General features: G+C 40.7%; 2 protein-coding genes and 1 long non-coding RNA gene across 3 annotated transcripts; 1 reads left to right on the top strand and 2 right to left on the bottom strand.

Annotated features, from left to right (window-relative positions):
- Positions 1 to 19,264: 19,264 nt before the first annotated feature.
- LOC148880744 (uncharacterized) lies at positions 19,265 to 25,653 on the bottom strand. The gene is made up of 2 exons (XR_016104646.1): positions 25,523 to 25,653; positions 19,265 to 19,777 (listed from the first exon to the last, which is right to left on the bottom strand). It is a non-coding gene; the product is annotated as an uncharacterized LOC148880744 (long non-coding RNA).
- Positions 25,654 to 31,781: 6,128 nt separating this feature from the next.
- On the bottom strand, positions 31,782 to 41,600 carry BSK2 (BR-signaling kinase 2). The gene is made up of 11 exons (XM_088962751.1): positions 41,419 to 41,600; positions 40,999 to 41,272; positions 40,668 to 40,888; positions 40,389 to 40,524; positions 39,066 to 39,199; positions 38,470 to 38,575; positions 36,113 to 36,198; positions 33,778 to 33,966; positions 33,513 to 33,671; positions 33,061 to 33,174; positions 31,782 to 32,435 (listed from the first exon to the last, which is right to left on the bottom strand). The coding sequence occupies exons 2-11, from the start codon at positions 41,075 to 41,077 to the stop codon at positions 32,184 to 32,186; spliced, it is 1,476 nt and encodes a 491-aa protein (XP_088818877.1). The 5' UTR covers positions 41,078 to 41,272; positions 41,419 to 41,600; the 3' UTR covers positions 31,782 to 32,183.
- A 16,908-nt stretch (positions 41,601 to 58,508) lies between these two features.
- Positions 58,509 to 58,994, top strand: LOC148880742 (uncharacterized). Its single transcript, XM_088977067.1, has one exon. It carries the CDS (start codon positions 58,509 to 58,511, stop codon positions 58,992 to 58,994), a length of 486 nt encoding a protein of 161 aa, XP_088833193.1.
- The last annotated feature ends 13,095 nt before the right edge of the window (positions 58,995 to 72,089 follow it).

The following is a 72,089-nucleotide window of genomic DNA, read 5'->3' as shown; positions in this document are numbered from 1 at the left end:
CCGGTTTCACCAATGGGTTGGGTTGGCTTATTGACATTTCTTATTAGCCTCTAGCTAGATCTCTTGTTTTATGCAAGGAATAATTCCCACTTTTGTTAAACTCCATTGTATAACATGTAAATATTGTGACAAATGAGCAAGTGAAATATCTAGATTCCTATTACTAGCTTTTTTTAATGGTCAAATTCTTATTAATAACTCCTTATCATTTTTTATAATTTTAAGTTTATTATTGCACCTGATGTTTTTGGATCAGAGGTGTTTCGAATCGACAACATAATCATATAGTTGTTCCTTAGGTGTTTCCAATCGGATGAGGCCAAGGTGGAAGGATGAAGTCGTGCATCGAGATTTGCAACCAGGAGAAAGGTTAGAGGCCCGAGGAGTTGTTCCTTAGGTAGGTACTCGACGATCAACTCAATAGGATTAAGCACCATATGGCCCGGCCAAACATGTTTAAATAGTGTTGGTCCGAGGTGAAGAGATAGTGCAAAGAGGTATTCAAAGAGTGCAGTTCCAAATGGTCCCTTACCTCGAGTAGGGAATACCTATTTATAGTTGAGTGTCCATGTCTCAGATGGATATGGCTCCTGGGGTTGTTGAGTTGAGGGCGTCCGCCGAGGTTTTTGGGAGGTTTCCTTTTCCTTGACGGAGTTTGCTTCCTTGTCCATGCGGGACACTCCTTCTTAGTCGTGCTCTTTTGTTACACGTGGCATCGACGTGGCCAGTTCAACCATTACCCGAACACCACTCCCCTAGTTCTAGAGTTGAGGAGTGTAGTGCTTGGCTGCGGTTGAGTGTGGAAGAGTTTTGTGGTCCTCAACTGAGGAACTCAGGGTAAGACCAGTTCGCTAGGTGGACGGGCTGGTTTAACGCTTGTCCCATTTCCGTTATGGGTTGGCAGACACGTCGTTTCATCTTCTTGAGGTCACGCGCATGCGGAGTGCGGCGTTGAATCGACACCGTTGATTTGAATAGATCTGGACTGTTGGTCCTCCCTATAAAAGGGGATGTGGCGAGCCATTTTACTTTGTCATTTTGTGTGAGTGATCATAAGAGCTCGGCGAGACTTAGTCCTCAACTGATGCTTTAGGTGTCCTGCGGTGTAATTCTTTGGTAAGATGTCTTCATCTTCTACCTCATCTTCGTGTCCTTCCTCTTCATCTAGCTCTTGCACATTGGGTAATGACTTAGAGTCGAAGGCTTATCCCGAGTCCACCGCGCTTGTGGCCCACGAGACCGATGCCCATGGGGCCGAGATCGATGGGCCTAATGGTGAGAGTGCTGCGGTGGAGGAGGCCGTGGCCCTTCGAGAAGTCGAGGTTAGGGAAACCGATTAGGCCAAAGTGGACATTATGTCAGAAGAGGGGCTCGACGCTCTAGTGAGGTTCGATAGTCCCTTCACGTCTTTTCCTTGTAGGTTGACACCCGGAGACTTGGCCCAAATTAGGGCCCTTTATTGCATTCCTGAGGAATACAAGCTGAGGTGCCCCAACATTGGTGAGAGGGCTACCTCGACTCGGCTAGGGGAACTTTGCATCTATGAGCATAGCCTAATAGTCGGGCTGAGATTTCCTTTGAGTGAGGGTATCACAATGGCATTGAGTTGGTATCACGCCCACCCAATCCAGCTGATGCCCAATTCCATTAGATACTTGGTTAGCCTCCTTTATTAATGCTCGATTCACAACGTGGGCATCACCCTGCCGATGTTCACATACTTTCTACACCTGAAGAAGCACTAGCAGGGCTATTATTACCTCTTGGCTCAACAATACAATAAGGTGCTCAATTCCATTAGATACTTGGTTAGCCTCCTTTATTAATGCTCGATTCACAACGTGGGCATCACCCTGCCGATGTTCACATACTTTCTACACCTGAAGAAGCACTAGCAGGGCTATTATTACCTCTTGGCTCAACAATACAATAAGGTGCTCATCGGAGCCCCCTGGTGAAATACTGGAAGGAGGGGGTTCTTCTTCGTGCGCTGCCCAGGGGGTTGGCCGATCCCTGTCGAGCTGTCATTCCTGAGGACCAAGGTAGACGTGCAGGAGTACACGTCATTCTCTATGTTGATTCATGTTGGGCTGATGGAGCCCCCGGCTGGTCTGTCGTTGCTTTTGTAAGTGTCTTTTTTCTTGTTTCATTTATTTGGCTTTGACTTACTCGTTCTCTTTAGCAGATATGTCAGTCATTGATGAGGAGGAGAGAACAAAATGCATGTAGGTTTCCGTGCAAAGGAGGGCGGTGAAGTCTATTAAGGGAGATGTGGTGGATGTTGGCTTTGATGGGTCTCCACCCCATGCTAAGTTGCAATTCATGCCATGGTGAAGTCTTGAGGTCTCCTCAAGTCTGGCAGAGCCGGCGGTCGAGGTGTACAAGTCAAGCTTGAGTGTCAAGCCTGAGAATACTCTAAAAACTAAGGGTGTGCCCGAGTAGCTAGCTAGGGGCATTCTACAGGCGGGGTATTGGAGAGCGCAACCATCAGGGAGTCTATCATGATAAGACTCTTTGCATTGCCTTTTTTGTTCTTTGGTGTGATTTGACATGCTCATTGACTTGCATTTTCCTTTTATATGTATGGTGATGACATTGGTTGACCGGATGCATGCCCTTCGTTAGATGGTCGAGGCTCGGGAGGGCGAGTTCTCTCATTTGTAGGCAGAGATGGCTGGGTTGAGGCAAGTGACAACAGAGAAGGATGAAACGTTGCAGAGTTTGAAGAATAGTGCTTGAGAGCTCAAGGGGGACTGTAACAAGGCATAGAAGGCGGCCGAGGAGGTGGAGGCGAAACTACTATGCGCCGAGGAGGCGGTCGCCAAGTACAAGGAGTCTGAGGAGTTCTAGATTGCCCTTGACAATTTTTCTACGGACTTCTGGTAGACTAGCTTTGCTCGCTTCCAGAGGGTGGTCATGCGCGAGCACCCTAAAATCGTTGTGGTCGTAGAGTAGCATGGTCCCTTTGATGAGCACCCCTGAGGAGGTGAACCCTGTAGAGGTGTAAATGGTATTCAAAAATTCGATTTCGAATTCGATATTTGACATAATCAAATCAAATTCGAATAATTCGAATATTTAATCAGTCGAATTCGGATAAACTATTCATACTAAATAGTTAATCGGATTCGAATTGGATATGACCTGATTCGATTCGATAAATATCCAAATTTGATCGATTATTTAATTCTTATATAATATACAAAATATTTTATATAATTTACATATAATAATTAAGTTATATAAACAACTTATATATTTAAATACTTTATATCAATAAAATATTTATTTTATATATTTATTAATTATCTAAAATAATTAATTGATCAAATTTTAATCGAATCAAATATTCAAATATTTAATCGGATTCGGATTATGATATTAATTTTCAATATCCGTCGGATATCGATTTGAATTCGGTCCGTTTACACCCCTAGAACCCTGTAGATAGCATAGTTGGACTGGATTGATGCTCTTTTCTTCTTCTTCTTCTTCTTCTGTTTTTTTTTTTTTTGTACATAGCTCGGTATGCCAGGCTTATAATCATTGTATTAGCTTCTTAAGTAGTGGAACTTTAGTCTTTTTCCCAAGCACGTTTAGTGATGTTTTTTCTTCTAAGTTGCTCTGCTTCAGAATTAATTTCATCGGTAGGGACCATAAGCCATGCTTTTTGGACTTGACGTTGTGGCTAGGGTCTTTGGCTCTATGGCCTCGGTCTCATGTTGGCCGAGGTCTTGGACTTGACGCTAAATGGTTGGGGTCTTTGACTTTGTGGCCTTGGTCTCATATTGGCCGAGCTCTTGGGCTTGCCGAGGTTTTCATCTTCGTGGACGAGGTCTTATTTCGATCGATGTCTTCAACCTTTCGCTTCCGATCATGTTGGTCCTCTTCACTCCTCCGTAGTGCCTGGGCTTCCTCAGCGTTCATGTACTTTTGGACATGCTTCATGAGCACGGTCAGGTTGGGCGGTGGGTTCTTTTGTAGCGAGAAGCTGAACATTATGGAGCGCAACCTGCCCATGATGGCTATCACAGCTACCAACTGGTCTAGAGCTTGGACTTGAAGGGCCTCAACATTGAACCTCGCCAAGTATTCCCTCGAGGTTTCTCCTTTCTTTTTTCATACTTTCATGAGGCTAGCCGACATCTTCTAGTGCCTTTGGTTGGCGGTGATTTACACCAGGAATTGTGTCTCCAACTGTTCTCAGGAGGATATGGACCACGACGGAAGGGAGACGTACTAGGTTTTGGCAACTCTATGGAGGGTGGCGATGAAGGCCTTGCACTTAAGACCCTCAGAGGAGTCATGTAGCATCATTATCGCCTTAAACCCTTCAATATGGTCGTTTGGGTCTAAGGCCCCATCATACTTCTCGAATTGAGGAGATCACCATCTGGCTGGGGAAGCTTGTTGATGATCTCTTGGATGAAGGCAGGCTCTTGTGCATGTTGCTAACCATGACGTTGCTATGTTGGTTGGGCCATCAGAGGGGCTGCACTATGATCCATTTGGTTACATTCCATCTCGGCCAATCGTTGTTGTAAGTCCCTAATTTTAGCGTCCCTTTTCGTCGGTGCCGTGTTGATGGACTTCTCTACTTTTGGAGCTGCTTTCGATCTTGGACTAAGCTAGACTCGGTTGCCGAGATTTGGGGTTACTGTACACACTAGCAAGTCATTCTTACACCAAAATCCTTGTGTCAGAGTGATGTAAATTACTACAGGTGTCACGTGATAGATGAAAATACTCGCGGTCGGACTGGGCCCCGTGTTGACCTGTGTGGCACCTTTTGGAGTCTTTGGTGTAAGGATCGACCGTGTCTAATGCTTGTGCGGTAGGGCGAGTGGCTTGTGGGAGTGTGCCAATTGTCCCAGTGTCTCCTTCATGGTGAGAATACGGTCAACATTTTGCTATATGGTGAGGAACTGTGTGGTGTCAATTGTTGCCTAATGCTAGGGCTCCCAAAGTGGGGAGCTACGAAGTGAGAGGGATCCCAAAGATGGGGAATAGATTTTAGAGTGGTCGTATGTGTTCTTAGGAATGGGGTTTGGGAAATGACTTTTTGTACGTTTCCCATAGACGACGCCAATCTGATGTTGTCTGATCTGAGGTGTTCCGAACCAAGGATACAATCATATAATCCTGCCAACCAGATGAGGCCGAGTTGAAAGGATGAATTTGCACACCGAGATCTACAACAATGAGAAAGGTCAAAGGCCCAAAGAGTTGTTCGCTGGGTAGGTATGCCGACTCTCAAGTTAGTAGGATTGAGAAGGATGTGGCTTGGCTGAGTAGGTTGAAATAGTGCGGGTTCAGGTCGAAGAGATAGTGCGAAGAGGTATTCAAGATGAGGGCGTCTGCCGAGGTGTTTGGGAGGTTTCCTTTTCTCTGGCGGAGTTCACTTCATTGTCCTTGCGGGATACTCCTTCTTAGTCATGCTCTTCCATTATGTGTGGTGTCGATGTGGCTTGATAGGGGGGCGACTGTGGAGGTAGCCACATGGCATCTTTGGCCAGCTCAACCATCACTTGAACAACACCATTTCTATTTTTTGTTTTCATTGTCCAAACTAAAAAAAAAAAATTGTGGCACCAAAGGAACAAGGGAATTTGATGATCATCATTTATTATGATGCATGGTTATTGCATTTACAAAATTAGTTTGATGGTTATAACAGTAATAAAATTACTTCCAATGTTTAGCCGACATAGTGGCGTCGTCCAAGGGTACCCCTATCAATCCAAACTCCACTAGGGGCAACTGGATAACTCCCACTCTGAGCCATTGTGGAGCATTTAATGCAAGTGCTCATTTTTTATGCATTTACTCCTGACACACTAATGAAGGGGTTGTGGTTGACCGATACCTCTTTGGTTCCCCTCTACGTAACCACAAACTACAAGATGGTTACTCATTGCTCATAACTCCTCTCCTGGGTTGCTCCGACTATAAAAGGGGCATCACAGCTAAAGGTATACGCACACATACTTAATATAGCACTTACTCTCCTGTAGTGACCTCAACTAACTTGACCATTAGAGTCTTCGCCCCTAGGAACACTCCCTCTTGGGGCCTCTGATGTCCTTTCACTCTTGGCAGGTGGGATCCACAGCCTTGGGAGCTCAAAAATTACTACACTACCCTCGGCTCCAAATTTGACAGCAACAATATGTTTTTTATTGAAAAATTCCCATACATTATTAGATTGTTTATTCTATTTAAATTAAGATTTTATCATTAATTGCTCTTGTGTCTAATTAATTTTTATATTTATGGTTTGCATTTTTTCTTATTTTTTAAAGCCAAATGGCAAAATTTCATTGATTAATGGTTAGAATACAACTAAAATACTAACAATAAGAACTAGATAAAAAACCAAACAAGAACAATAGTGGACTAATTAGTGAAAGTGAGAAACGAACAATAGAGCACAAAACAAGAAAACTACTTGCCTTAAAAGATCAGACTAAATTATTAGAGTGAAAAACAAATAATTTGAGCACCAAGAGGAAATATCTTACCAGACCTATGTAAATGGCGCTAAAACATCAAGAAATACTAACAAGGAAGGTTGAATGATTTCATTACTACTATCATGCCATGGGGGTTGTTCATACCATGAGAAGAATGAAATGAACGAGATCACATCTGTGCCCCACATGCACATCTTAACATGCATTGCGAACATCTCCTGAAGTTGTTAGTGGGAGATGTTTCCAATACACAGTTGGGATATGTTATGGGGCGTTTGTGGGATGAAAATATGAATTCAAAATGAACATGAGAGCTTGCTTAAATTAGACCATTTGAAAGTGTATAATAGAATGGAATGGAAGTTCTTTCTTTAAAGTTTACAAAAACATGGTTTTTCATCTAAGTTTTGTTCCCTTATTAGGGTTTGCATTACATGCAACAACTTAATATTCAATAATTCTTAATGGAAGTGTGAATTCCCCATTCAAATCTGAAAGAGGACTGCAACAAGGTTGTCCTTTCTCTCCATATCTTTTCACCTTACTAGTAATTAAGCACATGTGTTGCACGTGAGAATTTTTTTTCATATTAATTACTAGAATTTTAGATATATCATAATTAAGATGGAAATTGAAAATTAACATAAGCAACAATATGATTAAAAATAAACTTAATATTTATTATTCAATTATGGCATCATGGGTTTCTTTGAAAAGTTGGATCATTAACCCATCTAGATAAGAAAATAGCTTTACTTTTGGATTAGTTTTAAACTAGGGAAAATTATAGTTGGAATCAGCTGTACATTTAAAATTAGGCTACAAGTTAGTCCATAAACTAACAAAACTCTGACAACTGGCTCTACATTTCAAATTATAAAAACCCTCACCATGTCATCAGAGGCATATGTGGTTGTTGCCAACATAAGACTCTTAATCCATGTTGGACACAACAAAAAGCTTAAACTGAAATTTCCCTTTAATGTTGGGTGATTGGAAAATTAAAAAAAAAAAGGTTTTTAGTTTCTCTCTCTCTCTCACTCTCACTCTCAATCTCCCTAGCTCACACTCTCTCACTCACAATCATCTTTATCTGCTCAATGACTATGTGATTTGAAAATAAATAAAAATGGTTTTGGGTTTCTGTATTTATGTTCTCTATATCAATTTCTCTCATTCTCGCTCTCTACCTATCGTTCTCCCTCAGTCTTTCTCATTCTCTTTCTCAGTCGATCTCTCATTCTCCCTTAATTTCTATCATTCTCCCACAGTTTCTCTCCCGCTCCTCTCATTTATTTTTTATTTTCTTACACACTTATATGGTATTAATCAGATTGTATAAAATAACACGAGACCAACTTGTTATGGTTCAAAAATCATTATACCAATATGATAAAAATTCACAAGAAACTCTTGGCTAAGAAATTTACACCAAGTGGAGAACGATAGAGATTGAGGGAGAAGGAGATATTGACTGAGAGGGAGAGTGAGGGAGAAGATTGAGAAAGATTGAGGGAGATCAATAGATAGATAGATAGATAAATAGAGAGAGAGAGAGAGAGAGAGATTTTGATTTGGCTACAAACCAAAACTGAGAGAGTGGGAGAGATAGAGGGAGTAGGAGATTGAGAGATGACTATGAGAGTGAGAGAGAAGGGAGGGAGATTGAGAGACAAATAGAATGGGAGAGAAACTGAAAACCTATTTTCGATATAGGATTTTTGTTGTGTCCAACATGGATTAAGAGTCTCATGTTGGAAACAACCACATAAGCCTCTGATGACATGGTGAAGATTTTTATAATTTGAAATGTAGAGCCAGTTATTAGAGTTTAGTTGGTTTCTTGACCAACCTGCAACCTAATTTTAAATGTTCAACTACTAGGACTATTAAGATGCTTGGTATAAAGTTTTTCTGCTACAAAACTCCATCTTTAGACACTCATGGTTTATCTAGTTTTCTGAAGACTTTCAAGGCCCCTTCCCCGATTGGGCCTATGTTTGGTGGACCTCATGGGGAGCCTCAGACGATATTTTCCCCTATCAAGAATTAGCTAGCAAATATAAAAATTTTGGAAAAGGGAGAAGCTATTTAGAATTCAGTCACGTTAAGCAATACAAATTCTTTAAGACCTTTTGCCTCCCATGGATTTTAAAATGAAGTTATCAGCTAGATGTTTCCTGGTTGCCTCCAGCCATTGATCGAGTGATGGAGATAAAGTGGTGGGACAAATTTGATCTCATAGAAGCCCTCAAACCTTCTTCTGACGAAGATGACATCTTTCAATCTATCTTCGAGTCTTGCATGGATAAGCTCCACAGCAAATTCTCTGACCTGGATCCCATCGAGTTTGAGGACATGTCCCTCCGTATGGCTGAAAGGATGAAAGAAAAAAGTAAAGGCATCTCAGAGGACAGCGAGACAGAAAGTATCCGCTCGCTCAACCCACACTAGGGTCAACATCACTATTGTGAAATTCATTCCTATCCTGAATAGTAAAAGCTTCGACAGTTGGTCCTAATAGGATAATATGAAGATAAGTTAGCAACTTAATAATTCAGATGTGTAAAGGAAAAAGTTAAAAGGCATCTCAATAATAGAAGCCTTTAAGATAAGAACGAATAAAGTGGCTCCTCGCTGTCTCTCTCTCAAAGCTTCGACAACCTCTATATAAGGAGCTCTCCAAGTTCTTAGTGCTTTGTAATAGTTTGAGTGTTTTTCTTTCTGAATGATCTTAGAAGTGTGCTATTTGTGAACTTTGTAATTTTGTAAGAGATTGTGTGATGTTGTATCATCGCTAAGAATCTATTTGTTTGATCTATATCTCTGTAAGTATCAATATTAAGAAATATTTCAATTTTTGTTTTCATTATATTAATAAATATTTTTTATCGCTATTCTCAATATGTTTTCTACATAACATACTCATCTCCATGTTCTTATCTTCATCGGCTCCATATCCATCCTAACCCTCTTATCATACTATTGTTCAGTGTTCTCAATATTGTTCACTGTTCATCATACTATTCATTGTTCACTGTTCACTGTTCATCTCCATATCACTATTCACTATTATACACCATTATACTATTTTGGTATCAGAGCCACTAATCCCAAACCCTCCATCTTCTTCAACAATTTGTTAAAACTTGAACCTATTTCTACCCCACTCAGACCTTTGTCTACTAGTATGAGTCCTAGAACCTTTGGCTAGAACCCAAAGATTTTAACTTCTTCGGAGATATCATTGGGCTAGAACCCCATTTGGACAGACTAGACACCGGTCATTTTTACCAAGGCTAGAACCCTTGAACCAAGGTTGTCGTTGCATTGCAGGCCGAAGAGTTAAAGGCCGTTTAAGTTGGCTGACCGTATTTCGTAAAGTAAAAGGATAAGATGAAGAAGTTATTTAGGACCACATAAGCTATACATTTCAAATTATAAAAACCCTCGCCATGTCATTAGAGGCTTTTGTGATTGTTGCCAACATGGGACTCTTAATCCATGTTGGACACAACTAAAAGCCTACACTTAAGTTGCCCTTTAATGTTGGGTGACTGGAAAATAAAAAAAGGTTTTTTAGTCTCTCTCTCTCTCTCTCTCAATCTCCCTAACTCACACTCTCTCACTCACGATCATCTTTATCTACTCAACGACTATGTGATTTGAAAATAAATAAAAATGGTTTTGGGTTTCTGTATTTATGTTCTCAATATCAAATTCTCTCATTCTCTCTCTACCTATCGTTCTCCCTCAGTCTTTCTCATTCTCTTTCTCGGCCGATCTCTCATTCTCCCTTAATTTCTATTGTTCTCCCTCAGTTTCTCTCCCGCCCATTCTCTCATTTTTTTTAATTTTCTTACACACTTATATGGTATTAATCAGATTGTACAAAAGAACATGAGACCAACTTGTTATGGTTTAAAAATCATTATACCAATTTGATAAAAATTCACAAGAAACTCTTTGCTATGAAATTTACACCAAGTGGAGAACGATAGAGATTGAGGGAGAAGGAGATATTGACCGAGAGGGAGAGTGAGGGAGAAGAATGAGAAAGATTGAGGGAGAACGATAGATAGATAGATAGATAGAGAGAGAGAGAGAGAGAAAGAGGTTTTGATTTGGCTACATACCAAAGCTGAGAGAGTGGGAGAGATAGAGCAAGAGATTAAGAGATGACTGTGAGAATGAGAGAGAAGGGAGGGAGACCGAGAGACAAAGAGAGTGGGAGAGAAACTGAAAACCTATTTTCGATATAGGATTTTTGCTATGTCCAACATGGACTAAGAGTCTCATGTTGGCAACAACCACATAAACCTCCGATGACATGGCAGAGGTTTTTATAATTTGAAATGTAGAGCCAGTTATTAGACTTTAGTTGGTTTCTTGACCAACCTGCAACCTAATTTTAAATGTACAATTGTCTTTGATTATAATTTTCCCTTTAAATTATATAATTTTTTTTTACTTATCACACTTAATTTTTGCTCATCTATGGCATCATTTGACTCAAACCACTAACCCACCATCTAAAAATAAAAATGGTTTGACTTCTAAGTTGACATTAAATTTTGTATTACATTTTCATCATTGATAAAATAATTTCTTATGTATAAAACTTATTTTTGTTTAATATAATTGTAGAGGGTGATTTGGCCCGACCTCGTAGCACGGGTACAGGTGAGCGTGACCTTGCTCAAGCGATGACTCAGCGTGACAGCACAGCAGGCACAGCCACAACTTGGTGGGAAAGTCACACCAAGTTCAGTCTGGCAACTCGGCGGGATAAACTACTCGTCGAGAGCCGCCTAGCCCGCGCCTCCTCCCCGAGGCTAAGGCACCCTGAGATGCCTCCGAGCTCGGGGCCCCCTGACCTCTCCTAATACCCGAGCCCCTCCCAGTGGATCTCAGGCCACTCCTAGACAAGAACACACCGATCTGCCTCTAGATGCCCCAAGGTGAAGACATCTCGGGCCAGACAGCTCAGCATAGCTTGCCACAGGCAGCTCACCGCTTACGGGATAGCCCGGCATAGGGTAACTCGTGAAAGAGTAGTTCGGCATATCGTAGGAAGATCTCCTGCCCGACCACCATACCCAACAAATCTAGGGACAATAGCCATGTCCCTTGTCAGACAGCGTCGTGCCTGCCAACTTTAGAGGGTGCCTTACACCTGACAGGCACATACCCTGCAATGACGGCCCCGCATGTGCCACCTCAGCCTTGCTTGTAACGGCTGCGGTAGGCTGACAGTGGCGGTTATACTTGCCCTTTCAGAGGCCAGTGGGCCTGATGCAATGGAATTATGTTATAAGGAGTCTATTCTCAAAGAACGGAGGTATCTTCTATCACTCGCGCTATCTGCACTCTTAGCCTTCACCTTCTCCTTGCTTCTTCCACAGAATACTAAGTTAAGCGTCGGAGTATTCCCATCGGGCAAGCCCTTGGGGATTCTTCTTCTTCTTCATCTCAGGTACCTTTTGGGAGCCACGCAAGTGCCAGCAAGTGTCCAGATCGGGGTAGAGGTGCCTGATCAGCCACCGGCTAAGGTTGAAGTCCTTGTGGTAGGCCTCGGTCATCACGTCGTCAAACTTCGACGACTGGACGTAATCAATAACAGCCTGCACCTTGGTCTCCTGGAGGGTGTCCTCAAAGATTTCTATCTTCTCTTTGAGGTCGGCTCGGAGGTACTCCACCTCGCACTCTAGTTTCCCTTTTGCTTCCTTGAGGCCCTACACCTCGAGCTTCAGGGAGTCTCGGTCTGCCCCGAGACTGTCCCAGTCTGCCTTGAGACTATCAACCTCAAGCTTCAAGGCTTCTTGGCCGACCTTAAACCCATTCACTTTGGCCCTCAGTCTGTCCTTGTCTCGGGCCAGCTCGCTCTTCTCTTCCAACAACACTTCAATAAAGCTCTTTTGAGCTAAAGCATTGTTCTGCAGGCGATGGATCTGATCGCGAGCTGCCCTCAGCTCGGTATGGGCTGCACGTGATGACTTCCCAGCTTCCAAAGCCCGTCTCAGGTGCCGATCAGATTGAAAGGTCAAGGCACGCACGACTGAGTTCAACTACAAGAAGGAGACCAGTCAAAAAAAAAAAAAGAAAGAGAAAGAAAGAGAGGGGGAGAGTCTTTCACAGGGAACTCACCACCATGGTATGAGAAGCAGCCCGGGCACCGAGCTGACCAAGAGTGAGATCAACCCATTCTGTGACCTCCTCCGGGTATGCAACCTCCTTGCTCTTCTAGAGACTACACCGGGGGTTCAGAATGCTTTCACCCCCCTGACTCTCCGAGCTAGACGTCTTCATCTCTGCCGCATGGGTGGATTCCTCGAAAGCCTCGGCAGCGGCATCAATAGGACATGCCCCAACTGTAGCCCCAGCAGGGAGTGCCTCAAGAGCGGCTTCTGTAGCACCCCCGGTGACGGTCTCGACAGACTCTGTGGTGGGCTCTACCGCCATCTTGGGACCCCGAGGCACCGTGTCCCCCTCCAGGTTGATGACAGGTTGAGGACAGGGGAGCTCGGGCTCCGGAGCCAGAGCCTGTGAAGGCTGAGCCTCGTGGAGGCCTACGGAGACTCAACGCGTGCCTTCTTGGCCACGCGCTTCTTTCTCTTCATTTGGCGAAATAGCCTCTGGCCGTCAATCTTCTCCGCCTCCATGGGACTTGTAGTGAAGCTCGGCGTTAGTAATCCCAAAGTAAATATGTGGACAAAAAGCCAAAGTGAAGGAAAACCTACCCAGGCTCAAGCCGGCATGGATGAGCTTCTCCTTGGCTGTGAAGTCTTTGTAATTTAACCCAAGCTGAGCCAGCGACTGGAGTGCCTTCTTGGTCTTTCCATCTAGGATGACACCGAGGTCTTGAACAGCCACCCTCCAGTCAGTAGGGAAGGGCCACCCAGTGCTGCTCCGAACTACGAAGTAGTCCCACTTCTAGACCGGGACTTTACTCGGTAGCTTGTGCATGAGTTTAAAGCCCAGGCGGATCCACCTAGCCCACGCTTCCTCCCCGGGGCTAAGGCACCCGAGCTGCCTCCGAGCTCGGGGCCCCCTGACCTTTTCTAATACCCGAGCCCCTCCCAGTGGATCTCAAGCCACTCCTAGACAGGAACACACCGATCCGCCTCTAGATGCCCCAAAGTGAAGACACCTCGAGCCAGACAGCTCGGCATAGCTTGCCACAGGCAGCTCGCCGCTTACGGGATAGCCTGACACAGGGTAACTTGTGAAAGACTAGTTCGGCATATCATAGGAAGATCTCCTACCCGACCACCGTACCCGACAAATTTGGGGATAGTAGCCATGTCCCTCATCAGACAGCGTCGTGCCTACCACCTTTAAAGGGTGCCTTACACCTGACAGGCACGTACCCGGCAATGACGACCCTGCGTGTGCCACCTCAGCCCTGCCTATAATGGCTACAACAAGCTGACAGTGGCAGTTATACCTCCCTGTCAGAGGCCAATGGGCCTGATGCAACGGAATTCTGTTATAAGGAGCCTATTCTCAAAGAACGGAGGTATCTTCTATCCCTCGCGCTATTTGCACTCTTAGCCTTTACCTTCTCCTTGCTTCGTCCATAGAATATTAACTTAAGCGTCGGAGTGTTCCCGCCGGGCAAGCCCCCATGGATTCTTCTTCTTCTTCATCTCAGGTACCTTTCGGGAGCCACGCAAGTGCCAGATAGGAGTGACCGGATTGCGCACCATCAATAATGAATGCACAATATTAGAGATGTACCTAATATTTTATTTTTTTATAAATATATAACATTCGATATGTGCCCAATATTTTTTATTATTTGACTATGACATCATTTCATTTCTAGGTAGATTTTGAATTTTGCATTCTATTTTCATCATTAATAAAAATACTTCTTACATTTCATAGTTATTTATTCTAATTTTTATTATTTAATTATGTCATTATTTATTAATCCATTTGACCCCAAATGGTTGAATTGCTTGTCAGCCACTAGGAGGGAAGAAAATAGTTTTATTTTAATATTACTTTTCAAAATATTTATTTTTATACTACTAAAATTAATATTGTGTATTTAATTACAAGAATTTAATGATAAGAAAAATATATTTTAAATATAGGATTTAGTGAGTGAGAATAGGAAAATATTTTTATTTCCAACTGGCTTTAAATTTTACACTCCATTTCCATCATTAATAAAAACATTTCTTATTTATCATACAATCATACTTATTATTGTTTAATATGTATTTTAAAAATATTCCCAATTTTATTATTTTTTTTTCATTTTATCTATTTTTTAATTTTATTATTTAATCATGACAACATTGATTAATCCATTTGACCCAAAATGATGATTTAATTTCTTACCACCACTTAGATGAAAGCACTACTTTTGCTAGGTAGATTTTAAAAGTATAAGCTTTTATGTTATTGGAACTATTAATTTATTAAGCATGGATTTAATTAATATAACTTAATGATGAGAATAAACAAAAATAACTTAAATATATGATTCAATGAACATGAATACAAGTTAATAACTTAAATGTTGGATTGAATGCATTGAATATCTTTAAATTACCTCTTTTCAACTCATTTAATATCAAAAATCGATTATCCTATTTGGCCTCATTTTTTATCAATAATTTTAAATTTAGGGGGGTAAATTGTGCCCTTAGAAAATTACAGAAATATTCTTGAGACCATTTGTTCTTTTTAAAATAGTATAGATATATGGATTTTTCCTTCTGCCTGCTCTTAACGAAGATGGAAAGTGGAGTGCTTTATGGTTACAAGTTTGGTCTCGGAATTGCCCAAACTAAATCAATGCCACCATGACGTGTTTAGAGGCACACTTTGCTTGAGTTTCATGTGCAATAGGGACTAGGTAGGCTTGATTGTGGCCATTGATTTTTTACCTAATGGTCGAGCTTTGATTTGGGTGTAATTAAGAAACATATTCAAGTCTTTGACAATCATTAATTATTTTAATAGTTAAATAAACTATAGCAATAGTCACTAAATTCAAATTTGTCACTATAGGTGTATCTTCATAGAGACTCATGGACCTTTTAAAGTGATTCTTTAGAATCTATAACGCATTTTATGTTTTAGCAAACATAGTAATTGATGTTGCCTGATTCGAGGTGTTCCGAATCGAGGGCACAAGTCAAAAAGTCCTGTTAATTGGACAAAGCCAAGGTGAAAAGACGAAGTCATGCACCTAGATCTACAACTAGGTGAAAGATCAGAGGCCTGAGGAAATGTTTCCCAGGTAGGCACTATGACGCCCAAATTAGTAAGGTCGAGAAGGATGTGCTCGGGCCGAACAGGTTGAAATAGCACTGGTCCAAGCCAAAGAGATAGTGCAAAGAGGTATTCAAAGAGTGTTGATCCAAAATGTCCTTTACCTCAAGCAGGGAATACTTATTTATAATTGGGTGTCTGTGTCATAAATGGATAGGGCTTTTGGGATTGTTGGGATGGAGGCGTCTGGCAAAATCTTAGAGAGGTTTCCTCTTTCCTGGTGGAATCCGCTTCCTTGTCTGTACAGGACACTTCTTAATCATGCGTTTTTGTTACGCTTAGCGTCAACGTGGCTTGAGACGGGGGCGGCTGCAAAAATTCACACGGTATCAGCTCAACCATCATCCAAACACTAATCGAAAATGTAAAAGCATATTTCAGTGTACTTTTAAAGCTTTTAACCGTTCTGTGGTTCCATCAATCAACTTTTTCATATCAAATAAAAGAGACAGATAAAATGGATCTATGCATTAAAACCCAGACCGGCAACGAAGCTGTATCAACTTTTTTGGCAACTGCTTTCTTTGTTCCTCCCGTCCATCACATAATATTAATACCAGTTAGGAGAGGTCTCTCATTTCAAGTGAATTAAATGAAAATGGACAAGATAGAAGGAAGCACCATTAGCATGAGTCATTTGAGTCAGGTCGAGGCTGACCAGCTGAGATAGGGCCAACCTTCAAGCAAAAAGAAACCACAATAGCCAAACCAAAATCCTCTCTTGCCCTAGGCTATATAGCTTTAAATGTGCAGCTTAATATAATTGAATCTTGAACTAATATATACACACCCATAAGGCGCTCACATGATCCTAATGATCTCAACAGTTAAAACACTGTAGAAATTGCCATGTAATGAACAATTTGGTAAAGCCTAAAAGTTGGGGCCGGATGGGGGGTTGCATCAAGAGAGTAAATGCATAAATGAAATTATTTCATGAGGAAACTATGGAGGTGGACAGAAACTGTGAGGAGCATGAGATTTGCAGCCAAATTTGACAAAGTGAAAAAAGATGTGTTTTGTATAGTTCCAGTTGGGTCACTTGAGATATATTCTTTCAATGTAGGCCAGACCACCTTTTATCATATTCATGGGGCATCAACCCATTGATATCACTGTCAAATAAACAAGAAATCTCTGTGGGTCAGGAATATAGTACAGGATTCAAATTGTCTTATGATATCGGATGTGTTTGGTATCATTACTGCTTCTACCTGAAAGCTTCTGTGTTGATCAATACAGATTGATATACAACTATTTGAAGCTGTTTGTATAAATGTCATATTTTTGCTCGACAGAAATAAAGTCTATTCATTGTAGCTGAAAGTAACTGTCATCTGTGATGTGACAATACATATTTCTCATCAATTTTTATTGATCAATACAAAAGGTTTGAACCTTGAGATATAAAAAGCAAATGGTATCTAACACAACCATCATCTCCCTTGGAACTTTGACATATATTGTTCAGATATTGGATTTCATTTGCAGTATTGGAAAAGGATTTTTTTTTTTTTTTTCTGGAAGCTTTATAAATCAGAGACAAATAAATGGCTTCAATGCAGGCTTATACTCAACTAAGCAGCCTTGCTTGCTAGTTCTGATGAAGGTCTCAACTGCAACAGACTCACTCTGAGCTTGCTCGGTTCATATTCAACATCCCAATTTCTACAAGATTAGTCTTTTACTCCGAGTATAAGTGGTAATACCACTGACAAAGATAGGAATTAGTGTATGTTATAAGAACTACTTGAGGACTCTGAGAAAAGATGCACCTCTACTTTTCCGTCACTAGTAGGTATGCTGAAAATTAGACCAGCAATGGCACCATCAGATTGAAAACCTACAAATTTGACCTTGTGATGAGACTACAGGACGAGTTTGTGACAAGACTTGGTCCATGGAAAATGACAAAGACGACCCAGATTCAATGTCTCACGCCGAGACAAATCGGAGGACCAGTCCATTCCAATAGCACATCCTATCCAAAAGAAAAACTAAGAGATAGTGGAGATCCAACCAAGAGATCTCAGAGCTGTAATGTACCTCAGTTCTAGTTTGGTCTGTCTCCACTCTTCCCCAATAGAAAACACCTGACGCAAAATGGAGATGTAGGTAATCAATACATCCATGTACACTGCTAGGTACCATGGTCTGTGTGACTCTATGCTAAGACCTTGTTCTCTTTTCGGATAGTTATTTATCCGGGTAAATGCAGTTACCTAGGTAAGTTTTTCTTGGGAAACACTTACCCAAGAAAATAAGGCAATGACTATTTTAGTCATAAAAATCCATTATTGAAAAGGGCATTTTTGTCCCATTTAAGTGTTGGTAACTTCCCCCTAGGTGGGAAAGTTATTTATCCACCTAGGAAAATAAACTTTCCCTGGTCCCCACATAAATATGAAAAAACAACATGGGATTCTTGGTCATTTGGAACCAAAATCCCATTTGACCAACTTTCCCCCTCTCAAAATCTGAAAAAAGAATGCCCCCTAAATATTAAATGAGATTAATTCAAAGAATTGGGAAGTCTCAACCTGATTATTCATGGGAAAAACTTCTCGAGATGGTGCTGGGAAACACAGGAACCCTTGGTTTTTATGGTACCAAATAGTTGTAGTCCAGCTCTGAGAAACTATGAAATGGATGAAAATGACTTCAAATACATTGCGTGAAGAAAACAGGTTGGTAGACTGCCACTGCCCTGGCCGATGCCTTCCAACCACCAGGCACCAGCCAAAACGTTCTAACAGATGACAGAGATTGGCATACCTTATCTGGCCTTATCAGTGTACCTAACCCAGATCCAATGCTCCTCACCCCCATTGATGTACTGTACCTGTGGTTATATTTATAGAACTTTGAGTTTCTTACCAACAAATAAATAAATAAATTGAATCAGTCCCCACTGGGAATGAATTTCTAAGAGAAGAATTCCTCCATGAACCCCGTGCAACCAGGCCCCCTCGACTCTGTCTTGAGAGAGGTGTGTAAAAGTTGGCTCATTCAAAGAACTAGGCTGTACCCACTAAGTGTAGCAGGTCTGTCACTCTCATAGCTGTTTTCATTCAAAAGATATGACAAAACAAGATTTTGTCATCGTCGTCATCCAAACTTTATTTATTTATTTATTGTTATGATCATCTAAACTTGAATTCAAACCTTTGGGTTGGTTATATGAAACATGAGAAGAGTATAATTTCAAGCAAAAATACATTCATCTTCCATTAAATCTACTCAACAAGGAAAGATAATTACTGTCCCGTTCAAGTATTTTAATTGCAATACCAATAGGACTACATGGCTACATTACTAACTTTGCTTTCAATATTGCAACGTGAGAGATGTCAATGCACTCCACAAAATCACTATTTCATAAGATTTATACAAATTAAGGGGGAAAGTGGCCAGAACAATAATGGAGCATGGATATAATGATAATACCACTAAGTCTAAACTGTTACAGTTCAAATAGCCGATAAAACGGGAATAACAAATAGCAAACAAAAACCGAAATCTATTTCCATTCATTGTCCCCAAGAAAAATCTCTCAGTGTACCAACATCATAAAATTTACACATGCAGTTAACATCTCAACTTGTCTGTTTACATCCAGATTGACAAAAACATATAGAGCTTTGACTGTAACCATTTATGAACTGGCCTTTTTTGGAACACAAACAAACCACAGAATATTATTGCAATCAGTTCCCGCGGTGAGAACCTTCTGTCCTGGCTAACCCTCAAGGTTACCCAATGCAACTGGTAATGTTTTAATATCCGGTGATTGCATGTAGGAAATCGATATCAACTCAGAACGATACTTTTCAGCTCCATCACTTTCTTCCACCTCAACCACATTTCTGTTGTTCAGATTTTCAGAATAAAGCTCCGAGACGAGAACCTTGTCAGGTATGGACTGAGAAATAGCAATAAGCGACTCTCGGGCCAGTTCCTGAGAAACCTCCTTGCCAGGTACTTGAGTATCCATAAAATGAATATGCTATTTCCTGCAAAATTTTTAACCACAATTGGAGAACAGTCACCATGATGGGCAAAGTTGATATATGTGGTTCTAAGGGCAAAACATGTTATTAGCAGAATAATCTGATTAAATGAACTTAAAAGTATTATGCCACCACTTTGAGAGTACTTTGATATATGTGGTTCTAAGGGCAAAACATGTTATTAGCAGAATAATCTGATTAAATGAACTTAAAAGTATTATGCCACCACTTTGAGAGTAGTGATGTTTTTAGCTCTATAAGTACATATAAAATCTTAAACATCCAAGGGCATAATAAAATACAATTTTACTACCAATCAAAGGCTGCAATTTCAGTATTTTGTCTTGGAGTTAACCAAAACACTGGGCGTCCACTTATGCACCATTTAAACATACTATCAATGACCAATATGAACTTAAAACTAAATAATGTAAACAGATTAAATTTTCAGCGAATTTGGGTTTTGGGCTGAAAACTTGCCCCATGAACAATAGTGCAGAGTAACACATGAGGCCCCTTGGGGCTCTAACCATTTTGTCCCAAGGAAGATTCCTCATAACCATCCAAGCCTTGTCCCAATTCCCAACTATATGGGATCGGCAACATGAATCCTGTTTCATCACTATGTTCTCTTTAATGTCATATCCACATTCCATTTTTAAATTATGGGCACTTAAATCATTTTAACTACTTTGACCCATGTCCTTTTTGGTCTACCCCTAGACTTTCTAGTCCCTTCAACTTGCATGTTGCATCAGATCAATTCTTCTTACAGGTGCTGTTAGTGGTTCTCTATGCACATGACCTAAACCATCTTAGTCTACTTTATCTCATTTTATCACCTATTGGAGTTACTCTTAGGTTCTTTCGAATGACTCCATTTCTGACCCTATCCATTCTAGTTTTTCCATTCATCCATCTCAGCATACACATTTCTATCACACTCATTTTTTGGACATGTTTCTTGACTGCCTGATTCTGCTCCATACAACATGGTTGGCCTTACAACTGTTTTGTAAAATTTTTTCTTTCAATCTAAATGGTATTCGTTTATCACACAAGACTCCAGATGCACCCCTCCATTTTGCCCATTCCACTCTAATTCTATGGGCAACATCCCCCTAAATCTCTCCCTTGTTATGAATTATCGAACTAAGGTACCAAAAACGGTCACACTGTGTTATCTCTTGATTTTCAATCCCAAGTGTATCCTCATATGCACTCTTATTATTAAAATTGCATGTCATATAGTCTGTCTTAGTCCTACTTATTTTAAAACCATTTTTTTCTAGGGTATTTGTATGTAAACTTAATTTTACTTTTAATCCTTCATTAGTTTCATCAATTAAAATAAAGTCATCAGCAAACAACTTGCACCATGGAACCTCCTCCTGAATATGTTTAATCAATTCATCTATGATCAATGCCAATAAATAAGGCCATTTAAACCTTTTCTCCAAACAACCTGACTAGCAACCAATTTCCCTATCCTAGTAGCACTTCTTATTCCTCCATTCCACTCAAAGGTTGTCTTCTGTTAAAGAATGGACCAATAAATATGAAGGATTTCTATATATCATTAGAAGACATTTAGTTTCCATTGCAAGAGTTCCAAACATGACACAAGTAACAGCATCTTGTGTGCTGTCAAGCCATCTTGTACTTCCATCCCATAGAACTGCATCCTGCACAATGTAGTTAAAGGCAGCCAGGTGACACCTAGACATTTTGGCCTGACAAAGGCAAGTCAATGCCTAGACAACAACTACGTGTTTCTTAGGGGACAAAAATAAATAAACAAGCATATACATGTTTCACAATGTATATGAAAATATACAGACACATATTTGCAATGTATTTATATATTTACAAGTTAATTATATCACTAAACTACAAAATAAATCAGTCAGTAGATGATTCAATGACAATTTAAACTACAAGAACTTCTCAATTCTTCCAATCACAGCTGCCATTCCACTCTCCTGCAAATCTGCAATGACCAGCATATAGCAAAAGGGAGTACTTTCCAGTTCCCAAAGGAGACTGCCCTTCACACTAAAACCTTCCACCTGCCTACAAGATAAGAGCATAGATAAATCTTCTAGGATCACCCAAACCCCGCTAAACAGACTTAGAATGTACACCCGTGCACCCCAAGATGGATCATACTGTATGAATATGTGGTTGATTGAATCCTCTGCTTGGTTGCATAGCAAACAAACATAATCAATAGCCATCCCTCCATGAATGAGATGGTCAACCATTAGGGTCCTACCAAAAATCAGTCTACAAGAAAAAGGAGATCTTAGATGGAACCAGGCCTCTATCCAAATCATCATCCAAGGAAAAGGATCAGACCTTGGACCCATCAAAGGGAGAAGAAAGCCACCACCAAGAATTGACTAGATACCCTCCCCCTCCACAATCTAGCATCCAGGATGTCCAGCTGAATGTTGATCTAATCTAGTGATTAGAGAAGAATCACCCTCCTAGTCATCAAGATGTCAGAACAATTGAAGTCCATTCCACATTGCATCCAATGATATCATAGCAGTCCTTCATAGTAGCACCTTTATTTAGAACGCAACTAAAAAGGTTAAGAAAAGAGAAACAAAGAGGACTATTTCCACATCACACATTTTTCCAGAATAGAACCCCATTCACCATCCTAGTTTGAATGCAATGTGCTCAGAGAATTTCCAAATTGCCATCCCGTGTAATCTATTGCTAGGAATCAGATCTCAGTCCAAAGAAATGCCATACTTGCTAAAAATGACCTTTCCCCAAAGGTTATATCTTTCTTCCCCATGCTATCACTGCCAATTGCCCAAAAAGGCCTAGTTATTTTTCCTCAATTGACAAGAAACTACTCTCCACCACACACACACACACAATACACATACACACATACTTCTTATAACAGCACAGCCTACACATGCCACTAAATGAAACTTGAGTATCCTGAAGACCACCCCAGAAGAAAACTCCTTATCTTCTCAAGCATAGAGGTCACTGATGCTTGTACAGTGAATAATGATAAGAAATAAATGGGAAGGTTTGAAATAGTACTCTGAATGAGGTCACCTTATGTCCTCTTGATAGATAACCCATGGCTTTGCTACCAAAACAAAAGAGATAACTTTATCAAATTAACTACGAAGCAACTATGTGCCCTCTAATTGGAACAACTATCAGATGTTTCCATAACTAGTTTGACCATTTACAAAGCTCTTCAGATTCAGATCCTTTTCATTATAGACATCATCAGTAACCAAATATCATTACAAACTTTTCTATAAACCAATACCCTCATGGGTCCTTACACTCGGCAATTTTGAATCCTCAACTCAAATTCTTAATAGAAATCTGTTAGAAATCCTCTACTCCTCACCAGTTGAAGCTGTTACAAGAAGAATTCCACCATGACAAGAGGTACGCAAGTTTAAACTACAATTTGATGGAAGCTCTCACAGGAACCTTAGGACAGCTGGCAATGGAGGTGTTATCTATAGAAGAAATAGCAGCATCCTCTGGGTCTTTCCTATGGGGCAAGCTGATTCCATGAAGGCCAAAATTGTTTCTCTTTTAACAGTTCTTTAGAATTTAGATAGCAAAACAGCTAGGCCACTCATCTCTTTGCATTAAAAGGGATTTAGCAAACACAAACAGATAGAATGAGAACCTAGGGAGCAGCCTGTGGAGATTGGCTCAACTTTGGAGCAAATCTAGGAAGATTGCAGCATCTTTACAAACTCATGAACCCTAGGGACTTATTCTTGTTTATCAGGTATATCCTGTCATGAACACCAATTTGATAATAATTTTTATACACATTCAGCTATCCTTCTTAAAAATAAATAAATAAATAAACCATAACCACTTGGCGATAAGTAATTTCCTCCAAGATACTTAAACAAGCAAACTTCAATTACTAACCAACTATTCATTGGACAATTACTGATAAAGAAGTCTTCCCATCTGAAAATACATTACGAAATATTGCCATTGTCCTTTAAATGCCAACTCTTTACTCTTCTCTATTTTGAATTCCAGGGTTGCAGAGAAACCACCATCATATTGCCATTGTCCTTTAAATGTGGTAGAAAATAGAAAAATGCCAAGGTTAGTTGCTCATGCAGAGGTTTATTTGAAAGAAATCAGACACCTAAGGTTGCAAAAAGGCCCTTACATTAAACAAACCACATTCTCGAAAGACAAAATTATCATTTGATTGAAACTTTAAGTTATCCCAATGAAAGAGGGATAATTTTAAGTCTCAAACTATACTATATCCCCATATTGAAAAAAAACTCTTTGCAAAGCAAATTGTAGATGTATTCTACAAAGCAAAGCCATGAAAAAGAAACACTAGTAATAGCATAATGGATTAAACTGCATATAAAAGCAGAAGATAAGGTCAAGTAGGAGGAGAGCTCGAAGAGACATCGCAGAGGCCTTGGAACTGCACTAAGAAGCACTAGGATAAGATAAGATCAAACAGAAATTGGAAGCAGCATAAGAGCTGCACTCGAGTCATATAAAGAGTGTAAATAATGTTCTGGTTGACTTTAACTAGGAGAAAGAACATAGACATTTACCCTCAGAATCACCAATAAGAAAGCTAGGGAAAAGCTCAAACAGAAAGCTTCCCTTGGAGGGGAATAGGGACACTAATGGTAAACTACCCTGTTTTCAGAAGACTAAGGCTGTATTTGGCATTCTTTATTTTAAGGACTTATCTCCTTTTTGCTGTTAAAAACTCAGTGTTCATAGGGGCATTTTAACTGCAAAAAGGAGATAAGTCCTCAAAACAAGGAATGCCAAATGCAGCCTAAGTAAAATTAAGGCTGTTTAATCACTTTTCATGTCAAAATTCAGCAATATGGAACAACAATAGAAATCCAATTTTCGTGGGCACCTCTCTTCCATTTTGACATTTCATAAACAGAAAGAAGAACTGGAACAAAAATGGATGGTAGTCAAATATCTGTTGGGTTAACTTCTAGCTTAAGAGATGTCCAAAGAGAAAGTAATTGTGTTGACGAAGTATACATAGAACCTCACTTACCTATCTCAGTACTTCTTCATCTATTCTTCCAACATAAAGGGTATTGAAGAGAGAACAGAAATCAAATCTTCTCTAGTTGAAAACATGGAACTGGGAGTTGTAAAGGATCATCAAACACGACTAAAAAAAAACCGGGTATCTCCCAGCATCTAGAAACAAAATGATGAATTATACAGCAAAACTCAGGTAATTTAAGTCAAAAAAGTTTGGAACGTTCGACCGAAATCAAGCTCAGGCCCCGACAGGCTCTCATCATATATATGATATCTAGATGAACAATTTGAAGAGAATCACCTCAAATATTTCTAGGTCACGCAACTATTGTTTCCGAAACTCTTTAACAATCAAATATCTTGCCAACGATCGTCCAAGAACGAAGAAGTGCCAATTTCATACAAACAGATACGCAATAATGAGAAACTCACGAGATTTCTCAAACCGATCTCACTGATATAAATAAGGAAACTCAAGTTTGTTCGAGTTTCAAAAATTCCGGCAATAAAAAGAGACCATTAAAACCCTAAAAGGCGAAGGACATGCTCATCACCAAAACAAGACAAGCTTCATCAATCATCGTAACCTTAGGCCGGCAAGACCGATCGAACAAAATAACAGAAATACCAACAAACTAATACAGGAAAAACAGAACGAAGAAAGAGAAAGAGATATATCGTTCGTACCTTGTTAACTGAAAAAGTAGGTTGGTGAGGGATGTTTCCGTTTGCGGGGACTTTTAAACGAAGGAACGTTGCCTTTTCACTCCTTCGAGAATCGCGAGGCGAGGGTCCTGCCGTCCTGGTCCACCTCCACCTTCAATCCTATCCTATTTCCTTTATTACACGCACTGGTACCAAAGCTGATACGTGGTTACACGTGGCAAAGATGTTGACTTGTATGATTCAGTGCAAAATGATACACATAGATTAATGTATGTACAAATACATCCTCTGAGAAGTGAGAACGATTCTACAATCCATAATCATAAAGCATGTGGGATGGGAGGCCATTGGATTGGAATCTTTGGTATTAGAGAGACTGGCTGATGGAAATAAAGTGAAACACTCTCCCTCTCACTCCGTTGATGGGCCAATAGTGATGCACCACGTCGGTTGTACACACGTGGGATATCATGATTGGCCCAATACCGACATGGTCCAGTTTTTCGATAGAAGACACGGTTGTTTGAACCAACTTCCAATTACGTACACACGTGGGATATCAGACCATGGAAGGCGACGGGTCACTCTGACGGTTGCGGTAGTTGCAACTGATGCGATTAAAATTTTCAAATTTGGATCCCCGCCCTCGTAAGTTGAACGGATTGCACGGAACAAAAAGATATAGATATAGTGGATTAAATTGGATTGGACCCTGTCCGTCTATAAGAAATTTATATTAGATTTGGTTGGAGTCAATTGATATAAGATCAATAGACTGGGTTTAGGTTGAAAATTCCCCCATTACATGTGATGTGATGTTAAAATTTTTCAAATACCCATTTTTGCCATTTTTCTGTTTATGGTGAAGAAAGAACACAAATCTGAAGTTCTCTATTAATATTTCTGATGAATGTTGAAACCGTTGCAAGATTTGACGATGCAAACAATATTCAATTCGTTGGCTTTGCAAAACTAGAATTTGGGTGCTTTTACAAATGGATCTTTAAACTCATCAATTTAGGACGATAACTCTCGAAATAAAAAACTCAGTTAAATTTATCTTCTCAAGGAAGTGGCGATGCCAAGCTTTCCTTGCAACCACTAAATCTGGAACGTTAAATGACAAATAATCTGAAAAGCTTTTACCATCAAAATTTTCAGCAACCAAGATAAACTTGTCGTGGAAGTGCTGAAAAAGAATTGCAACAGAAAATTGAAGCAGAATGGGCGCTTCCTGTTTTCTGTTTTGAGACTATTCCACTGTTTTGAAAATTTAATGATTTAGGAAGGACAAAAGAGACCTTTTAATGACTGTTGGATATAACTAGACAGGAGAGGTATTAGTCCATTTTAAGAAGTGAGTGGAGATTTCAATATTTAAGAAAAATTCGAAGGGAGGTTTAAGTCTTTTACGTTTTACCCTAATTTAAAAAAAAAATGACAACAAGTGCATTTTCTTGTAAGTACATTAAAGCCACCTCATTCATCATGGGAAGTTTCAATAAAAACAAGGAGGTGTGGATTCATCATCTACTGTAAAAAGTGATTTTACCTACAAGTATTTTTGCTACAACGAGTAAGAGACCTTACCAATCAGTCAATTGGCACCTTACAAACAAAAAAGAAAAGAGTTGAAGGAGGTTTAACTATTTATCTCTTGTTTATTTACTTGATTATTTTTCATTTTTTAATTAAACCAGTCGAGAGGCTACCGTCCGACCCATGACCTAGCTAAAGAAATTAGGGTGATCATAGACCGGGCCGGGCGTAGCACCTATTATAATGGCCATAGGCCATAGCCCTGGCACACAGGACCAAGCCATGACTTTGATTTATATATATATATATATATATAATTTTTTATATTATAAGTAATGTAATAGGTGTATAATATTTATTTTTAACATAAAATAATATGTGTGTACGTGTGAACCTGACTTAAAGATTGGGCCCAGGCCAAGCTGGGCTGAAAATGATCACCTGTAGCAGAAATGAGTCTGAATTTAGTCCAGTGTCAGCAGCACCACCTACAGTAATTTGAACCAATATTCTTTATGCAAAAGACAAACAAGGGACTGAATTGATCCTCTCACAAACACTCCCGGCGGTGCATTGGGAACATTTCCACTCCAATACGAGTAGCTCGTATGAGGCATCGAGGCATGATCAGGATATGAGTAGTGCCCGAAGTTTGGTCACACAAATTAGATTTGGTGGTGAAAACTGAAGAGTCATTTTCAAATAAAGTTTGGCATCTATGATAATGGAAAGGAACGGTGCCTAAAAAGTAAAAACTTACAACCAGAACCAGTCAACTGGGTATCATAAAAGTGAAAAATAATCACCCTTTTGTTACAAAGTTCTTTTTAGAGGAAGATCAAGATCACTCTTTGGTAAATATTCTGTTGTTCTAACAAGTTCTTAAATGAAAGATTTTAGGTATTAAAGGATGAAAAGCTTTTTGATTTTTGGTCATTTTGGGCTTCTGTAAATTTTACGGGATATGGGTCTTTCCAGCTTCTTATCTTTATTTGCCAAATAGAAAAAAAAAAAAAAAAAAAAAAAAAAACACTAAAAGACTTGCCAAACGCCCTCTATTTATTTTGAAGCTGACAGGAGAACAACTTATGTATTCACAAGTGTTCAAAAGATTCAAGTGTCCTTCCAAAATAGTGAGCAAAGAGAAACTCACACACACCTATTACTCTGAGTCTGTGACCTAACAACGCCAAAAGGACAGAAATCTCAGTTAAGGCCCGAATATAGCCTTTTATTTTGTTACCAGGTTGACAAGTTTTGATGGTTCATGTCTCAATCACTTTTCTCCAATAGAAAGCGAAAGGGGCCACTGACGTATTGTTCTTTAGATAGACTTGAAGTGATTCTCATGCTTATCAAGATTTTTTTTCTTTTGGGGTTTTTACTGTTCAATCCATCCCACAAATCGTGATGCCAGCAAGTTACGATACCACCAATCAACCTCCAACCCATCCCTTCAATTTGAATAAATACCAACTGATTGATTATACTGGTTGATTGGCTGTAACTTTTTTTAGATATTATGTATTTCTGGTATTATAGTGGACCTATTAGACATTAACAAAACACTAAAGAAACTAATATAGAAAACAAAACAAAAATAAACCCAAAAACAGCCTCACACGGAATTAGATAAAACAGAGGCAAAACAAGGGATGCAACTTGGGTGGATTAGGATTGGGACTTGGGATTTTATCAGAATTTCCATGGATCCAACCAGAAGCCTAAGCCCAAAACAATGTAAAATGTCCATTTGGACCAACCAAGTTGCACCCCTAAGCAAACCCCCCTACTAAATCATTTAATCCACACCGGGAAACTCTGGATATGGCATAAGAAGGGGAGACTAGTTACATCATAGGGTGCAACTTGGCGTGGGTCAACCGAAAGCCCGTTAAACCGAACCAACTTTAGGCCCGATTGCCAAAATTGAGCTTTTAATGGGTCGGATAAGGACAACCCATCCCAACCGGATTGTGTTAGGATTACATATTCTAAGAATGGGTTAGGTTAGAGACTTAGGGTTACATATTGTAAGAATGGGTTGGGCTGGGAGCCTGTGATTAAGCTTATTTGAGTTGTGAATTGGGTTGGGGTTGAGGTACACTTGACTTGGCTTAAATTGACATCAACCTAATCTATTCCAGACCGAGTTACACCTGCACCCATATCAGTATTGTGAGATTTTTGAGATCCATAAATGGGAGATCATTCAGGCCGACCCACATGAGACCTTGTTTAAAACTAGGGAAGAGTAGATGGATTTAATACCAATCGCTGCTTCAAGCTAGATAGGACTTACAAGTTACCTTTCTCTAATTTGGAAAAGTTGAATTTCCCAAGTAGAGAGTAAATTCTCAAAATGCAACCGGTCAAAAATACCCACAATTAAGGCTCAAGGGTTTCTCCTCTCCTTACAAGCTCATTGTTGCCACTGCTGATCGTCTCATTATTATTATTATTGGTGATGCTGCTTCTCTCCTTGCATTGCAAGCTCATTGTCGCTCTTCTAATTAGTTGCCACCGCTGCTGCCACTTGCATTCCTTTTATCCACACAAACAGTAACAACTTCTTAAGCCTTGATCTTTTTTTTTTTTTTCTTGGATTTAAGTCTTTAACATGCTAACATAAAAATCAGATTAATTCCAACCCTTTAAAGCTCTTCTGATCATTGGACTTCTTGATGGAATCTTAACTCCACTCTGAAATTTTATTGGAATGTTGGACCAGACTGTGCTGTGCTGTGTTCAATTAATTCTTGATTACGTTTTGACATGTCTGTTAGATCAATGAACCTATGCATAATATATTGTTGTTTGCACTTTACAAAAGAATGGAAACTAATCAAATAAAAATACACAAAAACGAAAAGAAAAAGGGAAAATTGTATTGATGATTAAGATAGAATGCAGAATAAGGTTTAATAAGTGATCAATTTTAATAAGATCAGATCCACAAATTGAACAACTAAAACACTAGTGGTCTCCAGAAATGAACTAAAACCTCTCTGAATCCACTCTCATAATGATCGAATAAAATCTCTAACAAGAATTGATATTAGATATTTAGATGTGGCAAATACATATCCAGCTCCCTACATCCAATATATTCTTTAAACAGAGATGAGTGATAATCATTTTCATGATTGTATCCAGTAGGAAAGAACCCCTGTCATGTAAATTTGTAAAATCACCTCTCTTCTCGTTGTTGTATGTTGTTGTAACAGGTCTTTTCTCAAAGGCTGGCCAGTCACCATTTTTAAATCATTTGAGATATGTAGTTATGTACATTACAGATTACTTTGATCTAATAATGAGGATGCAACATCTAATAATGGGGTGCAACTTGGGTTGGATTGGTTGGGCTCAGCAATTGTTAAGTTCTTACATACAAACACTGATGAGGCAAAGAACATTTAATAATGAAGTCCAAAAACTTTATTTGGGTCCAATGGGTAAAAATAGCAAAAGGTTTAAAAGAAAAAAAAATAACAATTTACCCGGAAAAACAGATGAGGCAAAGAACATGAGAAAGGTAAGGCTATGTTTGGTTCAATTCTCATTCTTTCTCATTTTTACTGAAGATGAAATTCTAAAATAGATAAGAATGGATAAAAATAGGCAGAATGAGAAAATATTACTATGAACCAAACACTTTTTTCCAAAAAATAAATTCTTTTCAGACTGATAGGTGTTCTATGTAAAAGTGCTTTTGTAAAAATGCATTCACAATAACACTTTCATAGTAAAAGTACTTTCAAAAAAGGGTTTTTGTGAAAGTGCTTTTGTAAAAGTATTTTTATAAAAGTATTTCTGTAAGTGTTTTTATAAAAGTATTTCTGTATGTGTTTTTATAAAAGCATTTCCGTAAATGTGCTTTTATAAAAGCATTACATAAAAATGCTTTTATAAAAGTACTTTTAAAAAGTGTTTTCATAAAAGCACCTTTGTAAAAGTACTTTTATTGAAGTACTTTAATAAAGTACTTTCATGTAAAAATATTTTTATAAAAATGCTTTCATAGAAGCACTTCCATAGTAGTCCCTAGCAAGGTTCAAAGTATCAAGGGATGAAGGGGGTCCTAAGCCGGCTCCCCTGAACCAGTTTTGAAAAAAAAAAACGTAAAAAAACAAGTATCAAAACACCTAATACGCCAGTAAGGGCGTATCGATATTTTGAACCTTGGTCCCTAGTAAATATATCTCGCAACAGTTTTGTAGGCAAAATTTCCTCAGAATGAAAATGAACAAGATGGGACATGATTATTTTTCATGCAACACAATTATTTTTGTACCATACACTGATTTTTTATTCTAAAAAAATTGTAGCCCATGACAAGAATTTTATAACCAAACACTCTAATAGCCTCATTTAACCAGGTAAATTTAAACAAAAAAAATAAAACAGAAATATACCCGGAAGAAAGTGGCAAGGAACCGGGCCAAACCCAAGTGGCATGGACGCGAAAACCATATGATAAAAATTAAAGACTAAAGCTTTGGCATTATATGACACAGGTACAAGGGAAGCACGTAGCATTAATATAATTTTGAGGACATTTGAATTTTGTCGAAAGGGTTTGATAATCAAAATTCCCCCCCGTTGCATGGTCATGGAGTTGCCATGGATTTGTAGCAGTTCCAGATAGGCCCCCCCAGGATGTGTTATCCAATGCTATTTTATGCAATTCCTGTCCAAAATAGACATGCAGGTTGCGGGAACTTCTGTACGAATCACTTAAAAAAAAAGCTATTCAAGTTTCATTTTATCAATATACAATACACCTTCCAACTCGTCTGGTTCATACCCAACTTCCGAGGCCTATAATACTTAATTTCTCCAAGACAAAAAGAAGAGAATAAAATAGAGCCCTAGGACATGCAATGTAATTGATCCTTTGATGATTCATTACCTACTTATTCTATCTCTCAAGAATACTCTATACATTCGTTCATCTCTTTCGACCTCTTGTCAACATAGAGAGATCAATAACAATTACTGCAAGCAATACTTACCATGAATGAACTTCCATGGACCATTTCACTAATTTTTTGTCCAGCTGCCCCAGACTGGCACTTTTACAAATATCATCATGGTGACAAGCAAAATACCGATGAGAGAGTTCTGCCATCAGCTCCAAACCTTAGCCACGCCAGCTATTTTGTTTCTTTGCTTCAAATGCAGCACCATCACTGAGCATGTCTTGAGCATCAGTCTCCATTCCAAGCTTAGATAGGGCCAGAGCCTGCAAGTAGAAGGCAGTGGGCCACTCAGGCATGCACACCTGAGCTTGCATGGCATCTCGCAATGCAAGCTCTGGTTGACCATTCATCAAGTAGGAAAGAGCACGCCTTGCAAAGACAGTAGCCGAAGGCACTGACATCATGAGCACCAACTGCAATGTTGAAAAGAAACACAATTCAGAGATCAATGATCCAAAAAATTTTAATCCACCAAAGAAAAATAAATCATGAAATTTAGAGGGGAAATCCAAAACACCTAAATCCAAATGGAGAAAGAGATTCATGCCAGAAAGGAAGCAGTCAAAAGAATCAAGATACAGAACATGTAAGACAATCCAGCAAACAAGAGAGAGCTGTGTTCTTCCTGTCGTTCCTGATCAGGGATCAGGTTGGTCATTGACAAGTGGTAGATAATACCAAGAAAAATGGGTATATTTTAAATAAGTTATACTGAATATTTGTCACATTATTCGCTGTGCTCATTGACAAGTGGAAGAGCTGTGTTCTTCCCATCTTAATATTTGTCACATTATTGTGTCTACAGGAAAAAGTAAATAGAATCAGGTTGTGGTGCCATTAAGCGCCATTGTTCTAGCTTCATGACTGCAATTTTGAACTTCTACCCTTTGTACATGTAACAAATTGGTAACCTGAAAAATCTTGAACTGGATCCGGAGGTAATGACAAGACACAAATAAGAAAGTGATTCAATGACAAATAAATAAAATAGAATAAAATTCACCTCATGACACTGAAAGAAATGTAAAATATAAATACCTTTGAATAATAATCAATGGCACTCTTAAAATCCTTGTCTCTGAATGCAATATCCCCAAATTTCTTTGTATTCAACATCTCTTGCACTTGTTGAGTCCATTCTTGAAATGATAGCTTCATATTGGTACAACATTGCCACCAAACACCATGATATATGATTGTTAAGGCAAGAAAAACAATGAAATAATAAACAAACGTTTGAGAAGAATACAAAATTTTACCAAATCAAACTTTAAACTAAAAAAAAAAAAAACTCTGGCAACAACCACCACGTAAAGCAACTCCAGGAACAAGTAATAAATAATGACATCAGATTGTGTTTACAGCACAAAGGAGATGACAGGAATGTAGTCAATTTTACTCCATCAATTTTAAGGTCCATGATCATAATTTTTGTGTGTGAAGTGAAGCTTGTGAAAAGTTCTAAGTGTAGATTGGTTCTTAGCCCTCACCTCATTTTCAGCACCCTCTTCATCCTTGTACCCCGTTTTTAGCAAAATATCATGCACGGCAGTAAGATCCATCCTTGCACATGCCTTTCCAAGTGGAGAAAGCATCGTTGGCAGTGGTGCTGTATTTTTTGACAAACCCATTAAAACATGTGATGCTACCTACAGATGCCCCAAAGGAGAACACATTAGGAAGTCTGAGATTTTAAACCAACATCACAAAAATACAGTGATTTAACTCAAGTTTCAGAAATATTAAAATTCTTACTTCTGTCTGCTTTTGAAGGGGCGCTACTGCTGAAAGAAGTAATTTTGTATTAGGTCGATCCCTTGCCTCAGATTGGAGACATCTTGAAGCAAGTTCAACCAGTTTGGTAGCATCTTCATTAGCATACTGCCCTTCTAAGGACGAATCCATCAACAACAATACATTTTTTCCCCTTATCAAGTCCAATGCCTGACAAAGAACAAATATTTAAAAGCTTCAAATAAATCAAAACAACACCAGTTATTGACTAGGAGAAGCTTATGACTTCAATGGAACAATTAGGAAAAGACAGGCATGCACTTCTTGAAAACCAAAACTATAAAGCACAGGATCATTCTTCTAATGGATAATTGAAAATCTTATTAAATTAGAAACAGAATTTATTTACAACATTCCAAAAAGCCCAATCCTTATTTACCAAATTTATGAATCACCTTGTAGTAGGACTTGAACATACAGGGCTACAACCTTCGTGTTAATAAAACAATGCTCTAACCAGTTGAGCTAATAGGGTTTTAAAATATTTTATTTCTCTGAGAAATCAGATATGATTTTATTTTGTTTCCCTTTCAAAAAGCAGCACCTTACTTCATTCAAGCACAGACCTTGCCTAACGCATTGTCCCTCAGCCTCTAGGAAGTAGGAAGGACACCCAAGTGCTTTAGTTGTGCTTCCAACTTTTAAAACACCACTCTGAAGTAGTTTCAAACTTCCACCGGAATTGAATTAATTCTGCTGAAGCTTTTCCACATTCATGGCAACAGAAGCAATTTTTCCCAGCTGGAGTTTAGGTTCAAACTTTGTTAACTTTTGGTCAAATTTCAACAAGCTTTACCGTTCAAATTGAATTATTACATAAATAGCATGCGTATTTCATCAAAACATGGAAACATGTCAAGTAAGATTTTGGGGAAAAAACAAAACATAAGGAAGAATTTGTGTAAAAAAAAAAAGTAAAATAAAAGAGGCAGGTTCCATGAGAAGACAGAGAAACAAAATGATCTGAACATCTCAGATCCCTGGTGTATGTGGATGATTTTATAAATCGTCATCAGAACCAATACATGCAGAATGGCTTACTGCCATAAATCACTTTATACATTCTATGTTCTTATTTAAATAATTGTTAACTATGTAACAAGTCATGTGTATTGATGTCCGTGCAATATTCTTAGGATGTTTTGATAGTAGACAATAAACAATAAAACACAAAAAACTTATATCTATATCACTGTTTTCATATTTGTGAATAGAAAATCTGAACAGCATTCCAATCATCGAATCGATTAGACATCTCCCAGGCTCCTCCCACCAAACTTCGTTTATCAACTCTATCAGAATCTCCTCATTCACTCCCTTCCACTTCAATAATGAATCTCATATCAGCCCATAAAAATTAACTCCCTACCATATTCACCGCAATTCGTAACCTTTCCTGAGTCCCCTCTTCTTACCCATCTTTATTTCTTTATCAACCACCCTATTGACTTTGATAATCAGATCACAATCTCCCCCCACTTCCTGAAGGCAAAGAAGCAGGCTTCCATTGAGAGAGACAGACAGACAGAGACAGAGATCGTTTATATCCTTAAGAAGAATATGAAATGGATTGAAATTGCTGATCAAATGATTCCATACATACGTAATCACTACAGAATGCATAAACAGATCACTAACCATTGCCGAGGTGTTAACAAAATTATATAGATTGTAGCCACAAATTTTAGATGATTTGTCACTATTCAGCTATGTTTGGGGTCATGTAGAAATCCCTGCAAATTAGAAGCTAACTAAGTTGTCCCAATCCCAATACAACCCCCATGCCTTGTTATCCTACTGCCCCCAAAAAATACCTATGGTTAAAAAATATGAACCCTAGAATAATAACATGATAACTCCAACGAGAAACCTATGCTTTTTCAAAATGTAATGACTAAGCTTGGATCATCCACATTTTTTTGGTAATAAGGTCATCCACATTACCCCCCCCCCTCCTATTCTCCTCCTTTTGTTTGACAACACTAGTACAAATGTAAGGCATCAGAACAATTGGTTTGCAAATGTATACAATAATGAACTAAATTAAAAAGACATGATGCCCAAAAATTCAAAAAAAAAAGTACTTTTTTTTTAATTTGTTTCAGGTGAAGCTTTTAGCTGCGTCATTTTTTAGGACTCATTTATAAGCTCATGCAACAGCACAAGATTGGAGCAGCATTGTGTCAAAAATCAAAATATGAATCTCAAGAATAATAGATGGATCACAAAAAACACAGTTCTGACTCCTTAGAACCTTAACAGCAAAGGAAATAATACAGAGTAGAGTGCACCATACATGGCTTGGAGGGATGTGCTTTCCACTCAAAAGATCCAAGAGAACTGTTCCATAGCTGTAGATAACACTCTCTGGGATAACTCTGCCTGCAGAAATTGACCCACTGAACCCAATTAACTGGACATGGTTCATAAATCACTATAAAATACTTCTCTAGAAACTAGCCCAAAACAAGGCTATAAAATACTTCTCTAGAAACATGCCCAATTAACTAAGGCTATAAGATGAACAAAACAAGTTAAGAAGTACCTCCTAAAAGATTTAACTAGACAATTACTTCATAAAGAAGTAGTGTAATTATAAAGATTGTTAAGACTTATAGGCACAAGTTTATTCTTTTCATCAGTTAAGACAATCAACAAAGTCAATATAATAAATTAATTCTGTAGAACACCTAAACCCATTATGAGATGATCGAAGGGGAGAAAGTACATATCCCATGACTGATACAAACATAAAACCACATCAGCAAAACAAATGTCACAAAACAAAAACAACCTTATCAAATGTATGCTGGGCCTGTGGCAATCCATACAAGCTCAAGTTGCCCCAACCCTATCTTTGCAAGTGAATTGGCAACGATAATGACTGACCTAGGCACCAATCACTATCAAGAAGAGCCATTCAGCCAAGAAGTTGAAGCCCTTTGCTCCTCTAATATGAAGCCTAAAGAACCATGAGCCATCTGGAGACTGGCCATGAGCCATCAAATCACCACTTAGGCCATGAATCAAAAAGCATATGTCAGTTTAAAGTTGAGCCTATGAACTTTATGTTCTTTTCCTAATTTTTTCTCTAAACTTTAAAATTTTTTGATGTGGGATCTGGTCATTGTAAGTTATTAATTAGGTCATTATAAGGTCAATTTAAAGTTCCAACGTCATCAGTCAATAGGTTAGAAGTCATAGCGTTTTTCCTCTAAGCCACTGATCAGTAACAATTTCATAGCTATGGTGAAAAGTAATCTGAGCCACCCTAGTTACCTCTACACATATTTGTTATCTTTTCCCCTTAAGGAAGAATAAGACCATTATCCATTGTTACTTCAGGCTATCCGGGGTATATTGAGAAGGGTATAATAGAATAAGAAATTGGAATTTTTTGCTCTTAGATATTGTGTTCTGTCCCTAGACCACACCTCTTCTTCTATTAGTTCCACCTCTTTTACTATTTTGTTTTCTTATCTAGTTTTTTTTCCTCTTCAAGAAATTTGATCCAAATATTGATTGGAGCTGTAATTATATATTCCAAATGGCAACAACTTTGTTGATTTAATTCAGGTTGGGATAAGGCTCAGATGAAATTTATTCCACCTTTTTTTTATTTTATTTAGTTTCAACAAAACCCTAAACTATAAACTTTATCTGTATAGAAATTGTCCAACTTAGAAACCTCAGAAGACACCGTTAAAATCTCTTTCCATATCCACTACCCTCTATCTCATTCTGCCCCACATGCATGCTTCTTTCAGCCTGTTTTGTTTAATTCATCATATTTTTCAAGATATTAAAAAATCTTTCCTTTCTCACTCTTGAAAATTTTGCACAGGATATTTAGCATATTCTCTTCTTTGAAATCCTAAAATTTAAACCACTCCTTAGACTAGGCTAGTTGAGGTTTCCAAAGGTGGGAACTTGTTCTGGAGAAAAGGTCAAATGCACATCTAAGGGCCAGTTAGTTTGCTCTGATGTCTGACATCTGAAAGTGTAATAATTATATTAAGAGGTATATTGGTGTTGGTGAACTTTTCTTTCCTTTGAACTCCGGACGCAGAGAATGTTGTTCTGAATTCTGAATTCTGAATTCTGAAAACTATCAAATATCCATTTTGACCCCACATATGAGAGTTTTTGTTTGTCTTTTTGGGGGTATCATTGGAAAACAAAAAGTTGTATGATTGCACTTCAAGAGATAAGACGAAACGAACAACCAATTTTCTCTTAAAGTTAAAAGATTCCTCTTAACAGATAAGAGTTAAGAGGAAACGAACAGGCCCTAAGTAATCAAGTAGAGAAGATCAGGTTGGCACCTTGGGAACGCTTAGGAAATTGCATACAAATTCAAAAGGAATAACCTATAAATTTTGAGGAAACATTACCTAATTCAAAAGGAATAACCTATTCTAGTTTACCATGCCTCTTTCACACTACTGTTTCCCATTCACATTTGTTTCCATCCTTAGATAATATACAACAACGAATCTAAGAATACTTTGAGAAGATTAAATTCATAATTTCATATATGAAAAGTATTTTTTTGTCAGTATATATGAAAAATGAATTCAGTCCAAGAAAAAACAGCATTCTATAACTATATTCAAATCAACCCAAAAGTTTCAATTAGGGGAAGGTATATACCAGTCCGCAAAAACTCTGGTGGAGTATATGCCAAGTTTGTACTGTAGCTTTTACCATCTCGACTATTCTTCATGAGGCCAAAACTAGATAAACAAGGGTCCCCATCCTAACACCATATAAAGTTAAGTTGGGAAATTAAATAGGTTAGATCATACCTAAAAAGATGTAGAAGAGCAACTGGTTTTAACAAAAGAAAAGGGGAACAAAAAGGAAACAACCATAGAAGAGCACAACGTGATATGAAATCAAAGCATTTTACTTTCTAGAACAATCTGTAAACATTCTTAGGATCCTGAAACTGTTTTAATTTCAGAAACAAGTGGGAATTTTCATTTGCAAGGATGGTGATGTGATATTTGTGCATGAAGCACAAGAAATGTAAGCAGTCTTTCAGTATAATCCCCATAATGTGAGACAAAAATAAGAAGGAAATGAGAGAAGAATAACAAAGTTTAGAAGGACATAGATCAGGATTGGGAAATTTCCAACATAAGAAACAAGTAAAGTTAGTAGTAGTTATCACAGATAGCCTCATATTAATAAAGCTCTGTAACTTCAAGAGAAGCCCTTGCCAAGCCCCAACATTTTCATCGTACCTCATCAAAGAGGACCCTGTAAGCATTCAGATCATGATATATTTTCCGATTCTCCATATTGCAGTGATCAAGTGCTTGCGCAATATAATATGCAACCCTCACACGCATTTCCCATGGCAATGGCTGCTTATCCCCTACCAAGAAAACAGGCAAAATTTACAAATGGAAATGCAACATGAAACAAAAAAAAAGAACAGACGGAGGTAAGAAGATAGAATTAGATACATGGTTCATTTAGTTCACCTAGAAACAAATTCCAGATGGCACAACAAACTGGTTTATTGCAAGTTGCAACTATGTGCTTCTTATATTTCTCAACTTGAAATCCCCATTAGTGAGTGATACAAGTATGCTAAAGTAGAATTATGTTAGTTGGGAAAGATGGTTTTGATAGTTACTCATAAAAAGGAGTCCAAAACTCTGGATCTACTGCACTTGTGCAATTGCATTCAGCCCATTATGAGTGTCCCATTACACATGTGGCCTCATATGCATGAGTATTTACACACGTGTAACAGGATACCTGTCATAGATAGAATGCAAGTACATGAAAGTTCAGCACAAACAAGTGCAACAGATCCCAACCCCAAAAATAGATGGTTTTGACTGGCATAGAACAAATTCTCCAAAGGCCATCTATCTTTTTCAAGTTAGGAAAAAAATCGTTTTTTTTAGTTTTTGCATTCAAAGAAGAAGAATAACCTAGGACAGTTCGAACAATGCAGTCATTTTATTCATCCTCCATCTGCCAGGGGTATCATTTGAATGCAAAATTTTGAAAATGGCTTTATAAAATTTAAAGGGATCATCATAATTATTAACCAAATTCTAAATTTCCAAGTTCCAACTACTAAGTGTGTGTAAATGTGAAATGCCTTACTAATAGCAATAACAAATCCAAATTAAATTTGGATCAGTGAAAAGCACATCAAGTTAACCATCTTGGCACTAAAATTATATAATGTTATATTTGGCATTTCACACTACCAACACCACATCCAATAAGAATTGATAATACAGATGAGCCACTGGCATATTTATATGATGTAAGTTCTTGTTTTCAATTTTCCATTGAGAACCAACCATTACACCGATTGCCAAAACCTCCATTCCACATTAAAACTAATCGCTTATTCTACATAACATGAAATTGAATTAACTTCCATGTTCCAGCATGAATAAGGTTTAACATATGCCAACATTAAAACCAATCATTAATTCATATAAAACATTTAAAAAATAGAAAAACTGAGACTGATGATGTTCAGAAGAAACCATCTCCTGGATAAAAAGTAGGAAAAAAAATAGAGGCACGAGGCATACAATGGAAGAGGTGTTTAGACAACGTATCATTGGGCATGTATTCAGCTACTAGGAGGCGCTCATCTCCCTCAGCACAACACCCAATCAGATTTACCAATCTCTTATGTCGAACCTTCCCAACTCCCGCCGCTTCCGCCTGTGAATAGACAGATTTTAAAGACAAAATATATGAGAAATACAGGACTAATACTGAATGCACAGGGGAGAAAAAAAACAACAGAAGCAGCAGGTCAGGTTCGGACGAATAAAATAAATGAACCAGGAAACAAGTAAACTCACCACGAACTGCTGAGCGTCGGGCCATGACTGTTTGGAGAAGCGTTTCACAGCCACCAACCGGTTGTTCTCAAGTTTCCCTCTGTAAACAACATTTGGAGCCTTCTCTCCACTCTCTGACACGATATAATTGCTACTAAATCCATTCGTCGCCGTTCGGAGCTCGGCCAGAACAAACTCTTTAAATGCCGGGACTTGATCTTGCTCCGCCTGATCCCCATTAGCTTCACCAACAAACAAAGTCAATAACAAACACCCAGTATCAATAAAATAATCTCCAAAAAACTCAAAGAAAATAAAAAATAAAAAATAAAAAAACGAAGAAAAGGAGAACCTAGATCTGGTTTGTCAGCTTGTAAGGATTCTTCGTCAGGAGATTGAACATTGCTGGTCTTGGACTGTAAGCAGCCCATGTCTAGCTACATAGAAGGAGCTTTCTCTTAAACCCTAAACCACCATTGACGATTCACGAAATGTTCTGAAGCTCTGCAACAGCAACGAAAATTCTCTGAAGATTTCGGGTGAATGCAAGCTCTCTTCTCTCTCTGCAGTATACTAGTCAGCCCTTCTGCAGTTGCAGCAACAGCAGCAGCGTAGCAAAGAAGAACCTGAGAAAGTCGGAGCGAGAGCAAGAAAGTAAAAAAAGATTAAAAGAAAGAGAGAGAGACCAAAAGGCGAGTGAAAAAACTAGTCGGACTCGGAAGTAAAAAGGTTCGAGAGAGAGTACGGAAGAGAAGAGAGAGGGAGGGATCACATGATAAGTGGACGATGGAGAAGAGCACGTGATCGACGGGAACGGACGGAGATGGGGGAGTTGTGGTGTTTCGAAAAGTGGGAAATGAGAGGCGTTTGAAACTCTGCAGTGTGTGTGTAATCTGCTGCAGCTTTTACTGTACAGTACATCTTTACTTTACTGTTCACAGGAGGAAATTGAATGAACAAATGACGACGAGATGCTCTCGGGTGTATTACACTATTCATGGTCCCATTGTTTGCCACACCAACTAACGTTTTTTGATGCGCAGGTGCCTTTGACATCTGGCTCACATGAATTGTGGGTACCACTCCGCCCGCCCCCAGGGCCCCACCTAGGTTTCCCGGTGCATTACTCATTACATTACTCAAGTCTAGCACTTTTAAGTCAACCAATCTGATTAAATACCCTCTTTGATTATAGTGTTCAAGATCCGTGCCCCTTTTATCCATCGTTCGAATAAATAACATGAGACGTGTTACACGATATGGTATGGTATCGGTATTAAGGGTGCAAGTCGGGCGGGTCAAGCCGGGTTTATGGTCAATCGAAGCTAATCTTAAAATTAAAATTTGGATTTTAGTTTCGAGTCTAACGTCAAGTTTGATCTTCTCAATTCGAGCCCAATTTATATTATAATTTGTTATATTTGAGTTGGATTCAAGTTTGGATTGGTTAATGAATTTATTTTAAAATTATATATATATATACAAAAAATTATATATATATATATATGAATGAATGTATGTAGTTGAATTAATCTTAATCCATAAAAATTAAAAAATAAAAAAAACGAATTCTTAAACCCAAGTCCAGTCCACAAATCAAAATCCAACCCTAGATTGGTTCGAGCTCGATTTAGGCTGCCCAAATTGCACCACTATATGGTACAGTTGTCAACACGTTGGATTTGGCATGTGTTTTGCTCGATCGAATCCCAGTCCAAAGCAATTTCAAACTGACCCAATTCCGTGACGAGGGACTAGCAGACCCGACCCGGCAGCCCTCAATTCATACTGTATATACTCAATATTTCAAAGCTGCAATCTCAACGGGTCGGGTTCTATCCCAATAGGGTCAGGTCAGTGCAGATTTGTCACTTAACGCGATCCACACATTCTTAACTGGTTTTTCTGAAATTACAGATTTATCACTTTGGCATGACCATTAAAGCTGTGTTTGGTTTTAAGGAAAAAATAGGAAAACCTTTACAGTATGGGTTCAAAACTACTGTACTTTATTATACGAGAATGAACTGGCAAATATCTCTAGCTATGCAGTTTCGGACTTTCGCTGATGTGCCTATGCAAATAGGCTGATACTGACTGATAGAGTGCACCGATTAGGTTATTTGATACTCTCTGAGATGATGCAAGCACTTTAGAATTTGCAAACAAGAAGACAAAAGTCACAATACAGGGACAATTTTGTCTTGAAATATTTAATTTTCTTTTCGCTTACATAATTTGTATTTTTTTTAAACGTATCTGATTTTGCCAATTAAGTAAACATTAATTTATACATTTCAATATTGTTATCAAAATTCTATATGAAATAAATGACTAAAATCAAATAATTTTGGATGAATTTTCAAAATTTTAACTGAAATGGAATAATAGATCCATCAAAAACTATTTGATATTTCGTGTTAATAATGCAAAACCAGAATTTTGCAAAATTTCACTTCACCAACAATACTCCAAACCACTGTTCCATAATGACATCCTTGCAACCAGCAAGGGACTGTTTGATAACAATCTATGATACCAGAAAGATATGATACCGAAAAAGAAAAGAAAAAACTTTTTTCAGCAATTTTTTATGAGTACCATCTTATTGATTACTGCTTTGTTATGACTCTATTGATGGTTATAGGTTCTTTTGAGTATCGTATCTGATGATGCGCAATCTGATCGGTCCTAGCTGTCGAATACCTTGCCTTTGACAGAAACAAAGATGCCTAAAACAATGAAGAAAATGGAGACTTCCGGGGAGGAACCCAATTGGAACACTCCGAAGCTCAAGTTAGTGCTCTTGAGAAGGCAAGGGAAATGAGGAACTTTAAGACCAGAAAGCACAGAAATCACATACCTCTTTCTTTGAGAGATGGGGGCCTTTTATAATCACCCTGTACACTCACTCCCATACCTTTGCCAGATCGGGTGTCATCATCCCTGTTAGATGCCAGCTCAGGTGTCATAATCCCTGTCAGACACAAGTTCGGGTGTCATAACCTCTGCCATACGCCAATTTGGGCGTTAAGTACGGTTGTTCAGTCAGGTGGCTTGGAGCCAAAACGGTGTGCGAGGCGAAGTCTTCAGTTCGGATAGAAGCGTGGCCCGAGCTGCCCCAGGTGGGTCAGCTCGGGTTTTTGCCCTTTGCTCTCCTTGTAAGGCTCGGGACCTCTAAAGGAGAGCTCGGGTTCTTCCTTGGGGAGCTCAAGTCGTGGGTTCCTTCTTTGGGGGAGCTCAGGACTCATTTTCTCTGAGTTCGGGTTGTGGGCCCGCTGCCATGCCGAGCTAGCGCTTTTGCCAGGTCACTCTCGGTTACTCCCACGTGTCGCATGGCCAAGGGGTCGGGCCAAATCTCCCTCCATCAATTGCCCCCCACTCCCGGTGCTTGGGGTGCTGACCCGGCATGGGGAGTTCACGGGATGACGGGTGGATTTGCCTCATGACGCTTTGGCCTTGGTTTGGAGCTTCTCCGGTCTGACCTACTTGTGTTTTTGGCCCGATCAAGGCCAGTTTGGTTCGACCAGGGGTCAATCCTGGGTTGTGTGCAGCTCACGCGCATAAACGATTTCAAAATTTTGAACGTCAAAAATGCGCTCCAAACTGACTTCTTCTCGGGGGGTGCGCAACCGGTTTCGCAGGGAGCCGTTGGATGGTTTTGATATTGGCCATTGATGCACGAGTACAGTGGCTATAAATAGTGGGGGGGGCCTGGTCACTTTCCTTCGCCATTCTTTAGCATTTGCTTCTTGAGCTCGCGTCATTTGTCATAGTCTGATAGCTTTTCCCGGTGAGTCCTCAACCCTCTTTTTTATTCAATGTCTAGCTCGGGTAGCTTAAATAGCCTTCTAGGTGGGTCAGACGCTGGGTCCACGAACTGAGCTGCTGGCGCTGACAGCCTAAGTGAGTCTGAGGCAGTGCCCGAGGTAGCTCGAGGAAGAGCTCGAGTTCGAGCCCGTGGGCCAAGTTACCTCGGGTAGTTTGGCATCTACCTCCCGTCGAGTTCGAATGCTAGACAAGTTCGGGCCTTCCACTATGACGCTCGAGAGGCTTTGGTCCCTTGTCGCTCAGTACAACCTGCCAGGGGAGTACACTTACATTTTACCCTCGGGTGACTTCCCTTGAGAGCACGGTCCGGACGAGATCGTGATATTTCGGGAGCAACTCGTTGTCGGGCTGCGCCTTCCCTTCCACCCTCTTATCGTCGAGGTCATGAACCACTTCGGCATTACTGCCGGTCAACTCCACCCGAACTCCATCCGCAACCTTGTTGGGACATCTCCCTTTGTTGCGAACACCACCTTCCCTTGGACCTGGAAATCTTTTCCTCCATCCTTATGCTCAAGAAACAAGCGAGCCCCCTGCCTGGGCGTAGGCAGGCCTACTACTTGTCACCTCGTCTGAGGTTCAAGCTCTTGCACGATCTTCCAAATAAGGTCATGGCACGGAAGCGGGACTATTTCGTGGTTCGAAGTGCCATGGGATGGCCGTTTCCTACCGAGTGGGGATTGGTTGTTCCTGACCCCGGTGCCACGTTAGATGAAGAGACAGTGAAGGGCCTCTAGGGCTGGGCCCGACTTGGACTCAAATGCGAAGTCTACCTGACAGAGGCCAAGCTTATTCAGGCTGGTCTGAGTTCGGGTATGTTTCTTGCTCAGAGGCTTGCTTTTGCTTTGTTTTTTATTCCCATCTTTTGACGTCGGGCTCCTTTTTTGCAGGTGTTATGGAGGCAGAGAAGACTCAAGGCACGAACTTGTTTGATGGCATGAAAAGGAGGAAGCGATCTGCTAAGCGGGTCCGTGTCGAGCCTTCCCAGGTTACGGAGCCCGAGGCACCGAGAATGGAGCCTCCTGGAAAGCCCGAGGTGGCCCCTCCAGTTCAGGAAGCGACAGGGATCCCCTATGTCGATACTGTTTATACCCGGGCTGTGCCTTCAGGCTCAGGAAGTCAGGATGAGGTTGGGAGTGTGCTGATGCCGAGCTACGCTCTCCGAAAAAGTAAGATGGCTACTTGCCCCGAGGAGGTCGTGGCATGGGCCGATCTTCCTACGAATCTCATAGGCGCTCGTGTTGCATCCCACGCCATGGTGGTAAGTCAGAGTAGTGTTTTTTTTTTTTTACCGAGCTGATTTGTTCTCGTTCCGGTAGGTGAACTCCTCTATCCACACTTTGGCAATTCAGGCAGAGAGGGGCTTGAAGCGAGTACAAGCTGCCGAAGCGGCTTCCCGTGCTATGCGAGCTGAGCTAACGAAGTCTCGGAGGGACAAAGAGGCCTTAGGAATGGTGGTGAGGCATATGGCGGACCTGAAGTTGGACCTAGAGCATCAGGTCGAGTACCTTCAGGATGATATCAGGGAGAGGACTCAAATCTTCTCTCAGGCCATCGAGGAGGTGAAGGTGAAAGCCGTCGAGGATTACATCGCTTCGCTGTGCTTTGACGACATGATGGTGGGCTTGTACAGAAGGGGTTTCAAGTTGAGCTGATTGGATGATAAGGAATATGTACCCCGAGCTTAATATTAGCGTCATAACTACTTCACGCATCACTCGGGAGATGGTTGCCGCAGCTAATGATGATGCGGATTCTGAAGATGAAGCGGGACCTTCGGGCATTATCGAAGTCCCTTTTGAAGGCGAGGGAGATGTACCTCCGGGCTTGTGAGCTTGTTGCTATTGTGTTTTTTGTTTTTTGTTTTTTGTTTTCTGAAGTGTAAACAATATTATTTTGCAATGAATAGTTCTCCCTTTTTTGGCTAAGTGTTGGCTAGTTATTTTCTTTTTTCGCCGAGCTGACTATGTTTCCGAACTGCTAGACTTAGGCCCCGAGGCAAGTTAACATAGTAAGGCTATGTGCCCGATCTGTTCTCTGCCCGGGTTAGTAAGGCTATTTTCTTTCATTAATGAGGTGTCGATGTCATCTTTAGCTCGGTATTTTGGCCCTTACGGTGCCGAGGTCCTTGTTAGCTCAACATTCTGGGCCTTAGGGTGTCGAGGTCTTTGTTAGCTTGGCATTCTGGCCCTTAGGCTCTGGTAGTGGCTCATGGCCTACTTAGTTTGATAATTCATAGGTAAAATCGTCTTAAGTTGACGATGTTCCATGCTTGGGGTATCTGTTTACCCTCTAGGGTCTCGAGCTTGTATGCTCCCCTGAGTACTCTCTTTACTCGGTAGGGTCCTTCCCAGTTCGGCCCGAGTTTGCCAACGCCGGGCTTAGGTACCATGATCTTGCGGAGGACCAGGTCACCGACATGAAAGTTTTGTTTCTTAACTCTGCTGTTGTATACCGAGCTACCCTTTGCTGGTACGCTGCGGTTCTGATGTATGCGAGGTCCCTCACCTCATCAAGTAGGTCGAGGTTGGTACGTAGCTCGTCGTTATTAGTATTGTCATTGTATGCTTCCAACCGAAGTGAGGGGATTTTGATTTCGGCTGGGATGACTGCCTCCATGCCATTGAAGGGAGTTTCTCCAGTGGCGGTCTTCTCTGTAGTTTGGTATGCCCATAGAATGCTAGGCAGCTCGTCTGCCCATAACCCTTTAGCTCGGTCTAGCCTGACTTTTAATCTGCGGAGGATAGCTCTGTTCGTGACTTTTGCCTGACTGTTTGCTTGTGGGTGCGCAACCGACGTGAAGTTTTGTCGGATCCCTATGCCTTGGCACCACTCTTGGAATTTGATGTCCTCGAACTACTTGCCATTGTCGGAGATCAGCACCCGATGTAGCCCGAAGCGGCACACTATGTTCTTCCAGAAGAAATTCTGGACATTTCGAGCTGTGATGGTTACGAGAGTTTCAGCTTCAACCCACTTGGTGAAGTAATCTATTGCCACTACTAGGAACTTCCTTCCTCCTGTTGCTGGCGGGAATGGCCCGAGTAGGTCGATACCCCATTGTGCGAAGGGCCATGGGCTGGTGAGGTACTTGAGGTCAGCGACGGGCTGGTGGTGAATATTGGCGTGCTTTTGACACTTCTCGTACTTCCTGACTAGTCCGACGGCGTCTGATTTCATTGTTGGCCAATAGTACCCCTGTTGTAGTGCCTTCTGAGCAACGGCCCTGCCCCCAGGTGTCCACCACATAGGCCTTCATGAATGTCGCGGAGTACGAGCTCGGCTTCGGGAGGTCGCAAGCAACGCAGGTAGGGGAGCGTGTAGGATCTTCGACACATCCGTTCGTCTATCATGACGTACTTGGCTGCCTGACGCTCCACCCTCCTGGCAGCGTTGCATTCTGCGGGGAGGGTTCCATGTAGCAGGAAGCTCGTGAGTGGATCAATCCAGCTCAGTTCTGCTTGGGCAATAGGAGCGACCTCCTCTTCCCCCCGGAGAATGCTAGGCCGAGGTAAGTCCTCTATGTACACAGTTCTCATGGTTTTGTCACTGGTGCTAGCTAGTCGGGACAGGGCGTCGGCCTCAGTGTTCTCCAACCTTTGGATCTACCTAATGAAGTGTGACTGGAAGCTAAGCAGAGCCACTTTTACCTTTTCCAAATAGGCGATCATAGTTGGCTTGCGGGTTTCGTATTCCCCTGTAACTTGGTTGACCATGAGTTGGGAGTCGCTGCAAATGACTATGTGTTTTGCCTTTACCTCTTGTGCCAGAGCTAGCCTGGCTATCAACGCCTTGTATTATGCCTCATTGTTGGATGTCGCAAACTCAAAGCGTAGCGCGTACTTCAGTTTCGTGCCACTCAGACCGTGGAGGACTACACCGGCTCCGCTGCCCTGCTGATTTGAGGAGCCATCTACGTGAAGGATCCATGGCTCTTCATCCCAGTTCACACTCAGCCTAACTAGGAGAGATACCGAACCGGGTGCGACCTCACGGGGCTCGGACTCAACCGGCTTGGGAGTACCGAGCTCACCCGAACTGAGGGTCTCGTGCTCAACCGGGCTGAGGACCTTAGAGCTGAACGTGCATTCAACAACAAAATCCACCAAGGCTTGAGCTTTGATAGCGGTCCGTGGTTTGTACTGGAGGTCATACTCACTGAGTTCGATGGCCCACTTCATCAATCGACTGGAGACCTCGGGCTTGAGTAATACTTGCCTCAAGGGTTTGTCGGTGAGGACGATGATGGTATGGGATTGGAAATACGGACGGAGTTTGCGAGCCGCAATGACTAGCACATAGGCTATCTTTTCTATCTCCGGATATCTTGTTTCTACTCCCTGCAATATTTTACTAACATAAAAGATGGGTCGTTGGACCCGATCTGCTTCCTTTACCAGTATCGAATTGACCACTTCGTCGCTTACCGATTGGTACAGTTCCAAAATATCGCCCTCTTCGGGTCGGGTCAACACTGTGATACTGGTGAGGTATCTCTTGAGCTCGTCAAATGTGAGTTAGCAGTTTGGGTTCTACTTGAACCCATTGCCTTTTATTGCCCTGAAGAAGGGTAGGCAACGGTCTGCTGACTTAGACATGAAACGACTCAGAGCGGCTATTCTGCCATTCAGCCTCTAAACCTCTTTCACTTTTCGAGGTGGTCTCATATATATGATGGCTTTTATCTTATCCGAGTTGGCCTCGATATCACGCCGGTTGACGATGTACCCTAGGAACTTACCCGAGGTGACACCGAAGACACACTTGTTTGGGTTTAGTTTCATGCTAAATTGACGTAGAATTTGAAAGACAGAATGTAAGTCTTGTATTAATTCATGCGAAAGCTGTGTCATGACGACCATGTCGTCTACATAACATTCTATTTTTGTGCCGATTAAGGGCTGAAACGGCTTATTCACAAGCCTTTGAAAGGTTGCCCCAGCATTTTTCAGTTCGAAAGGTATAAACTTGTAGAAGTACAGGCCGAGCTCGATTATGAAGGTGGTTTTTCCTCGTCGGATGAGTCCATCCTAATTTGGTTGTATCCCGAGTAGGCATCCAGGAAGCTTAGCAACTCGTGCCCCGAGTTTGCGTCCACTAGGCGGTCAATCCTGGGGAGGGGGAAGCAATCTTTCGGGCAAGCTCGGTTCAGGTCGGTGTAGTCGACGCACATGCGCCACTTGCCGTTTTCCTTTTTTACTAGAACGGGGTTGGCTACCCAGCTTGGGTAATGAAATTACCTTATGAAGTCTACTACGAGGAGCTTCTCGACCTCCTCATTGACCGCCCTCCAGCGTTCTGGAGCTAAGTTGCATTTCTTCTGTCTAATGGGTCTGACTATAGGGTCAGTATTGAGCTCGTGAGTTATGAGCATAGGGTCTATGCTGGGCATTTTTGCCGCAGACCAAGCGAAAACATCTAAGTTACTGAGTAAGAAGCGTACCAGTTCGGATCGCAAGGGTTCTTCCAGGGATGCTCCGACCTAAAGTAATATGGCGGGGTCTTCTGCCGAGACGGAGATGGGAACAGTTTCCTCCGTTGGCGTAGCTCGCTCCTCGTTCTGTTCCACTGCTCGCTCCAGTTCGAGGTCGCTAGTTACCTTAGCTTTTCCCTTGAGGGCGACAATGTAGCACTTACGAGACTCGAGTTGGTCGCCCCACACTACCCCAATGCCAAAGTTTGTTGGGAACTTCATGGCCAAATAGTAAGTGGGCACCACGGTTTTTAAAGCATGTGTGATCGGCCAACCTACTATGGCATTGTAGGGGGAGGGGGTCGCGACCACCAAGAAATTGTGACTTAGTCTTAATGTGCTATGCCACGTGCCGACTTCCATAGGTACTGTGACATTTTGCAGGGGTCTAACCTCTTCTCCACTGAAGTCGACCAGCGGGGTGTTGCGGGCTTCAAGTCACTCTCTCGGAACTGGAGCTTGTCGAAGGCTGCTTTAAAAATGATGTCTGCCGAACTGCCAGAGTCAATGACTACCCACCGGACTTTAAAGTCGTTGATCTTAATCTTTATGACAAGTGTGTCATCGTGGGGGTAGTGGACCCCGTGCGCATCATCTTCGGTGAAGAATATGGGGTCTTTCGTCCTAGGCCACTTCGGGGGATTTTGTTCTTCTTTGGCGGTCTCCCGGGTTGATGCCCAAGCTGTTTTTGAGGTGCATCCTGCTACGATCGATCCTCCAATGATCACATGGATTGTTCCCCAAACTGGTCTTTCCTCCGGGGGCTGCTTCTATGGTTCGGTTGGTCAGCTGCTGGACTCGAGAGCATCTCTACTGTGCTCTCCCTTCCGACCTATCTTATTACTATTACTGTTATTATTATTATGCTGTACAAAATTTCTTAGGTACCCGCGACGGATATGTTCTTCTATCTCGTCGCGGAGATTATTACGATGTTTGGTGCTATGACCGTGGTCTATAAGGAAACTGCAGTACATGTTTTTAATTCTCTTGTTCAGGTTTCCCTTCAGACGAGGTGGCCACTTTATGTACGGGGCATCTTTGATCGTCATTAAGATCTCGGCCCGCTTCGCGTTTAAGGGCGTGTAGTCCATCCGACGTACTAAGGGAGCTCGGAACGGTTGGATTGGCTTCATCTTCCGAGGTGGGTCTTTCTTTCTCCTGTCATCTGGGTTGGAGGGTTCGCCTTCCCTCATATTTTTTTCGATCCCCTTTCAGTCATTTGATTGATCTCCTCTTTTGTTCTTATGAATTTGTCAGCGACCTTGAGGAATTCAGCTACAGTGGCGGGCTGGTTGACTACCATGTGCCACCTGAACTACTTGTGTGTCACAACCCTCTTGGCTGCCATGAGCTGTACCGCGGGGTCTAGGCATGGTATCTGCAAGCACGAATCATTGAATCGTTTGACATAGCCCCGAATGGACTCTCCTTCCCTTTGGACTATTCTGAGGAGGCTTTCCTCGGTTCAGGGGCACCGCTTGCTAGTAACGAAGTGCGCGGTGAAGATTTGCACAAACTGGGTCTAGCTTCTTATCGACCCAGGAGTTAGGTTCCTGTACCAGGTATGGGCCACTCCCCTAAAGGTGGTAGTGAATGCCACACACATGCAGGACTCGTTGGCCCTCGCTAGGTGCATTTGGGACTGAAAAGCATCGACGTGGTCATTGGGGTCAAAGGACCCATCATACTTGTCTAGGGGAGGAAGTTTGAAATCTTTGGGCATGAGAACTGCAAGGAGTTCTGATAACAGGGGGAAGGAACTGAAAGAATAGGGGCAACTTTTACCTCAAAGCTCGGGCATTACACGGGTGGTAGTTCGGCGACTTCGTGGGCGTCTTCGCTGCTGAGAAGGCCTGGTATTAGCGATGCTTGCCTCGGTATTGCTGAGCTCGATCGGCCTAGACTGTTGGTAGCCTGTGGCTAGGATGCCAAATTGGTTCTCTGCAAGTGGGAGCTCGAACTTAGAGTGCTGAGGTGCTGACTTCGGCAAGGAGGTTCCTGATCCGCCGGTGAGCTACAAGGAGGGGGTGATTGGTCTTTCCCTCCTGCCCAGGGATGAGGCCTGGCTTCTGGAGGGGTTCTGAAACTGGGAGGCTTCCCCTCAGTGAAGGTGCCCTCCTTGAGGGGAGTGCTTGACCGGCTTCGGAGTAGGGTGCCGAGGTGGGCGTTGCGATTAGTTCAGAGGAAGTAGGGGGAATTGCTGTTGGTAGTGATGAGGGAAATGTGTAGTACTTGCTGCTGATGGAGCTGATGTTGCTGGAACTGCTGCATTTGGGCTTGCATTGCCCGCATGCACTGCAGCAAGTCATCAAGCTGGTTCTGGCTGGTCGCCAGAGGGGCAGCGGTCGGTTCGGCGAAGGTTGTCTCGATAGGGAGGGGAAGGGGAACATTCAGAGGTGCAACTGCACTCAGTGCATTGAGGCTAGGGATTCCATCCGTCGAGAGGGGGACGATAAACTGTCTGATACATACAGTGGCGGGTTGAGGGTGTTCCCCTACAACATTCAAGTCGGCGTTGTGCCTGTTGCTGCTGGAGGAAGCCATGGAAGCTAAGGTTTCTTTGAGAGAGAGAGAGAGAGAGAGTTAAAAGTTAGGGGAAGCTTTTTGAAGTGTTCCCATAGGCGGCGCTAAATGATAATGCACAATCTGGTCAGTCCTAGCTGCCGCTCACCTTGCCTTTGATAGAACCGAAGACGCCTGAAACAAGGAAGAAAATGGAGACTTCTGGGGAGGAACCCGGTTGGAACACTCTGAATTTCAAGTTAGTGCTCTTGAGAAGGCAAGGGAAATGAGGAACTTTAAGACCAGAAAGCACAGAAATCACACACCTCTTTCTTTGAGAGATGGGGGCCTTTTATAATCACATGTACACTCACTCCCATACCTTTGCCAGATCGGGCATCATCACCTCCGCCAGATCAGGTGTCATCATCCTTGCCAGACGCCAGTTTGGGTGTCATAATCCCTGCCAGACGCCAGTTCGGGTGTCATAACCTCTGTCGGACGCCAATTCGGGTGTCATAACCGCCACTGTCTTTGCTAGGGCCATCTCTGCCGCGTCTGAGATGGCGGTGGCAAGTGGCCGTTGGAGGGCGGCTGTCATGTGTCGGACCCCTAATCAGTCAGGCGCGCCACCTCCGTATACGGGCTTCCTAGGCGTTAAATACGATTGTTCAGTCAGGTGGCTTGGAGTCGAAGTAGTGTGCGAAGTGATGTCTTGAGTTCGGATAGAAGTATGGCCCGAGCTACCCCGGGTGGGCCAGCTTGGGTTTTTGCCCTTTGCGCTCCTTGTAAAATTCGGAACCTCTAAGGGAGAGTTCGGATTCTTCCTTGGGGAGCTCGGGTCGTGGGTTCATTCTTTGGGGGAGCTCGGGACTCCGATGGTAAGTATCAACCCGGCACTTCATCCCCCCTCCCCCATTCTTTATATAATTGCTTTAAAAAACATAAAGAAAATAAAAGGGCTATTATTATATGTAAAACCCTCGATGAGAGGACCCACCCCAATTAAATAGAGGTCCGAATAAATCATGTCAGCCCTCCACCCCGGCAAAACAAGAACCATTCAAATGCAATACAAGTTTCAAAAATAAAATAACTTTTGCCTTGCATGATTATTTGATTAATATTATAACTACAATCATTGTCATTAAAGGGGAATCATTAGGGGAGATAATAATAAAGAAGCTAAAGGTGGTAGGAAAAAAAGGGTTAATGTTGAACAAAGAAAAAGGAGGTCATAATGAGAGACTTTGGGACAAGATAGGGGTATTGATAGAGCCTTATATCAAGTATAAAAATCGGTCAAAAAGGGATAATGGATAGATTAGTTGGTCTTTTCTTTATGTTTTTCTCATTTGTTTATAAAATATTAGGGTTCAAATGACGTATAATTATCTAGGGTATTTATTTTAGTGAGAGGTCGGTTCCATCTGAAGCCTTAGTGTACCTTTAGAAGGAGTTTAGTGGGATCCATTTGCTTTGGTAATGCTCAGCCATGATCACTACCTTACCCATTTGCTTTGGTTAAGCCATGCTAACTTCTAAATTTGCTTGAGTTTTATAGGTTCTTTTGTTGGTTCTTTGGCACATAAAGCCTTTTTTTTTTTTTTACTTTGTTATTTTAAATAGAATTGATGGGTGAGTCCTTTTTTTTACCACTGAACTCAGCTCACCTCACAGACAAAGAAGCTAAGTTCTTTCTGGCTGACTCTGGTTGGGTGGGTGGATGATCCTTTTGACTACTAATGAAGCATTTGAACTTCAATCTTCCCTATTTTGGTTTATATTGATAGCTAATTAGAATGGCTTTCATTTCCATAGGTAAATCCGTAAATCATCTCACCTTCATAAGATTCTTTTGATAAAACCCATTCTAACACATGGCCTAGGGTTTTTCCACACTCCCTCAGTTGATCCTTTGCATTCTATCAACAGCCAAAGCACTTTGCCTCTGGTATACAATTACCCATCCACACTGAGCTACTTCAATTCAATAGTAATCTACAAAACAATGCAATGACTAAGGTTGCCCTATTGGTATTAGAACAAACCATTAACAATGATCCACATTAACCTTGTAATTAATTTGAAGGTTAATGCAAAGTTCATGGTTTATTTCTTGGATATAATTTCCTCCCTGTTAAACCTTCCATGCATGCATGGGTGTTAGAGTTATAAGCAATTTTGAATAGCGGAAGAGGCCAAATGTGATTAAATAAGAATAATATATAATGTTCTTCAATTTACACACAAAAACTTTGTTATGCATTTGTTTTCTTTGTCATAGTAAACTTAATTAGGAGTGCAAATCGGGCATCTGATTTGAACAATTTAGGCTGCATTGTTGGTCTTGGACCCTTGAGCCAAGCCTCCTCAAAATTAACAATCACTTAACCCAAGCCTGCCCAAATTGCACCCCTAATTTTAATTTTATTTTCCCTAACCACCTCCAATAGATCTACTTAAATAGTGTTTTTTTCATAACAATGTCTAATGCACTTTTTATGGGCTTTCTTGTGGTGCAAATGGAAGGTCTAGATTGTATGCAATGGTGGTCATCATCGTGTAGTTTAGGCTCAGTTTGGAAGGAGTATAAATACAAAATGTGTAGAGTACAAAACCTTATTGCACTGTACACATTTGTATTTGTACTCTTTCCAAACTGAGCCTTAGGCAATGTTTGGTTGCAGCGCAATTATATTTGTACTAGTACAAATGCATGGAAGTGCAAATGAAAAGAATGCAAATTCTGATTTAATTTTGTTTTGGGTTTTACTTTATTCTGGTTCAGGTCTTATTTTACTTCATTTGTATTGCAGTCAAACAAAATAAGGTAAATTTTGAAATAAAAAAATCATAATTTTCACCAAAACCATTTGCACTACCATGATTTTGCATCAGTGCAAATAAATTTGCATTGCAGCCAAACGCAATGCAAATTTATTGATGAAGCTGATTGAATCTCAAGAAATAAATACAAAGTATGCCGAAAAAGTTGCTTGATTTCACATACAATTTTGATTGACAACATCTCTCTATAGGGGCAGGGGGTGGTAGAGGGAGCCATGGCCCCTCATGCCTTTAAAATCCCCACAATTTCTATTTACATCAAAGCACCCGACATCTAATCGATCCAATTATCTTGGATTCCGATGATGTATTTATGTAATTGGATCAGATTTGGATGTTGCAATCTATATCCGATTAATAATCGGATCAGATTCGGAATTGGCCACATTTTAATATATAATATTTATATATGAATTCATGTATAAAATAAATTCAGTATGTTATATTTACATTAATTTATTATATATAAAAGTTGAAAAGTAATTAATTTTTTAGTTATTCTGATACTTAAAAAAAAATTAAAGTAAAGTCAGATTAAACCTAAATCTTATCCGAATCCATTAAGATTCAAATTTGAATTCGAGCTCTTCCATCATATTCAAATGTGGGTTTTCAGTAATCGAATCGGATATTGATTTTGCTGAATCTGATCCAAATTCGATCCTAATAAAGGGTGATTTGGCCCAACCTAGCGAGAAGGGGACACGTGGACATGACCTAACTAAGGAATGACAGCTCAGCTTGGCAAGCCTAGTTCACAATTTTGAGCTCGGGTATTCAGCCACCTCGGCCCAAAACTCACCACAGCGTCGGGGCACCTCGACATCCAATCCAGTTCGAAACTAAAGAATCGAAATATCAACTCGGGGCTAATAACCTGAATCGACACGTAACTGACTCCATAGGTCTCTTCAACGGATCCCGAAACTCTCGAGATCACGATGAGCTAACGGATCCCAAGTTATTCGGGATCATGATGAGTTAACAAACCCCGACTTTTCCGAGATCACGATAAGGACTCATCCTGGCTCCGCCAGAGTTAGAACTGAAACGATAAGCCTTATCTACGTAGTGCTCATTCGGAATCGGAACGAACCCTATCTCCACACCCTGGAGATCCCGGAGCTCTTTCGTGAAATCCACGACTACTCCAGTATATAAAGGCGGGAACCTCAAGGCAAAGGTATGCGTGATTACTCTACTCTCTAGCTCTCTAGCTCTTAAGCTCTCAAACTCTCAAACATTCAGCTCGCATTACAACGTACTAACTTAAGCATCAGAGCGACCTCACTGGGTTAGCCACCCCGGGTTCTTTGATTCACTGTCTTGTAGATAGATCCAGCTCGTTGTTTGATTGGAAGCCAGATCGCCCTCCAACTGGGAGTAGTCAGATCGCCCTCGGGTAAATTCCTAGGCTATATAGTCAACTGACGTGGCATCAAAGCCAACCCGGATAAAATAAAAGCCATCATAAATATGAGACCACCTTGCAAAATAAAAGAGGTTCAGAGGCTGACTGGGCGGATAGCCATCCTAAGCCACTTCATGTCCAAGTCGGCAGATTGCTGCTTACCCTTCTTTAAAGCCATAAAAAAGTGTAAAGACTTCGAATGGACTGAAGAATGCTAGCTCGCCTTCGACGAGCTGAAAAGATACTTAGGTGCCGCCCCAGTTTTAACTCGACCCGAGGAAGGGGATGTATTAAAGCTGAACCTCTCCGCGAGTGACGAGGTGGTCAGCTCAGTACTAATCAAAGAAGTAGATTGGGTCCAACGACCCATCTACTATGTTAGTAAAGTTTTGTCGGACGCAGAAACTAGGTACCCAGAGATTGAGAAATTAGTGTGTGCGCTAATCATCGCAGCTCGCAAGCTTAACCCATACTTCCAGCCCACACTATCATCGTCCTCACCAACAAACCTCTGAGGTAGATTTTGCTCAAACCCGAGGTGTCTGGCAGATTGACAAAGTGGTTTATCGAACTAAGCGGGTATGATGTCCGGTATGAACCTCGGGCGGCAATCAAAGCCCAAGCTTTGTTTGATTTTGCAGCGGAATGCACATTTAGTACCACGACCCCTGAGCTGGCCGAGCTCGAACACATGATGAGAGCTTCAACCAATGTGGCACCAGTCCTGGATAGAGTGGGACTGACCTGGGATGAGGATCCTTGGATTCTCCATGTCGACGGCTCGTCCAACTAGTAGGGAAGTGGTGTAGGACTAATTTTGTATGGCCCGAGCGAGGTGAAGTTGGAATCTGCTCTCTGGTTCGGATTCGCGGCATCAAACAATGAGGCAGAGTACGAAGTATTGGTCGTCAAGTTAACCCTAGCAAGGGAAATGAAAGCAAAGCACCTCGTCATATGCAGCGACTTATAGCTAGTAGTCAACCAAGTCACCGGTGAGTACGAAGCCCGTGAACCCACCATGGATGCTTACGTGGCCAAAGTCAGAGAGATTCTGCGCGGCTTCATCTCCTACTTTATCAGATAGATTTCGAGGTCCAAGAACGCTGAGGCTGACGCCTTGTCTTGATTAGCCAGCACAAGCAGTAACACCATGCTTACTGTGTACATAGATGACTTACCTCGGCCTAGCATTCTTGGGGGGGGGGGGGGCAGAAGAGGTCGCTCCCATAGCACAAGTGGAATCGAGCTGGATCGACCCACTCGTAAGTTATTTGCATCATGGGACCCTACCTGTAGAATGCAATGCGACCCGAAGGGTAGAGTGCTAGTCAGCTAAGTACATCCTTATAGACAGACAGTTGTACAGAAGGTCTTTTATGCTCCCCTACCTGCGCTGCTTACAACCCTCAGAGGATGAGTATGTACTCCGTGACACCCATGAAGGCTTGTGTGACGGACACTTGGGGGCAGAGCTCTCGCACAGAAAGTGTTGCGGCAAAGCTATTAATAGCCCATGATAAAGGTAGATGCATTCGAGCTTGTCAAGAAGTGCAACAGGTTCTAGAGGCACGCCAACATTTACCATCAACTTGCTGTTGACCTGAAATACCTCACTTGCCCATGACCCTTCACAAAGTGGGGAATCGACATCCTAGGCCCTTTCTTGCCAGCAAAAGGACAGAGAAGGTTCCTGGTCATAGTAGTTGACTACTTTACGAAAGTGGGTGGAAGCTGAACCTTTGGTAACGATAACAACCCGCAACATATAGAATTTCTTTTGGAAAAACATAGTATGTCGCTTTGGGCACATCGGGTACTCACCTTCGATAATGGAAAGCAGTTCGAGGATATCAAGTTTCAAAACTGGTGTGCCGAAATGGGAATTCAGCAAAATTTCACCTCGGTGGCACACCCACAGGCGAACGAGAAAGCAGAAGTCACTAACAGAGCGATACTTCACAGACTAAAAACTCACTTAGCTCGAGCCAAGGGGTTGTGGGTAGATGAAATGCCCACTGTCCTTTGGGCCTACCGAACTACCATTAAGATCACCACAGGTGAAACCCCTTTCAACTTCACTTACGGCACAGAAGCGGTGATCTCAACAGAAATCAAGGTGCCCACACTACGCTTGGAGGCTTATGACAAGAAGATGAATGATGACAAGCTCCGTACCAACCTAGACCTGGTAGAAGAGGTACGAGATCTGGCTTACATCCAGGCTGCAGCTTACCAACAAAGAGTATCTCGGTACTATAACGCCCGGGTCAAAAAATGACACTTTCGCATCGGCGACCTAGTTCTTCAGAAGATTATGGTACTTGAGTCTGGTGTTGGTAAGCTCAGACCGAATTGGGAAGGTCCATACTGAGTAAGACGGGTGTTTGGGGAAGGCACGTATGAGCTCGAGACTTTGGAAAGGAAGCAGGTACCTCGAGCATGGAGTATGACAACCTGAGAAGATACTACTTGTCACCACCGAATTGGTAAAAAAGTATCACCGAACTAGAGAGAGGACTGCGAGTCACTCATAGAAGCCTAAGGGCCATGGTGCTGAGCTGACATAAGACCTCGGCACTACGACAAGTCCTAGTCACCTCTTCGGCATAGGCAGATAAGTCATAGTCACCTCTTCAGCATAGGCGGACAAGTCCTAGTTGGCTCTTCGGCATTGGCATATAAGTCCTACTCACCTCTTCGGCATAGGCGGACAAGTCCTAGTCGCCTCTTCAGCATAGGCAGACCAGTTTTCACGCCTGAGGCATAGACAGTTTGAGTACAAACCCTATGACGTCTAGCCCACCTTAGCGTATAACAATAGGTTAATCCCATTTAAAGTCAGGTCCAATGGCTCGACACTAAGGGATAACCAACACCTAAGCGAGTAGCCTGTGTGCGGACAGGTCGGGTATATACCGTACAGTGTCTGCCCACCTCGGCATACAACGATACGAAGTTATCCCTACTTGGAGTCTAGCTCATTAGCTTGACAATTCGGGATAAGCTACACTTGAAAAAATTCACTCTTACTTGGTCTAGTTCCCCAGTTCGGGAGTTATCTACATTTAGAAGAAAAAAGAAGAAGAAATTCTTGCACAAAAATTGCAAAAAACATTTGTATTTCATTGATATGAAGTTTCGGATACAAAAAAAAAATTACAATAGACTGAGCTCGGTGTATTATAGAAGGGGGTCCAAGACAAGAAGCATCTAGTCACTTCGAGGCTCCTCATCCTTGTTGGAGGCTTCGACAGGAGGATCCGTCTCCATGCGACTCTCGCCAGCACCGGTCTCCTCATCTTCATCAAGCACGTTGCCATCACTTTCTATTTCAGAGTCTGAATCCTGGGTAGCTTCGACGACCATCTCCTCTATGATCCTCGAAGTGGTTATGACACTGAGGTTGAGCTAGGGAAACTCACGTCGGGTCAGCCACCTGCTAAGTTTGAATCCTTTGCGGTAGCTCGCCGTCCCTACCTTAACCATCTCTTTCCGGTACTCCGCTGAGGACTTGTACTCCTCGACAGCCTTAGCCTTGGCCTCCTCCATTGCATGAAGAAGTAGCTCGGTTCACTCCTTTACAAGAGCCTCAAGGTTCTCCACCTCCCTCTTCAAGGCCGCCTCACGCTCCTCGAGCTCCTTCTTCTCCGACATCAGCAATGTGAGCAGCTCCTTCTTAGCCCATGCATCGTTCTTCAACTGGCTATTTTCATTGCGGGCTAAGTTCAGCTCGATGTGAGCTTTCCGGGAAGACTCCTCGGCTCAGAGGGTTCGCTTCAAGTTCACCTCGGACTGATAAGCCAAGGGGTGGATGATGGAATTCACCTGCCAAGAGAAGAAAATAAGCGTCATTATACAAAAATCCAAGTACAAGACAGATTGAAGAAGACAAGCACAAGAACTTACCACCATGCAGTGAGTAGCTGCTCGGGCTCTGAGCTGAGCAACTGGCAGTTCAGCCCAACTAGCAAACTCCTCAACAAATACTACGCCCTTGCTCTTGAGAAGGCCGAATTTTGGAGACAAGATACTCCAAACTACGTCGTCGTTGCCCGAAGAAGCGGCGGATGTCGGGACGGGCTCCAAAGACATAGCCTCCTCGGGCATGCAAGATGGGGAGGGCTTGCCCAAGTCCTCTTCGACTAGATCTCTTACTGGAGGTTGATCAACAGTTGGCTGCTCAGGCTCAGGAACGATAGTTGGTGGGTGCTCAACGCGAGCCCTCTTGGTGGCTCTCTTCTTCTTCCCCTTCTTCATGCTCCCGAAGAGTTCGTTGGTGGCGATGTCCATGATAGCTGCGATAAAAAAAAAGAGCTATCAGATATAGTACTGAAGTAAAACAAAGAGAAAATACATCAAACTGTGACCTACTAGGACTTAGACCGGCCTGCACAAGCTTCTCCTCAGTCATGAAGTCTTTGAACTTCAGGCCGAGCTCCACCCAAGATCGGAGTGCCTCCCTTGTCTTCAGGTCCAACCAAACATCGGGGTCCTGGATGGCTATCCTCCAATGAGTCGGGAAAGGCCACCCCTTAGTGTTGCAGATCACGAAATAGCACTTCTTCTAGAACAAGACCTTGTTCGGGAGCTCGTGCAAAAGTTTGAAGCCAGGACGAGGTGACAGATAGTAAGTTCGCCTATGCTCGGGCAGAGCACATGACAAAATTTTCTTTATGTAAAGGATAGAAGAAAAAATGTCAAGGTCAAGGAGGAAGATTGTAGTCGTGGAAAAGTGAAATGGTCCCTACGACATTACGAATGGAGTTCAAGTGTCACTGATCTATGGTGATATTGAACAATTTTATGATCTCGACTATGAGATGGTGAAGTGAAAGGCGAAGACCAGCTGCAAGCTGTTCCTCGAAGATCACGATCTTGTTGTGATCGTGATCCCAAGGGAAGTTACCTAAAGGGATGCTATAGACGAGGTCGTTGGGAAGTTTGTACCAGGCTACTAGGGTTAGGAGCTTGTCCGCCGTCATTGTCGACGGACCAAAGTTATCTGGCATCAGACCTCGATGTGAGGTGGAAGCCAGGCTACCTGAGGCCTCTCACTCCCACCGAGGTGAGTTCACCTCGGGAGGACCATGGACCGCATCCTGGCTCGAAGTAACCTCCTTGGTAGGACGAGGATCTATGACCCGAGCCGAGGTACCCACCTCGGGCTCCAGTAGATTCACTGCTCCCATCTAAGAGACTATTGGAACTAAAACTAGACATGCTAGAAAGACGCGAAATCAAAAAGAAAAAGCAAAGGAGGACTCATCAAAAGAAAGACCGAAGAAAGGAAGGCGACCTCAGAGAGACACCGAACTAAAAGACTCGAGCGCGACCTTAGATTATGGATCCGCGGACTTGTGGCGATGGAAATGAGCCCCTTGGCCCCTATTTATATCCAGTGTATCCGGGGATCAACGGTTGAGATCGACACAATCCAACGGCTCCTAAGAAAATCGGTTGCACGAGCCCCGAGGTTGAAATTGATTTAGCGCGTGTTTTGGCGTCCGCGGAGTTTATAAAATGGTGTGACATCCGCGGGTAACTTAGATGCGACCTGGGTTACTCCTGGTTGAGCTGGGTGGTCGAACAAGTCCGACCAACGATTCGCCCGTTAAGCCGCCTAGACCTTGTGCCAAATTCACCTGGACTCGTCATGAACTCCCCGCATCAGGTTGAGACCCCTGGCTCGGGGAGTGGGGGGCAATTGATGAAGGGTGATTTGGCCCGACCTAGTGAGAAGGGGACACGTGGACACGATCTGACTAAGGAATGGCAGCTTAGCCTGGCAAGCCTAATTCGCAATGTTTGAGCTCGGGTATTCAGCCACCTCAGCCCAAAACTCACCTCGGCGTCGGGGCACCTCGGTATCCAATCCAGTTCGAAACTAAAGAATCGAAGTATCAGCTCGGGGCTAACAAACCGAATCGCCACGTAACCGACTCCAGAGGTCTCTCCAACGGATCCCAAATCTCTTGAGATCACGATGAACTAATGGATCCCAAGTTATTCGGGATCACGATGAGCTAACGAACCCGACTTTTCTGAGATCACGATAAGGACTCATCCCAGTTCCGCTAGAGTCGGAAGTGAAACAATAAGCCTTATCTACGTAGCTCCTTCGGAAGTGGAACGAACCCTATCTCCACACCCTGAAGATCCTGGAGCTCTTTCCTAAGATCCATAATTGATCCAGTATATAAAGGTAGGAACCTCAGGGCATAGGTACACGTGATTACTCTACTCTCAAACTCTCTAGCTCTCTAGCTCTCAAGCTCTTAAACTCTCAAGCATTCAGCTCGCATTACAACATACTAACTTAAGCATTGGAGCGACCTTGTCGGGTTAGCCACTCCGGATTCTCTGATCTACTGTCTTGCAGATAGATCCAACTCGCTGCTCGATTGGAAGCGAAATCACCCTCCAGCTGGGAGTAGTCAGATTGCACAACAACAAATCCAATTACAATCTTATTTTACATCCCACTTATATTTTAGCCCATCCATCCATATTTATTAACTTTTACCCCCTCAATCAAAGTTCATTAATCATGGGACAAAATTTGTTGTTATTTCATTTTTGCATTTGCGTGTAAAAAGATAATGTTAAGGCAATATATCTAACGTGGTCAAATGGTAAACAAGCTTTTTGAAATGCAACGAGTCCAAGCAACTCTTGGATTAAACACAAATTTAGGCATGGGTCTTTCCTCGTACCTATGGCGAGGCATCCAAAAGTTGCATAGTCTCTTTGCGTATTCACATTTCTCAATAATTAAATTGTGTAGGTCCAAATTAAGTGGGATTCTCTTGACAAACATTTCAGTATAACTATTTCACCGAAAACCCGTGTTGATGGACTTAACCATTTTGGGCTTTGTGATTTAGGGAGTTCCGCTAGTTGAGTTCTGTTCGAGACCTGGATCTGCTCTTTACACAGGGTGCCTCACACGCACATCCTACCATGCATTGGGAATATGTCCCGTACTTATAAGTTATTATTTATGGGAGATGTTCCCAATGTATGGTGGATGTACCTGTGAGGCGCCCATGTGTGAGGAGCAGATCCTGTTCCGTTTTGTTCTCTATTTGAGGCAAATTTGTCCTCCTTTGTTGGCGCTTCAAGATGTTTTGAACCATTCTTAATGTTTCTTTTGGTTGCTAAGAAATAGTGGGATGAGAAGGGATGAGATGAGAAAGGAAAATTTTATTTTCTAATTATTTTTTGTCAGCATGTTTGTTTGATGAGACCCACTATCCTATATAATCTGCTTCCAGCATTTGGTTGATGAGAGTCGGCAGATCCAAGAGCAGATCTGTAGGAGAAGTTTATGTTGTTAGGACAAATAAATCATGAAAAAAAAAATTAAATTCATGTTTGATCTATAACAAAATACTTTCAGTTTAGTAGATCTATACAATGAACAGGGGTTTATAGCAACAAAAAAAAATAAAAGGGTTTTAGATCTGGCAACTCAATAACAAAGGGTTAGTAAATGGAGAAGATATGGGAAGAAGAATAGGATGAGAACTTTAGTCTCAAAAGACAAACCCATGCTCCTTGTCTGCTAAGCACCTAAAACACATGAAAGAAAAAATGTTCTTGATAAAAAAATGCAAAAAAAAAAAGAGAAAAAAGAAAAACAAACATGAATGATGTGTGAAAAAATCCTGTCTCATTGCCATATGAGAAGACAAAGACAATATCTTGTCTTTTTGTTATCTGAGATCTGACATCAAAGTTGATGGGGGAAGAGAAGGGTATTTTTGATGGAATAAAACACCAAATAATGTGAAAGGGGATATAACTACTTAATGGAGGCCGTAAATCTTGCTGGACATGAGATAAGGTGGTCGAAGTTTAGACCGTTGCATAGGTAGGCGATGAGAACAATCCACCCTCGACAAAATTTTCTTACACTCGTTATGCAACTTTTGTTTCTCATTGAGGTCGCACCTATTTGGTGAGACCACATGTCCCTTGTTTTGAGAATATTAATCCCATCTCATCACATAATATCTCTCCAAACAAAATAGAAATACTTGGCTCATCCACGTCGCACGAACCAAACTGACTATAGAGATGTTTTGTCTTCTGAGAATTATGTGAACTAAGTTTTGTCGTTTAGGTTGAAAAATAAAATTGTTTTCTTTTTCTATAAAGATCCTTACGCATATAGGGACCATGCTAATTTGTATTTTAATAGGACCAAAATGGCATCAAATATCAATTGATTTGATCGAACAACAAGTCGATATTTCTACCTCCTCTTCTAAACCAGTTTAACTGAATTCTTTTCAAATTACTGTTATGAATACTTCCTATACTCCAAAAAATTAATTTATTTTTCTTTATTGTTTGTTCCACCCTCCCAAGCAAAGTCAAATGCAAGTAGATTATAAATAACGAAAATCTTATCTATTTTTCAGAATAGATATATCATAGGGGTGCAAGTTTAATACGCAATTTGAATTCCTTATATATATTTGTTTTCCTTCTAGGTTGAGCCTTAAGACTTAATTTGGAAGAATTATAAATCTAAATATGTATAGTGCAAAATCTTGTATTTTGTATTAATTTGTATGTATTTATATTGTATATATTTGTATTTATATTCTTCCCAAATTAAGTTTTATGCTCAACTTGAAAAGAATACAAATACAAATATACACAAAATAATACAAGATACAAGGTTTTACACTCTATGTATTTGTATTTGTATTATTTCCAAATTAAGCCTTAGAGTCTACATACTATCTTAACCGGTCCTACAGTTTATCTTCGTACAACCTCTAGGGCTCCTGTTTGATACATTCCACTGTCTGCCGCCAACTCTTCAGCTCATTGTCCGGCCAAATATGGCATGATACTTGGCCATGATGTCATTTTCCTCCAAACTTGTATTGACAAAGATCGTAAATGAGCATGTTATTTAATGCAATGCCTCATCGTCTTGTTAGGCTTCTCAGTCACACATTAGGATTATCTACCATATTTGTATGTTGTCATTCATCGGAAGATATTTTCAGAGTCCAGGTCTATACCTCACAAGAATGCCCTACAGCATATCCTGACCTTATATTAGGAACATCTCTCAATGATAAATACGGAAGATGTTGAGACATCATCAGGAGATGTTAGATGTGCTGTGGGACATTATGGGGCGCCCCTTATGGAATGCAGATCAGAACTTAATATTCCCAATACATAGCCACAATATCCTATGAGGTTGGTGTGAGTCACGCTCTGAGTAGTAAATCCAAATTCCTTGTGTTTTAGAAGTGAGAACACAAACCCAAGAAACTATGGATTGTTAGGCCCGACCCATGATCATCCACCTCCAAAGTCCAATGCAATAATCATGACATGTACCAATGTGTGTGACCCATCTAGGCTATTTCGTCGAAAGCAAAGAACAATTTGGCTAATCCAGCGAGGCTAATCCAAATGATGTGACTAATAAATCAATTCATTGACTTAAACCATCCAAATTAGTGTTAAGAAATCAAACCAATAATCTAGGTGTCTATCAAGTTCAATGTTTCAGACCAATAAGGAACTTGCCAAATTCAATCCAACAAGGATTTGGGTGGTCCAAATGAATTGCCAAGTTCAATCAAATTGTCTAAGGCCGGGCCTCCCATACAGAATTGAATCCATTGAATTGGGGCATTCAATTCGAGGTGTTAAGATCAATCCATTGATCAACGTTTTAGGCTGTTTGGTACCATGCTAAGTTCAAGTAGTATTTCAGTGTCAATAGACTCAATTCAATAGAATACTCTAGCTCTTGGCGAGATCACACTGCCTGCGCCCTCAGCGTGCATTGGAAACATCTCCTGAATTTTCTCTAGTGGGAGATATTTTCAGGTTGGGATATGCTGTGGAGCACAGATGTGAATTCACTCCTGCGTCTCCTATCTTATTTGCTAATTAATTCACAATTATTTCTAAGTCATATATCTTTCTTTTCTTTTCTCTCTCTTCACATTTTCTTTATCTTTCTTTTCTTGGAGATTGAATGTCGTAACACCAACCTGCTTGACTTTGGTGATATGGGAAGTTTTCTAGATATGACCCAATTAACTATATCCTCCTTCCCCACCCCCACCCCCACCCCCACCCCCCCTTTTTTTTCTTCTTCTTCCTTTTTTCCCCTTGATTTTTCCTTAGAAAGGGGGATATGGAATAGAGTAACCCACCTCTCATAGCATTTTTGGGCATTCATTAGGTAGGGTTAAGGAGTCGTTGATTTATCAAAAAAAAAAAAAAAAAAAGTTGATGGACCTCTGAATGACTTTGATGCTAATAATTAACGTGCCATCCCAGTAAAAAGCTCCATTTGTTTGTACTGTAAGGGCCTGTTTGCTTTGATGGGTGCCTATTCTGATTCCAATTGTTTGGTTGAGCAAAGTTACAATCCTATTCTCATTCATGCTGGAATGGCATTCCTCCATTTGAGGGAATGACTATTCCCTTCCCTCCCTTGGGAATGAAATTCCATTTCAACTGATTTTAATTATCATTTTGATTCTTATCTGAACCAAACAGACTATGGGAATAAACTATTTTGATTCTGAGCCAAACAGACCCTAATTTCAATTACACAATTGCACTAGTAGAAACTTATGGGAGTGCAAGTTTTGCTTCATTTTTGTTTCAAGTTTAGCGTTTTATGCCATAATTGGTTCATTGTTCTAGGCCGCATTCTTTTGATTCTTGCTTATTTTAGGCAAGAATGAATAGCATTAGAGCATTTGGTTTCAAAATTCTTGCCATGGGCCATATATTCTTTTTAGAATGAAAATTTAACTCATAACACAAAAATTGAGGTAGCTTGCAACATAAAAAATAATCATGCCCCATCTTCCTCATTTTCATTCTTTGAAGAAACTCTATGCCTATAAAATTATCGCCATAGATGTTTACTAGCGGACTACTGTGGATACTCACTTCGGCAAACATTGACGGTTGGCCACCCACTAGTAAACATTTATGTAGACTATGCCAATAGATTTGGAGACTTAGTTTGACAGTTTATAATTACCATCACATTTTTTTTTTGAAGAATGAAAATGAGTAACATGGGACACTTGTTAGTATGAAAAGAATTTATTTATAGGGAAAAAAAGTTTGGTTCATAGCATTATTTTCTCATTCTGCCTATTTTTACCCATTCTTCTCCATTTTAAAATTCCATCTTGGGTAAGATTGAGAAAGAATGAGAATTGAACCAAACATGGCCTTACTTTGCAAAATTAATTAGAAGCTAATTTCAAAAGAATTGGGACTTGCTCCACACAGAGCACTCCTCACACCGACCTCACTGCCCCATTCCACCATGTATTGGGAACATGTCCCGTGAATAACAATACAAGGTACATGAGATGTTCTTGAAGTACAGCTGGGATGCATTGTGAAGTTGGTGTGAGGAGCGCTCTGTGAGGAGCAGATCCATACTCGTTTGAAAACTGGGTACAAAAACAAAAAAGACGTCCTAGTTACCTTAATTATGAGTTCAGGAGCATATAGCAGTTTTCCAAAGACCTACTTTCCATTCTACACAAAAATAATTGCTAGATCATTATTGGCACTCCGGATCTGCTACTCACAAATTGTTCCCAGATTCCTACTGACACAACACCATGGCGGTGTATTAGGAACATCTCCCCTTATAACAACAAGGGAGATATTCTCAATGCACAACTGTAATGTCTTATGGGTAGGGATGCGAGAACAACTTGTGGGTAGCAGATCCGAGCCCTATTATTGGTTCACCATCCTTACGAAATTTCCTCCATTTACACAAGTGGGTTTGACTCAACAGACCTAACTGATTCAGTAGGGTCTGAATTTTAATCAGAGTTCGATCCTGCACTCTATAACTTCAATGATAGAACAGATCCCAATCCATGTGGTATCACGCCAATGGCCTACAACATTCCCAACGATCCCATTCCCGCCTTTTCTTTCAAATGAAACACAGACTGAGGGGAGAGAGTTATGTTTGGTTTGAAGGAAAGGTAGGAAAATGAAGGAAAAGGTAGCGAAATCCATACCAGGTTTGTAAAGCTTGACTATAGTAACAAATGTGGGTTGGTAAATATAACCAATTAGAGCAGCCACCTATTAATGATTGAATAGTAAAAAAAAAAAAAAGTCATTTAGCTGATAAAACAACTTTCCAGTGATTAGAAGCCCACTTCTGTGGTGATTTAGCATCAGTGTTTCGTTCATATTTGAGCAGTGGTTTGGATGTTCAGAGAGCCCATTATTTTTACCAACCACAGTTTTTGACATTCCCGTATCGGGCCCAATTTAAAATACTTGAAGCCACGTCTCGGAAACCGCTCAATCAAAGCAGCTCAACTTAAGAGCCCATTTATTAAGTTGGCCCATGTAAGAACAATACTAGACAGATTCAATTTGAATCAAGTAAGTTGGAGATCATGATCCCTTTGAATTCCTTTGAGGAAGGTCGTAATAATTAATAGTCTTGTGCCAAGCACAGGTTTCTTAAAAGATCACCATGCTTTATATTTGCTTTTCAAAGCACATAAAGTAATAAAAAATTATTGAAGATTTAGTGATTGCATATAAACACTTGTTGTACATCTTGCACGCGTTAATTTATTATTTTTATTAAACCATTACTATATTGGATATTGGATATGCATGTTGATGGTGGTCTGTATTTTAAGGAGCAAGATAAATATATTAAATAAAACGAAGTTAAAAAAAAAATAATGGCACCATATTTAAGTTATTGTATAATATTTCTTCACTCTTGGAATCTTTTTAGGTAATTCAGGCAAATCACAATTATTGTTTACTTGTTATTATACATCTTGGCCTAATAAACAATCTCACTAACTTAATGCATATATATTTATGGGATATTATCTAAAAGCCACCAGAACTTTTTTATATTTCTCTAAAACTCATTATGATTTTTCAAACTCTCTAGAGGACTCCTTGTTAGTGAATTTTATCATCTAAAATTCACATTTCATTAAAATTTTCTTAGATCACTGTTAGTGATCATTAATGGAAATTGTTCATATAAACATTTAAGTATTTTATATGACTAAATTATCTCTGAATGGCCAGCCAAACTTATTAAACATGTTTATGACAAAATTACCCGTAATGGGGTAATCGTGGGTCAGGCCAGGTCAGCTGAGCTTCAGTCAGATTTTGAACCTATGATAACTATAGCTTGGAACCGGCCCAACCTGGTTGAAAAGTCATGATGAATTTAAGAGAAATGCTAAAAACTCATGGCGAGTTTTAGTCTTTTAGATAATATTTGTATATCTATTAAATACATAAGGATATCTTTTTAGCATTTCTATTAAACTCACCATAACTTTTCAAAACGTTCAGAGAACCCCATGTCAATGACTTTTTTTTTTCCAAATCTCACCATCCGTTAGAGCACCGTTAGTATTCATTGACAGAAGTTGTTCACGTCAGCATAAGTGCAATTTTTATGATCAAACTGCGCCTGAATGGCATGTCAACCACTAAGCCTTATTAAACATAGTTTTATATCAGCCTAATTTTTTTAAAATACACCTTTGTTCTAAGGGACATCTGATAGAAGTAGCCGTTGGGTCCTACGGAGTCACGTGTCCTCTTCTTAACCACAATTTTTTTTTGATCTCCGTTCTTTTTGCACTTGAAATTAAAAGGGACAAAGTGACAGTTGTATTGTGCAAGTATATATGAAGCATCAGATGAGTTTGATTTGAAAAAAAAAAAAAAATAGCATTCCTTTTATCAAAGTTGTGCTTTATGTTCCATTACAACAGAACAAAAGGTATAATAGTAATATATCAATATCCTTTAGTTTATTTAACATCAACTTACTGACATTGGGTTCTTTGGACATTTTAAAAAGTTATGGTAAATTTAAGAGAAATTCTGAAAAGTCATGGTTGTAGGACAACTCCTAAATGAAATCCCATCAGATAAGCACAGATTCTTGATCTAGTTATCATTAAAAGATCTCTACGACTTAGGCTTCCTTATTTGATAAAGGACTTAAAGCATAAAAATGATTAAATACATTAATCCTTATATATTGTATAAATTAGAGTCATTTTGGCCATGGGTCATTATTTTATTTTCCAAGATTACTTTCTTAGGGCTTCTCTGTGACTAAATCAATAAAACATAGCAATTGCGGTTTTTAATTTAAAGTAAAGGCCGGTCTATCCATTATTGGAGGGTTGGAAGAAAGTGTTAGAACCATAGTTGCAAAAGATACAAACTCTTCATGTGTAGCAGTGGGTGCAAATGGTCTCCACTCTTTCAAAGCATGGAAAGAACGGATCAAATTAAAAGATTCTTCTCTTTCTTTCTTTCTTTTCCTCTCTTTTGAATGAATCTGAATAACCAATTGCATTTAAATATATGTGAATTGCATACGTGCTTACAATAACATATAGCAGCTTTAAGATATATGCTACAAATATTGTGGAGTTGTTTTATGACATTTTAGAGTAAGAACCAACTGTAGTTACAGTGTTCCAATCAATCGTATTTGCTTCCGGGTTGGGATTTTATTCCGAATATTTGTCAAGTATGAATTCAAGATATGATGATCTTTAATTGAAGTCCTTTTCTGAATCTGGATTCATCTCTACTGACAAAACAATAAACTTAATCAATGGGTCCATTTGTCAATATTCAATGGGCCGGGCCCGGTTTTTTTGCTTTCTCAGTTTTAAATATTATACGTTACACCCAATTAGTGAGTTAGTGGATTAGCGACAGGGTGCAAACAGACCCCACTGACACAACCTCAAAAACCTTTTCACAGTTTGAACTTGTGCCTCTTCGATAGAAGAAACGTGCAGCCGCCTTGGGGGCCTCCTCTTTGCACTAGTCAATGTGGTGGGTGAGGTGGCCCCGTCATAAATCCATTATGTTTTTTAGGAGGATGGGTTGAGATTTAGTGCTTTGGATTTTCCATAGCTCCACTAGAGCTCTGTGACACAAAATGCACACATATTTATTTAAAATGAAAGTATTTTATTGCAAAAAAGAAAAAAAAAAAAAAAAAGGAGAGAACCCATCTACTGTTTATGATACTTTGAAGGGCTCAAGATGATTTCATGGGCTTTATCTTACATATTTATATTTGCTTTAAGCAAAGCCTGAAACTGGTTGTAAAAGAATCCAATACTTCATTAATTTTGGTCTGCAGAAGTCATGGCCGGATGGGTGTAAAAGATTAAGTGCAAAGAAATTAATAAAGTGAATGCTTTCTTCCTTCTTGCTCTTGCAGTTACAATTTGAAGAGAATATGATTTAACAGACAAAGGATATGTACTCATTCTAAACCTGTTAAACATAGCTGGTTACAAAA

The sequence above is a fragment of the Nelumbo lutea genome, chromosome 1 (genome assembly GCF_056320005.1).
Source record: "Nelumbo lutea isolate HS-2025 chromosome 1, American lotus-T2T, whole genome shotgun sequence".
Taxonomy (NCBI): Eukaryota; Viridiplantae; Streptophyta; class Magnoliopsida; order Proteales; family Nelumbonaceae; genus Nelumbo; species Nelumbo lutea.
The sequence above is the reverse complement of the archived record's forward strand: the minus strand, read 5'-3'. Positions and strand labels throughout refer to the sequence as shown.

What these genes read in the sequence shown, in the direction of transcription:
- LOC148880742 (XM_088977067.1), top strand. Translation starts at nt 58,509, where the DNA reads ATGTCGCTTTGGGCACATCGGGTACTCACCTTCGATAATGGAAAGCAG.
- BSK2 (XM_088962751.1), bottom strand. Translation starts at nt 41,077, where the DNA reads ATGGGCTGCTTACAGTCCAAGACCAGCAATGTTCAATCTCCTGACGAA. An exon ending in CCGACGCTCAGCAGTTCGTG is followed by an intron (nt 40,525 to 40,667) that starts GTGAGTTTACTT and finishes GTCTATTCACAG; the next exon opens with GCGGAAGCGGCGGGAGTTGG. An exon ending in ACCAGAGTTTTTGCGGACTG is followed by an intron (nt 36,199 to 38,469) that starts GTATATACCTTC and finishes CAATTTCTGCAG; the next exon opens with GCAGAGTTATCCCAGAGAGT.